This window comes from Zea mays, chromosome 6 (genome assembly GCF_902167145.1).
Source record: "Zea mays cultivar B73 chromosome 6, Zm-B73-REFERENCE-NAM-5.0, whole genome shotgun sequence".
NCBI lineage: Eukaryota > Viridiplantae > Streptophyta > Magnoliopsida > Poales > Poaceae > Zea > Zea mays.
This window is the reverse complement of record NC_050101.1, coordinates 156,192,745-156,261,882: the sequence shown is the minus strand read 5'-3', so window position 1 is coordinate 156,261,882 and position 69,138 is coordinate 156,192,745. Positions and strand designations below refer to the sequence as shown.

General features: G+C 46.6%; 7 protein-coding genes across 8 annotated transcripts; 3 read left to right on the top strand and 4 right to left on the bottom strand.

Annotated features, from left to right (window-relative positions):
* Positions 1-4,517: 4,517 nt before the first annotated feature.
* Positions 4,518-7,102, top strand: LOC100283223 (DNA-directed RNA polymerase II 19 kDa polypeptide). The gene is made up of 6 exons (NM_001156125.2): positions 4,518-4,737; positions 4,834-4,999; positions 5,169-5,219; positions 5,484-5,549; positions 6,013-6,081; positions 6,662-7,102. The coding sequence occupies exons 1-6, from the start codon at positions 4,622-4,624 to the stop codon at positions 6,725-6,727; spliced, it is 534 nt and encodes a 177-aa protein (NP_001149597.1). The 5' UTR covers positions 4,518-4,621; the 3' UTR covers positions 6,728-7,102.
* Positions 7,103-17,468: 10,366 nt separating this feature from the next.
* On the top strand, positions 17,469-21,803 carry LOC103630337 (uncharacterized). Of its 2 annotated transcripts, XM_020539560.2 has the most exons (8): positions 17,531-17,868; positions 18,175-18,322; positions 18,418-20,097; positions 20,179-20,391; positions 20,582-21,193; positions 21,277-21,339; positions 21,451-21,539; positions 21,628-21,803. In XM_020539560.2, exons 2-7 carry the CDS (start codon positions 18,214-18,216, stop codon positions 21,534-21,536), a joined length of 2,763 nt encoding a protein of 920 aa, XP_020395149.1. In that variant the 5' UTR covers positions 17,531-17,868; positions 18,175-18,213; the 3' UTR covers positions 21,537-21,539; positions 21,628-21,803. The 2 variants fall into 2 exon arrangements, with proteins under 2 accessions (XP_008649623.2, XP_020395149.1); XM_008651401.3 differs by having other exon boundaries at positions 17,469-18,322.
* A 525-nt stretch (positions 21,804-22,328) lies between these two features.
* On the bottom strand, positions 22,329-23,628 carry LOC103630336 (germin-like protein 1-4). The gene is made up of 2 exons (XM_008651400.3): positions 23,318-23,628; positions 22,329-23,077 (listed from the first exon to the last, which is right to left on the bottom strand). The coding sequence occupies exons 1-2, from the start codon at positions 23,448-23,450 to the stop codon at positions 22,527-22,529; spliced, it is 684 nt and encodes a 227-aa protein (XP_008649622.1). The 5' UTR covers positions 23,451-23,628; the 3' UTR covers positions 22,329-22,526.
* Positions 23,629-38,821: 15,193 nt separating this feature from the next.
* LOC100272558 (alpha/beta-Hydrolases superfamily protein) lies at positions 38,822-43,472 on the bottom strand. Its single transcript, NM_001147025.1, has 7 exons — positions 42,989-43,472; positions 42,867-42,888; positions 41,494-41,620; positions 39,751-39,841; positions 39,562-39,651; positions 39,364-39,464; positions 38,822-39,174 (listed from the first exon to the last, which is right to left on the bottom strand). Exons 1-7 carry the CDS (start codon positions 43,137-43,139, stop codon positions 39,034-39,036), a joined length of 723 nt encoding a protein of 240 aa, NP_001140497.1. The 5' UTR covers positions 43,140-43,472; the 3' UTR covers positions 38,822-39,033.
* Positions 43,473-43,561: 89 nt separating this feature from the next.
* LOC103631514 (uncharacterized) lies at positions 43,562-47,202 on the top strand. Its single transcript, XM_008652407.3, has 2 exons — positions 43,562-46,698; positions 46,780-47,202. Exons 1-2 carry the CDS (start codon positions 45,928-45,930, stop codon positions 47,191-47,193), a joined length of 1,185 nt encoding a protein of 394 aa, XP_008650629.1. The 5' UTR covers positions 43,562-45,927; the 3' UTR covers positions 47,194-47,202.
* On the bottom strand, positions 44,169-49,196 carry LOC103630335 (protein ALP1-like). The gene is made up of 2 exons (XM_008651398.3): positions 48,868-49,196; positions 44,169-48,793 (listed from the first exon to the last, which is right to left on the bottom strand). Exons 1-2 carry the CDS (start codon positions 49,104-49,106, stop codon positions 47,761-47,763), a joined length of 1,272 nt encoding a protein of 423 aa, XP_008649620.1. The 5' UTR covers positions 49,107-49,196; the 3' UTR covers positions 44,169-47,760.
* A 2,277-nt stretch (positions 49,197-51,473) lies between these two features.
* Positions 51,474-55,440, bottom strand: LOC103630334 (probable serine/threonine-protein kinase PBL7). The gene is made up of 6 exons (XM_023300384.2): positions 54,751-55,440; positions 54,352-54,593; positions 52,534-52,946; positions 52,257-52,389; positions 52,071-52,160; positions 51,474-51,934 (listed from the first exon to the last, which is right to left on the bottom strand). Exons 1-6 carry the CDS (start codon positions 55,139-55,141, stop codon positions 51,740-51,742), a joined length of 1,464 nt encoding a protein of 487 aa, XP_023156152.1. The 5' UTR covers positions 55,142-55,440; the 3' UTR covers positions 51,474-51,739.
* Positions 55,441-69,138: the final 13,698 nt, after the last annotated feature.

The window sequence follows — 69,138 nt, the reverse complement described above, 5'->3', positions numbered from 1 at the left end:
GGAGCGGATTCCCGAAGCTGACGAGTTCAGAGTCGCTCTCCCTTGGGGCACCGGACACTGTCCGGTGGTGCACCGGACAGTCCGGTGAATTATAGCGGAGCGCCTCTGAGAATTCCCGAAGGTGAGGAGTTCAGCTTGGAGTCTCCTGGTGCACCGGACACTGTCCGGTGGCACACCGGACAGTCCGGTGCGCCAGACCAGGGAGCACTTCGGTTGTCCATTGCTCTTTTTGTTTGAACCTTTTTCTTGGTATTTTTATTGGCTTATTGTGAACCTTTGGCACCTGTAGAACTTATGGACTAGAGCAAACTAGTTAGTCCAATTATTTGTGTTGGGCAATTCAACCACCAAAATCAATTAGGAAATAAGTGTAAGTCTAATTCCCTTTCAGTATCGATTTCAAAACTGTGTATATTTTTTTGTATAGTTTTTAGTTCTAAACTTCGATTTTAATGATCTTATAGTTTTTAGAAAGTTAATGAAAAGTTATAACTTATTGTTGAATACGTTCAATTCGAGTAAATCCAAAATTATGATACAATTCTAATACATCCAACTCTTTTTTGTCTTTATTGGCTTTATTTCCATTTATGTCCTTTACATCCGGGCTTTTTTATTTCTTGGTGTTCCAGACTATTACCATGTCCTGTAAGTTTTTAATACAGTTTGTAAAATATTTTTTAGGTGTTGACCATTCAAATGATCACTTTAACTAAATTCGAGTCCACTCCCATATATTTTAAGTATACCTTACAGATTACCAAACTTATTAGTATCATGTTCATCAAATACCGAATTTCAAATTTAATGACTCAGCGCCTATTTTCTTTACAGTTTTTGTTTCAGCAGAGCCACTACGCCATGGCCACGGCAGCCACAGATTCAAAAGCCGCTTAAAAACCGATCTTGACCGGAGACGGTTTTCGAGCCATTTAAAAAAATCGTCCAAAATAAAAAATATAAAACAGAAAAATATGATAAGATGGTAAAATTCGAGCGTTTTTTTTTTGTTCCCGCTATCCACCAAAAAATGGGTAATAAATAAAATGGTAAACCTGTTATCCTGGGTCCAGCTCAATGGCAGACCGTTCTTGAATCCATGAGGCTGGTTGGTTGGTCACTTCGAGTATTGGTCTACATTTAGGAGGTTGGATGGATTGGTCTGAAGCACGAATAAAGCACGATCCAATCACGCTACAATCCAAAATATTTGTATCAGACTGACCTGGCCTGTTGCATTGGGTCATGTTTTGGCCGAGATCACGGCCCACAAGTGGACACGAGCACGAGTTTAAAGCGGGCATGAAATGACCCATGCAAAGAGGGACCAAAAGTCCCATATATTCATTAAAGTCGATCTTTGTTCCATATTTTCATGTACTTGATAAAGAACATAAGATAGAGATGATGCTTTAGATATTTTTTTGCAGCTTTGAATTAGATGATGTGATGCAATTTTACTTTTCATATGGACATTAGACAAAGAACATCAATTATCAACTCTGCCTAGAGTTGGTTATTGAAAGGGAAATGGCCTTGGAATATTTTCTATATTTATTTTGGTGCTTGATGACCATCACAACGATATATACTAACTAGTTTGTCAAGACCCTAATTCACAAGTTCATAAGATCAACTTTTGAGTTTCTGAGTCAGAAACTGCTCAAACCCTAGGGTAAAACTTGGAATAGCTGAACCAACAATAGTTCTAGACTTTGGATAAGTTCTAAATACTCTTAGGAACATAATTGATTCATCTAAAGTGGTTGGATAGCACAAGTTTTAACAAATCCACTCTTTTGAAGCTAGTTTGAGCTGAAATAGGAATATGAATTAGTAAAATTAAAATGACCAAGATCCATGGCTTATTCCACTAGACATGTTTTTCTAAGTTATAGGAACATACCCAAGTCCAGTCAAAATCATTTCAAGAAGAATTGGAAATTTTTGCTAAAACATGGTTGTTATTTGACGCACCGGACCGGTCCAGTGGTGCACCGGTGTATGAAGACAAGACCGAGACTTGCACTTTATCAGTTGATGCGTCGGATCGGTCTGGTGAGCATCGTATCGTGTACGTGGAGAGGGTGTAGGCTGTAGAATGGACACTTTGGAAGATGGCTACACGGACCGATGGGGAGCGCACGGGACCGAGCATTATCCAACGACAGTTTCAGACTCCAACGACTATCTCCGACGTGGCACTGACGTGATAGGGTCTGGTGCGTCAGCGGAGCAGTCACTGTGGGAACTACCCGTTGAAATGGTTACCTGCTACAACAATTTGACAAGGGTCCAGTGTGCCACCCGACTGTGTAGTAAATGCCCATTTACTCCAACGCATATATGAGTTGTTGGAGCTATAAATACACCCCAACCAGTACACTGAAGACACAAGAGCTACACAAAACTCACATTCAATACTTGCAACAACTCTAAGCATCCCAACTCCTACCAAGCATCAAATTCATCAAAGTTGAGCTAGAGAAATAGTAGCGTCTTTGCATAGTGTTTCTTTTGACCTTGTTGCATTCAGTTCTTGTGTTTTAAGTTTTCATTATCATTCTCACCCAATTCACATACTTGTAAAGCTAGCGAGAGACACCGAATTATGTGGTTGTCCTTATGGGGACTAAGTGTACTTTATGAAAAGAAGAACATTTAACCGGTTCTAGTGTCCTTTTGAAAGAGGGAAAGAGTTAAAAGGGGCCGTCTTTAGTTAGCTCCTCAACGAGGAGTAGGTTATTCGAAACCGAACCTCGGAAAATAAATCGACAGTGTTCTTGTGTTGATTGTTGTTTATGATATGTTTCTTCCTCTCTCTCATCCCTCTTGTTCTCTTGCTTGCGTTTTATCTCTAGCAATTAAGTTGTTCCCAAAGTAATTCCACATTCATAGAGCAACTATAGTAAGGAGAACATCTCTCCCTCACTTCAATTGTCCTTATTATCGTTCTAACGACTAACCGAGGTTGAAGTTTGTATTTTAAGTGTTAAATTTTAGGTTTCGTCTTTTCACCTCTCAAAGTGACTTTTAGTTATACTCTTTTTTCTTGTGACAGAATAGTTTATTTAACAAAATAGCCACGGTACATCTCTGGTAACTTAATAGAAACATTAAGTTTTCTTTCATTCAAATATGTTTATCTTATCTTTTATTGTTTTTTATTAAAATTATTTTAAAATTGGAGCTTTTATATGAATTTCATGTTACAAATTGAATTTCGTGATTTTTATAATTTCATACCGTCTAAAATAAACACAAGACGTTTAATCAATTATGTACGGAACTGTGAGCCAACAAATAAGTCCCGACACGCGGCGGATCTAGGAGGGGGGCTGTAGCTCCGGTCGCCCCCCATAATATCTATTTTATGACGTGTCTTAATAATATATACTTCATCTATTTTAAAATAGTAGTTATCATTTTAGGAAAATAGCAGGTTTATATAATTTTTGATTAAAACATGTGTTTTATATATGTGTCTAGATTCATGATCATCTATTTAAATATAGACATAAAAATTAAGAGCTAAAAGGCAACTATTTTGAAACGTAAGAGTATATTATAATATAAATACAACCTATAAAGGGTAACTAAGATATGCCACAATCTTCTTTCTGATCGTGTCATTCAGCACATGTATTTGGCCTCCATCTGTGACACCAGCACGCTAGGTGGTAGCGCGCGCATCCACGCTGGACCCCGTCCATGCTTCAGCAGTGTAAATCCACGCTATCACATAGGACGTAGTCATGAGCTAGCGCGTACGGCCAATGCACATCTAACAGTTAGCAGCGCGCATGTACCCAACGCAAGGGGCAGGCTGCAAGCCAAGGGCGACGGTAGGGGGGACACGGGAGCAATGTCCCCCCTAATTCTATAGGACATGTTAGTTTTTAGCTAATTCTCATGTAAATAGTGCAAAAAATGCTTCTAACAACCCCTTATTCTAATCTGGTCTCCCTAATTTTGGATCCTGGCTTCGCCCCTACTGCAAGCAGCACCATAACAGATCTGTTGTAACACGCTAGTACATCAGGCCTGCGAGAATGTTCCAAGATAACCGCTGGTGACTCCATCAAACATACTTTAACTTATAGCCCCTACTCTGATTCAATCGCAGATCCGACACGCCCGAAATAACGACCTTGCCAACCCAAAATTCAATCGGACTAGGCCTGTTTGGTTCAGCTTTTTTCTGACCAACTTTTCTGAAAATCTGGTTGTGGGGAGAATCTGGCTGTGGGGAGAATATGAGTATTATTACGATTACGTGTGGAGGAAGATAAAATTGTTCATAGGGTTCAGAATCTAGAAAGTGACGGATTCCTACTATTACAACGACTCAACCGATTATGTGTTTATGTTGATTTGGATGGTTTTTGCCCCCAACAAATTTTATAGAAGCTGGATGAAAAACTGAGCGTTTGGCAGTCCGCAGCAGCTTTTGGTGGCTAGAAGCTTCCAGAAGCCGAAACGCTTGAACCGGCCGCCCCGAGCACGAATGTACACCTATCCGAGTCCACCCAACTAATCACGCCCAATCAGAACAGACTCGGTCGCTTCACCACTCCACTCGCCGCAGGCCGCCGGGCGCCGCCGAGGGGATCGGAGCAAGATGTTCTTCCACATCGTGCTGGAGCGGAACATGCAGCTGCACCCACGACACTTCGGGCCGCACCTCCGCGACAAGCTCGTTTCCAAGCTCATCAAGGACGTCGAGGGCACCTGCAGGTAGGGTTTCCCATCCCTTCCTAAACCTGGCTAAGGCTACGAGGTGGAGGGCGGCGCTGAGATGGCTTGCGGGTTTCTCTCGCTCTTTCCTTTCAGCGGGCGGCACGGGTTCGTTGTGGCGATCACGGGTGTGGAGGACATCGGCAAGGGGCTCATCCGGGAAGGCACGGGATACGTCACCTTCCCCGTCAAGTACCAGTGCGTTGTCTTTAGACCCTTCAAGGGCGAGATCCTCGAAGCTGTCGTCACCATGGTGAACAAGGTGGGTGCCTAGTTGCCTCCCCGCTCGGGCTGTGCTTGCTTCGTTCGAATTGGATGTGAATTGGAGTGCTGGTTGGCTGGGTGGTGATGATCTTGGTGTTGGAGAATGTGATTGCCAGGATTGGTTTGGTATTTAAACTTTGTGTGTTATTGACTCTGGCACTCTGCAGATGGGCTTCTTTGCGGAGGCTGGGCCGGTGCAGATCTTCGTGTCCAACCATGTGAGTGATTCTGCCTTGTTTGGAGCTGCTTCATAGTCAAAGTGTTGAATGCTAAAGAAATTTCAGAATTCTTTCTGGCCATTCTAGGAATTATGCTCTGCTTACTCGCTCCTTTAGTCCTTTATCACTTCCATAAATATACATGGCTGCCTTTTGTCACAGGATACTAGCATAGACATCTTGTTTAAACTTCAATTAATTAATGTCAGTCAGTACTGTTTTGATGAGTAATGTTTTTCCTCTGAGCTATCAATTGCAATGCAGTTGATTCCAGACGATATGGAGTTCCAATCAGGAGATGTGCCGAACTACACAACTTCTGATGGATCGGTATGTCACTTTTCTATATATTTAAGTAGTGTTGAGTTTTCTCATTATCTGTAACTTCTGCAGAAGAATATGACATTTAGGACAAGTTAATTAGTTAAAAATGACCTTAAAACATCATATATTTAAAAACACAGGGTATATAACTTTTTAATCTCATCGAGTTTGCAGTAAGCACAAACTATATTTATGATTCATTGGATTATTGCTTTCTCATATGCTTTGCTAACTGTAACTCTTGAGGATTTTGGTGATATTTTGAAAAGTTTTTGTAAAAAATATATCTATATGCTAAATCTGCAAGTTGCATCAATGATTCAATATGTGGCTGCATTTGAATATATTTTTAAAAAGAGAGTACGTTTGGGTATTGGGTATCATGGTGAGTCACAATTGTTCCTTTCAAAGAATCCTTGATGCAGTCATTTTGCTGTGCTCATGGGTAGTTGCTTGTTTGTTTACTCAGGTGAAAATTCAAAAAGAGAGTGAGGTGCGGCTGAAGATTATTGGTACTCGTGTCGATGCTACAGAAATTGTAAGCTTATTACTGTTTACATTGTTTACAGTAAAATCCAACTTTGAATGCTCCTTTTTTTTTCTTTCAAATTTTGAGTATAGGCCTGAACATGGCAACCACATCACAAGTTCTATGGTGCCACTGAATGGTTGCATTTTTTCCGACGACATTATGTGAATGCAGAACATTTTGCAGTCACTTTTCTCATATTCTTTTCTAAGATTGTATGAGCAAAGGACTTATGCCTAGTAACCTTGATTAATGCCATATTAATCAGCTATGAACGCAGGATTGTGCTGTTCTTTTACCACATAAAAAAGTGATGTTCCGTCCTGTATCTTGGTTTGGAACTAACTAGGCCTTGGATACTCTAGTCTCGTACCCTCGTTTAGCACTAGCCTAGAAGATTTTTATATGCCTTACATCTTCTTGTGCCAAGAACTTATTGTTTATCCCTCGCGAAAAGCATATTAGATAGCTGAAGGGATATTTTCATTACAAAACTTCATTGTGCATTTGAATTCATACTTAGTGCCTTGTTATAAGTTCAATGCTGTACTTGTTCAATGTTCTAACGGTCTAATCTCTGCTCTTGCAGTTTTGCATTGGCACAATAAAGGATGATTTTCTGGGTGTTATCAGCGATCCTGGTGCGGCAGTGTAAATGGTCTAAGAAGCGAGATTGTACTCCATTGTTCTGACTTCTGAGTACTATCGCAGACGTGTGTAATCGCTGGTCCGTTAAAACTGCAATGGCTGTACTGACTGCGGAACTTGTTGAGAATGATGTGACTAGGACCTTGTTTAGGGCCTGTTTGGTTCTTTAGTATGGCCCTGATTGGCACAACTGCTGCTTATTGAAAAAACAGCTTATCTGATAAGCTGGTGAAAAATAGCTTCTGCTTGTTGACTGCTTTTAGTGTATTTTGAGAAGCAGCTGAACTGATAAGCTGCTGCAGAAGCTAACTGTTTGGTAAAACTTTTGCTTAAATTTGTGAAGAAGTTGAAAATAAGCTGTGCCAAACAAGGCCTATAGAGGCTAAAGTTTAGTCCCTACCTTGTTTGGTTGCATGGACTAAAAATATTCGTATTAAATGACTTGTAAGAAGACTAAAATATGCTTTAACATTCTTTTGTCGTTAGTGTAACTGAAATAAATGATGGCTAAAAGGTGGAATTAATATGATTTAGTCCCTTTTAGTTACCCTTCGAGGGATTAGAAACTAATAGTTTAGTCACTTTTACTGTTTGGCTATTTAGAGACTAAATAGTAATAAAATGGAGGGACTAATCTTTAGTCCCATAAATCAAACGACGCCTTAGCTTAACCATAGTAAGCAACTCCAGCAATAACATCCAAATCATGGCTCATACTTCGATTTGGGGCTTTCCTCTACTGCTTTTGATTGCAGGGCACCCGCAATGGCAACTTAGTTTAAAGCATATCCTTTCAGATTTTAATAGAAGAGAACTATCTCGGACACACAAGATTCTACAAGGAATGTCATATGGGGCTATTTATGTTACTAGAAAAAGGAGGCGCGCTTCGCGGCGCCCTACCTCCATTAGTCGAATGTATTAACAAATTTCATTTAGTACAATTCAAAGTAGACAACAGTACGCGCCATAAAATAGATTGGTTCGGTATGTCAAAGCTCTTTTAAAAAATTTAGAGTACGATGCAAAGGAATGCTCAAATTTACCATTGAAAATTCAAGTATGTAATGACACAAAACAACGGGCAACTAAGACAAGCATAGTAATTTTAAAGCCGAAACCAATTTTTATTCTTGCAACATAACTTGGAGAAATGTATAATGATAACTGTCGCAGTAAAATATGTCATGATACTTTCAAGTCAATTATGACTTGATACATTTTAGTCAAGAAGCAGGAACAATGACCTATCTGTGTTAGGGAAGAAGTTAAAAGCACGAGCACTCTCCAACTGCCAGGTCTGGCTGGATATCAAGCTTTTGCAGCTCTGCACAAGAAACGTATACAATTATCGGAGTAGCAAAATGAAAATACAACAGTACATTATGTATACAAATGCTAATTTATAGCGAGAAAGAAAACGACATGTTTATGATCCTGCAGAACTAAATCCCTAACGTCTATTAGTTAATCCACATGTCAATATTGATTATTAGGCTCAAAGTAACTCTTTTATCTCTCTTTTTTACAACATTGCACCCTTCGATGCCTTTGTCTCGCCATCCGCTCTTCTGTTTCGTTCATTCAGTCAGAAACCAGAATATACCTTTCCACAATAGGTGCAGGCCAACAACAACGGTTATGGATAGCAAAATAGTCAGTACCGCTCTCAGAGCGTAAGTCTTCACTTCATGCAAAATATAGATATGTTATAAGCAGCACAATTTTCAATAAAAGTGGCACATGTGCGTAGATTACAAAGCTAGAATTTTGACATTTTAACTTCTTGCATGTGGTCACGCTGCTTACTGTGTTTGGGCACATTTACGACTTCCACAACAGGGATTTGATTAATTGAACGCAACGGAAATGAACACAAATGCACCAATATAGTTTGATGGTCAAAAGATTTGCAAAGAACAATACAACATATAATTTTTTTGTATTAAAATAATGGTAAGACTCAGTACCTTGTTCTCCTGCCTTTCCGGAGATGCAACTCTGAATCTGGAGCCTTCAGCTTCTGCTTGCAATCTTCATCGTAGGCAATTAAGCCAACTCCAAACTGGCTTTTAGGTACTTCTGGATCATGGCCAGACTCACGCTATCCCTTGAGTACATCTTGAGTTCTTGACATCGCACTTTGTTTCAGAATGTTGCAGGCACAACGGGTGTTGACCCTTATAGCTATATCATATAATTATTACAGATAAGTACAATTAGTAGAATATAGTTAAATGACAAATTCAAAATGTCAAAGAACTTCCTATAAGAAAAACAAAATTTCACAGTAATGTGGTTCCAGCAGAACACTTGGTAATACTATAGATCAAGCATTGGTGTACCACTTGAACATTATTAGTATTCACTTATTCTACAGTCTGAACATCTAACTATGTATGTTGAGACAATGAGAGACTCAAATCATACCTTTTTCATGCACTGATCAACCGATGTGCATACAATAGGGTGACATACTTCTGAGCACAGATTGGGGTAATTTGGTAGTTTTATGTTCAAAAAACATGTTCAACTACATGATAAAATCAAACATTTATGGAAATGTATTAGAGTAGCTCAGTAACACCACAAAAATTGCACCAGTTTCAATACAGAAACATTTAAGAGCCAAAATGACATATGACATGGGCCACCACAAGATCTTACTTTAATATGATCCTTTGAGTTTAAGTTGTTATAATACACATACTCAAAAGCATGCACCATAGCACGATATATACTATATAGTGATCCCAGTTGCTAAAGCATGGAACTAATACTTGTGCATGTAGAGATAAAAGTCAAAAACTGAAACATGAATATAAACTCATGCAGTTGTACATTGAACAAAAACATGTGCATGTAGAGAAATAAAAGTCAAAACACAGTGACTCATCTCTTCTTGTTTCTCCTAGCATAAGACAATTAACAAGCCAAGGCATATATCTAACCAAAACAAGATAAACCGTGGGTAAATCATGGCACCAAAAATGTTGTACACAACATAGATGGCTATAATACACAACTGTCCACTAGCATCCAAAATTTCAACTATAAACCCAACAAAAACTTGACCAAGGAGAGAAAAAAGACAAATCATCGTGGCTTATCTCTTCCTATTTCTCCTAGCACAAGTTTATCTGCAGCCTCAATATAAACCTATGCAAAGGAGAACCTGCAACCTGAACATAGACTCATGGAAATGCAAACCAAACAAAAACTTGTGGAAGGAGAGAAAAAGACAGAACATAGTGACACCTTTCTTCCTATTAACCAAAACAAAATAAACCGTGGGTAAATCATGGCACCAAAAATGTTGTTCACAACATAGATGGCTATAATACACAACTGTCCACCGGCATCCAAAAATTCAACTATAAACCCAACAAAAACTTGACCAAGGAGAGAAAAAAGACAAATCATCGTGGCTTATCTCTTCCTATTTCTCCTAGCACAAGTTTATCTGCAGCCTCAATATAAACCTATGCAAAGGAGAACCTGCAACCTGAACATAGACTCATGGAAATGTAAACCAAACAAAAACTTGTGGAAGGAGAGAAAAAAGACAGAACATAGTGACACCTTTCTTCCTATTTTTCCTGGCACAAGACAATTACCCACCAGAGACATATATAACCAAAACAGGATGAACGGTGGGCAAATCATGGCAGTAACACTGTTGTTGACAACATGGATGGGTATGGCTGTCATGTGGGGCCGCACCGACAGCAGGCGCAGGCGCGCCCGCGACGTGCGCAGGGCGACCGAGCAGACAGGCCAGGCGCCAACAGCAAGGGGCTGATTAGCCGGCTGGGATAAGGCTAGAGAATAAGATTGAGATGAGAGAATTGTGGAGAGTTGGTTAGCAGCAGATAAGTCCAAGAAAGTAGGATTAGTTGAGAGTTTGTAGGAGAAGTTGGTTAGCCCTAGGGCTATTTATAAGCCGCATGACAGCAGAGAATAAATCAAGCAATTTGTTATCTATCCAATCTCCTCTCTCCAATTCTAGCAAGCCTACGGTAGGGAGCTCACCTTGCCGGAGAAGACGGACCGAGACTACAATCTCCATAGTCGTGGGCCAGCTACCCTAGGGGCCGATGCCCTTGACAATAGCACATATGTGTCAATCATCGTGCTCAAAGAAACAACCAAGGGAACAAATATCAAGCATTCATATACAACGGGTATCAAGAAGTCTGTAAATGTGTCAAAGTTGGATAGTAAAAAATTCTAAGCTGAACAGCTAAATGCAGAATTTATCTGTTGTCAGTATGCCTCTTAATTGTAGAGGATTTCCACTAAGATGTATGCCCTATCACTCTGCATTTGTTTGCATCAGATATATGCATTTGACCATTAAGTAGTTCCAAATATGTGGAACATATATGGATAATACAAAATTACTTATGTCTAGCTGATTAATACCATGAAAGTATCAAATTTCGTATACAAAGAACTAACATTGAAGCCAAAAGGTTGGACTCAACTAAATCTGTTAGTTATATTTTATACATAAACAAAATCAAGCAATTCTCTAAACATTAGGTCGTCACTTGTCAGCTATAGGTCCACAAAGAAGTGCCAAACAGTCAACAAAAGTTCCATCAAAACACAGAAGTAGTATCGTACTGGAGTAATCAGACAAAAGACCTTGATAGCATTGATTAACTGCTAATAAGAATCTGGTAATCTCTATAGTTTTAAATTGGAATTGCAAACCAGATTATGAAATACAAGATAATATAGCAATAATAAAATTACCAACACAATTACTGCCATGAACTTTGCCAAATTCTATTTCACTACCATCTCTAAGTTGGCTATCCACAACCTATCCTACACTTGTCTGGAATAAATGTTCCCTTGTAGTTACAACTCCTAGAGCACAACATATGGATATCCACCTCCTCCACACCTCATAGATAATATATATGGGCAATGCATGACCATTGATAAGCAACCGAGATACCTCTGGGTATTGGGATGGTAGCAGCAGTAAGGTCCTCCAAAAGAATGCCACACTTTTTCCCCATAGTGTAACACCTCAGGTGTTTATCGTCTGCTCGACCATGAGTGCAGACTTTAACACGTGATAGCTGTGAATGTAAAGGTCACTAAATTTTAATCATCCACGTTTATCAAGATTTTGAATCGTGTTTGTCTCCATCTGTCTAAATTGTCCTAATTTATTTTGCAAAATTCAGACTTTGGTAATCTTCCGAAACATTGAATCCAATATCGTTCGGGTTGAACCATCGACGTCTTGCCCAAATTCTCGTCCTTGAAATCAAATTGGTTCCTTAAACTTCGTTTGAAATTCTTCCACGTTTGTGTTGCACGTGTCTCTCTGTGGCCTGGCATGGCGCGTGGCAGGTGCTAACCGGTGTCTGGATAGCGCGCAGCCTCTTGCCCACGTGAACGATGCGTGACGTCGCTTCCGAAAGGATCGCAATTTCGATGCCACATCGATCTCGCGTATTTATTTCGCGAAATGTCGAGTCTACGTCGTTCGGATAGCATGTGATCTTCATCCGAACTCGACAGAATCAAATACAGATTTCGAACATAGAAGCTGATGTCGTAATTCGATCTGAGTGCCCTTCCTTCTGATTCAAACATGAGTGTAGACAGTTGGTAAAATTTATTTGTTTTTAGGAGCGTCTAACAAATCGAGCACGGTTCCAGTATTGTCGTCAGTTTCAGCTTGGTCCGAACCATTTTTTTATCTTCAAAATCCTAGTTTCTGAAACTGTATTTATATATGTATTTGCATTTGTATTTTCGAGAATAAAATGAAATTAAGTGAGAAAATCTCATTTTTCTTTATTCTCCACCGCCCTAGCTCCTTTTTCCTTATCCCTTCGTACGTGCTCCCAGAAAAATCCTTCACGTCTCCTTTTCCAAACCAGCCGTCGACCTTGATTTCCTCTGCCCGCGGCATCCTCCTGCTCCCTGCTCCATTCCTTGCCCCCTCCTATTGCGCACTACTAGGGGTGGATATCGAGCCAGCTCGGCTCGGCTCGACCGAGCTCGAGCTGGCTCGTTAAGGAAACGAGCTGGCTCGGCTCGGCTCGTTAAGCAACCGAGCCAGAGAACCAGCTCGGCTCGGTTTGTTTGCGAGCTCGAGCTGGCTCGTTTAGCTCGCGAGCCAGAACAAAAAATATTATACATGTATATATACAACAATATAATCAATTGCTAGTTAATTTCATACTAATTTAACACTAGAAAAGACTAACAATACTCATAATTTTATATATCACATCATTTAAACCCTAAACTAATATAGTTCATCACTTATTAATTCATCCAATACAAGTATAGGCTTTGTTTTACAGATAAATTCTAGCTCATTCGAGCTAATGAGCTGGCTCGAGCTCGTGTCGAGCTGGCTCGTTAACGAACCGAGCTGAGATGTTAGCTCAGCTCGTGACAAAATTGAAACGAGCCGAGTCGAGCCGAGCCGAGCTGGCCACGAGTCGAGCGAGCTCACGAGCCACGAGTATTTTGCCCAGCCCTACGCACTACTCCCCTGCAGCTCGCTAGCCGCGCCCTCCCTGCTCGCCGTTCCTATCCCCTAGCCGAGCCCAACTGTAAGCGCCGCTCTCTCTTCCTGCAGCGGGCCGATGCCCAGCTCCCAGCCACCGTATTGCCATCTACCTGACGCGCTCCCTCTCTTGGTACACACACTCATCCATCTCTGTCACCTGAACTACTCCACTTAGCGGCTCCTAGAACCTAGAGGTCAGAGAAGAATGACACATATCATTAGTTGAGATGAGTAGCATGGCCCATAGCATTAACGCCTTCTGCATGCATCCTTAACAGAATGGAAAATACTATGTTAACAAATAACTCTAGAAATGTGAGTGAGGTACTGAGGTCCTAAAAACAAAACAAATTTAGTAGAACTAAATAAAAAAAGAGTTACTGCATCGGTGACCAGCTTCTCCTGGTTTCCACTCAACCTTCAGCAAACTGAGGTCCTAAAAACAAAACAAATTTAGTAGAACTAAATAAAAAAAAGAGTTACTGCATCATCGGTGACCAGCTTCTCCTGGTTTCCACTCAACCTTCAGCAAACTATAGGACTCGACAAAGATCTGAACCCAAATGGTTCAGGTAAGGATGCACTGGATAAGACTGGCCTCTAAAATCAAGGTTGTGTGGATAGTAAAAACGTAAAATCCCTTTTCATCCTTCATTTTTCTAGCAACATGTAATGAATGTGTATGAATTAGATGAATGAGACGTTAAAGATTGAATAAAGTATGGCGCTACCCCTTAGTATCTTACAACAAGTTTGAGTTCAACATCACATGTCTGCAACTTCAGGTTAAGAAGGTCACTGAAAAAGGGCCACAAAACAAAAAGGTGAGGAAAAAAGTGGAGATAAGTGACATCAAATGTACCTTGCTGCAAATTAGCGAGTGATCCAATGACATACAAGCTGATCTCGTCATAGACTGCTTTGCCTTCGTACAGGAAAGGACAGATGCAAGGCAACGCGGGCAAGGGGCAGGTGGAGGGACGCGCGGAGAGAGAGAGAGAGAGAGAGAGAGAGAGAGAGAGAGAGAGAGAGAGAGAGAGAGAGAGAGAGAGAGAGAGAGAGAGAGGTGGAGGTGGAGCGAGAGCGGCCTTACCGCGGAGGAGGCACGAAGGTGTGGTCTTCGGCAGGGGCGTATGCGGCGGCCGGTGGCGGGGAGGAGGATCGTGGTGGCCCCGGCCTGGCTACGGCGTGGCGAGCACGTATGCGGAGCTGCGTGGCCGCAGAGGAGGCAGAGGGGTGGCACACGTTTGTGAAGGCTGCGCGCATTCGAGGAGGGGCGCGTGGGAGCCGACGGAGGGGACGATGCGGCTGCCAGCAGAGCTGCGTCGGGGATGCAGGAGTTGCACGATGTGGTGGCAGGAGGGAGGAGGCGAGGCTTATCATGCCACTGGCGGAGGTGGCGGCGGGATTGGAGATGGATTTTGCGGGATTGGAGAGGGATTTTGGGTCCGTGCCAGGCGCCCATAGCCACGCGTCGCGTACGCGATGGGCAGAAGCCCGGCGAAAGCGGAGAGCGCTTCAAACCAGGTCAGGTTTTAATATCTCTGATGCGCTATATGCTAAAAGTTAGTGCTCCGTAATATTAAGGTTTAGGTTTGTTTGGTTCCTCCGGAACGAGTGCTCGAAATGATTCACGGTTGGAATTTGTATAATCTTAGGGCCCGTTCGTTTGTGTAGGATTGGACCAGGATTTATTCTAACTTATCAAACCCAGGAACCGTTTCGGACCTCCAATCCGTGAAAAACGAACAGGGCCTTAATAAGCCGGAATTCATATGTCCAATTCTGACCAACTGAACAGACGTTCGGGTCCTTTGGAACCGTTGACTGAAACGATTTCTAGTTATATTGATTGTATAATTTATATAAGTTTTGATTAGTTAGAACGATTTCTACGTGTAATTCTAGAGAGACGATGAGTCCTTAGGAAGATTGACGTAGAGCTAGTAACTAGCTCATATCATTATATTGTTCTTAGTTTTCTAACTCTCTAACTTGCCTTTTTATATTTTTCTCACATCTCCTATTTGTCGTTTCCGTGCTCTTGTCCCCAAGTGTGCGCCCTCCCCAGTCCCCACTGCCTGCCCTCGACCCGCATGCATTCCCTCAAGGCCTCAACCACAGAAGTAGGATGGATCCTACTACTCTCACTAGTCACTACTGAAATATTTATGATTTGTTTAATGATTCAAACTCAGTTACCATGAGCCTGCACTTTTTCGGGCCGTTTGTACCACCATATATTTTATTGCAACATTGGTCAAATACAAATAATTGATAGAATAACCCATGCACTCGAGATTGGAGTAAATTTGACTAAGTTACGTAAGAGGATTTTATTTCTACCTTTCTGCACATTCCCAATAACTCTTATGTTCCGAATTGTAAGTTATAGCTATCCTAACTCAAGATTTTCTAGCTTTTATAAAAATATATGTTAAAATTTAAAATATATTTTATATTGAATGCAATGAATCTTATTTGATATTGTGATGTTTGTATTTTTTATTAATGTGGTCAAATTTAGAGAAAATTTTATCGAATACGCGAGAGAGTTGCATACTATTTATTAGAGGGAAAAGAGTCCTATGGTTTCAAAAACCAGGGGCACTAAGATTTGCATTCGATGAGGGATTAGCGCGGACTTACTCCATATGGTGAATCGCAGGGATTCGAACGTGGGATTGAGAAGGTGAGTTTATACTGGCACGCTAAGAGATTCCCTACCTAGCGTACCAATTGTCGTGATTTCAGAAACCAGGGGACAATAAGATTTGTGTTCGATGGGGGATTAGAGCGGTCTCACTGCGAATGGTGAATCACAAAGATTTGAACGTGGGGGTTTGAGACAGTGAGTTTATACTAGTTCAGGCTTGTGCCCTAGTCCAGTGTAGTGCTGATCGTAGTATTGCTCTAGAGCGTGTTATAACCGGTGTGCTTATGTGTTTAAAAAAGAGGGGTTCCTTCTCTTTTATAGTTCAAGGGATGGACCTTACAATGTAGACTCGTATTCAGGGGTCTTGCCTTCAGGGATCTTGCCTCCCGCTTGGAGGGGTTGCTGGTGGCCCTTGGTAGCGTGGCTCCTCTGTTGCTCCCCGTAGGGTCGTGTGTAGTCGTAGTCCTATCGTGATGTACTGTCTTGTCCGCTCGTCATATGGATCCCCTTTTGCCACTCTTCCGCTGACATTCTCGTGGTAATGTGCGGGGGTCCCATAGGTCAGCTGCACGGAGCAGGTGGGTGTTGTGCGGCCTTGCCTGCCATCATGAGCCCGTGTCACTTGTTGGCGTGCGTAGATGTACATCAGGGTATGATGTATTTGGTGTGTACTACCCGGTATTCAGGCCACTGTAGAAGCTATGGTGCTGAGGTATTTTATGAATAGGGTCATCTGTCTCCTCAGGGTCGTGAGAGCACGCCTGGGGGCGTATTTGGGGTGGTGCGATCATGTCGATAGCGGGCACCCGGTATGCCTTCAACCCGTCGTTCGGGTGAATAGCCACAGCCTAGGGTGTTACGTCTTGTCTCAGTCGTCGTGGACTTTGAGACATTTGATTTGGATTTCTGCCTTGCTTCCCTTTCTAGGTTGGGACCTGGGTGGTCGTCCTACCTCACAGAGTTGCTCGACAGGGACCTAATCGGTCGCTCCGTCTCACGGAACTGCTCGGCAGGGATCTGATCGGTCGCTCCACCTCGCGGAGTTAATCGACAGGAACCTGGTCGGTTGCTCCGCCTCGCAGATTTGCTCGGCAGGGATCTGGTCGCTCGCTCTGCCTGACGGAGTTGCTCGGCAAGGAGACTTTGGTCGGCTAGAAGGTTTATGGGCCTTATTTTGGGTACCCCGTACAAGCTACACCTCCACCCTGGACCTAGGAGAGGGACTGCTTTGATTCAAATAGATTTTAGCTAAGCACACACTATAGGCAAGACCTGACCACTCCTAGCCTATTAACAACTAACATGTTCGAAGAACTTGACCTATAGCTTTCGAGCTTCTAGCCCACAAAGCACCATAGTTGGCGCCTGAGTTTTTTTTTTCGGCCGATATTTGCCGAAAATTCCGATATATCGCTTTTATCAGTGGGGCCCGATTTTTTTCTATGTCGGCCAAATATTTCAGTATTTTCGCGTGAATGCTAAGAAGTCAAAAATTTGGACGCGCCGGCCCGTATAGACGCGCACCGGCCCAGCAAAAACCCTAGGAAAACAAAAATTCCTCGTTTCCTCTCTCCCTCTCAACTCTCTCGGTCTCTCCTGCTGGCCGGCGGCCGCATCGCACTGCAGGCAGCCAGGCACAGCTCCGACCTCCGAGCCTCCGATCGATCTCCACTGCGCGCACCTCGCTGGTCGAGCGTGGGGCAGGGCAGGTCGGCAGGAAGCAGCCAGGGACAGGGCAGGGCAGGAAGCAGCCAGGGACTCCGTCGCTCCGCTGCGGCTGGGTGAGTGCGTCCGGGACAGAGAAGAGAAGGTTTGTTGTGCGTCCAGGACAGAGAAGAGAGTGCGTCCTCTGCTGTGCTGCTCCTCTACTGAAGACGGGGCTCCGCTCCTCTACTGTGCTGCTGCTGCTTTCAGCCTTTGGCCACCAGGACAGAGAAGAGAAGTGCATCTTTGTCTCTATTTTTGTTTCCTGTTGCCAACTTGCCATTGATGTTAGGCGTTAGCTTCTTAGTAACTGGTTATTCACAGATTTGATCTTGTTGCCAACTTGCCATTGATCTTTGTTTATTCACAGATTTGATGTTTGGCGTTAGCTTCTTTAGTAACTAGTTATTCACGGCTGGATACTAGTACATATTTGATCTTTGTTTATTTTTTATGAACATGTTATTCACATATTTTATTTTCTTTTACATCAAATGAAATTAATGTTAGAATTTTTTATCTAATGTATTTTAATCCTGATTAGCAAAAAAGGCTAAGGAGGGGGTAGAATCTTCAAGGGGAGATGGATTGCCATGGAAGGGGCAAGGGCAATGAGAAGGCCATACTTGACAGCGGCGAATCATCTGGTGCAGCCGGTGGTTTGTCAAAGACATATGTGGTTACTAAAGCAGGTTTGTCTATTTCACAAAATATGTGACAATATATTTTGTTTCAAATTTCCTCCATTTGTGTGGTTTTGTTGTAACGACAGACCATATTTTTTTAGGAAAAAGGATAGAATTGAAAGGAACAATTAAGGACACATGGAGCCATGGCACTAAGAGGGGTAAACTTGGCTGGAAGTGTGGATACTGTAATGCAAGCCACGCAAGCGGAGGTGCTACACGTCTAAGGGAACATTTGTGTGGATTACAAGGTAATGTGAAGCCATGTTTCAATGTGCCACGTGATGTTAAGAACATATTGTTGGAAGAAGTAGCATTGAGCAAAAAGAAGAAGAGGGATACAACGGAAAATCGTCTCTATATACAAAAGGCTCTCGTAGAGCATGATTATAGGACAACTATTGCTAGACTTAACGAAGAGGAACAACTTGAGATGGCAATGAGGGAATCACTTAGGGATGTTGGATTGACCTATGATGGTAGCTCAAGGGGTAGTGGTATTGTTATTGGGTCTGCAAGTGGTAGCAGAGTATCCAATAGTGTGGCTGGAAATTATGGCCAGACAAGTGGCAGTAGGTCTGGTAGCTCAACTAAACAAAGTTCACTTCGTAGTTTCTACCTTGGCCCAAGTTCTTCAAAAGCTCCTTTTGACATAGATTTGGCACGTAGTAGAGCACCCTCACAGCCTCGGGTGGATATCATGCTGTGTCGGGATTCTAAGCTGAAGCTCTGGAAAGCTTTATCAAAATGGTTCCATGCCAATGACATACCTGGTAGGAAAGCTGATTGTCCCTATTTTAGGTCTGCAATGAAATTGGCTCAACAACTTGGGGAAGTGCCTCTCCCAAAAGGAAAAGATATAGATGGTCAACTATTAGATATGAACTACAATGATTTGGAAGCTCACATGGAATCTTTTAAGGAAGATTGGAGTCGATATGGGGTAACCATCATGTGTGATTCATGGACGGGTCCTACAATGATGTGTATAATTAACTTCATGATCTTTTGCAATGGTCGCATGTTTTTCCACAAGTCTGTGAACGCAACCGGGGAAGTCCAAAATGCAGAATTTATTTATGATTGTATTAAAGAGGTTGTGGTCGATGATGTTGGGGCTAAATTTGTCGTTCAGATAGTGACAGATAATGGTTCTAATTACAAGAAAGCATGCAAACAACTCATAGTCGAGCATCCACACATTACTTGGCAACCATGTGCTGCTCATACTATTAATTTGATGCTGAAGGACATAGGAAAATTTGATGATGTTGCAAATGTAGTGGACAGTGCAAAGCGTATATGTAGGTTCTTCTATAAACATAATAGGCTGCATGCTATGATGAGGGAGAAGATTGGTGGGGAGCTAATTCGTTGGAATGCCACTAGGTTTGGCACAGTGTTTATGTGCTTGCAGAGTTTTTGGGATAGGCAAGACCAGTTGAAGGCATGGATGATCTCTGCTGAGTGGAGAAATAGTCAATGGAGAAATGAGGAAGACCATTCATTTGCATATGATTGCCTAACAGATAGGATTTGGTGGGATGATATGGAATTGGTGTTGAATGCTGTTGGACCAATCTTCTTTGTTCTTCGATATGCTGACCAGCAAAAGAATGCTACCTTATCTGGCTTTCTTCCAAAGATGATACAAGCATATAATGATATAAGTGCAAAATTAAAAAAAAGTGAACGTGGTAAAGGAGGTCTACTTAAGAGGACAGCTGAAGTAATCAGTAAGAGAATTAGATATCTTCTCAATGAAACACTTATGCTTGCAGGTAATAGCTAAGGAATAAATAGAAAGTTTGTTCAATTCATGTGAGTGACATTTATTAATATTGTCTTACTTTCCTTTGTAGGTGCTGCACTTGATCCTCAAGAGCTATATAGGTCAAATCTTGCAAAGAAATCAAGTTGTCAATTGGCTGTGACTTTGGCAATTAAGAAACTTGCCACCTCAACTAAAGAAGCTGCAGCTGCAATTGACCAGTTTTCTAGGTTCATTGAAAAGAAAGGACTATTTGGAGATCCAGAAGCTAAGTGGTCAGCACTTAATGGCAAACCAGATGCAGGTATTACTTGTTTTTGTTCAAACAACACATCTATGTACTACTAATTTTAGTTCAAAGCATGCATATATGTAATGTTCTTCAATTATAGTTGTTGCCATATATGTTTAATTAAAACCATCCTACTTATTACTCTCTTGTTGTTGCCATATATGTTTAATTAAAACCAGCCTACTTTTAAAATTGATTGCAGCCAAGTGGTGGGGTTCATATGGAGGGCAATGCCCTGAATTACAAAGGATTGCAAGACGCATTGTCTCTCAATGCATATCATCTAGTGGATGTGAAAGAAGTTGGAGCACCTTTGCTCTAGTTCACACAAAATTAAGAAATAAGCTAGGCTTTGAGAAGCTGCACAAGTTGGTGAAAGTGCATTATAACCTGAAGTTACAGATCGAACAATTTGAAGCTGATTTTCAAAGCCTTCAAGAAAAGGATTCTGATCCATGTAGTATGCTGATGGATGTTGCTCTTTATGATGACCAAAACCCAATCATGGATTGGCTAAACAATTCTATGAGTGATTCTGCACCAACTCTGGATGAATATGATGATAGTGATCTTGATTGGAGCACACCTAGCAGGTTTGTCACTGAAAGTTTACAAATGGGCATAGAAGAGGTGGCTGAATTTAAGAGGGACCTTTATATGGGGAAAAAAGGTTGTAAAAACAAACAGAGAATGCAATGGGATGGAGAAGATGCTGAAGGTACCGCAGAAGACTATGAAACTGATTCTTCACAAGAACAAGGCAGCCCAATTTATGCTGAGTCAGGTGACAGTAGTTCCAATGATGAAGGTGATGGTGAGTTTCAATCAAAATTTCCAGTTTACATTTGTTATTAACATAATGTAATTTTTACTCTTTGGAATCTTAATTTTTCCAAGGCAATAATGATGTTGGTGCCGATGGAAGTGGTGGCACTAGGGCTGCTGATGGTCCTGCCAAAGGTGACTTAAAACTGCACATGTGACATGAAAATACACAAATATGCAAGCAGGATTTCTTGGATTATATTGCTTCTTGGCGACATAAAATTGATACGTGCTTTGTCATTCTAGGTTCGAGACATGGGGAACCAACTCCTTTGCGTCCAAGATCAACAAGAAAAAGGAAGCCAACTCTCAAGAGCATTACTGAATTATAAATGGTTAGATTACCCTTTCACTTACTAACTTATACAATCATTGCATTATTGTGATTTATCTTGTGACACTTTCCTATGTAAATATTTGTAGTGTTGTATGGCTCCAAGGAAAAGATCTGGATATGGCAATGCTTCACTGATTAATGTCTTTTGGCGATGTGTCGTCGGCTTAAATAGACGCCTAACTTTTGTAACATAATAATATTTGAAGCTGCCATTACTTTTACTATCTAATGGACTGTAATATGTGATTTGGTGGTGACTTAATTATGTTATATACTAATATTTGAGGCTGCCATTACTTGTCCACTTCATATTTAAGCTGCTGCTGCTGTTGGCTTCTTGCTTTGATGGTTGGCTGCTGCACAACACAGCTGCTGCCACAGCTCACCTATTAGGCAGCTCCGAACAATGTGATTATTGTTTTATTCTTTTGGTTTTCTGTGCAATTATTCATGTATTAATGTTTTAATGGATTAGAGACGGTTTTAGGCAAAATGTTGCCAAATTTTTTTAAAAAATTTGAATTTGGTCCGATATTTCCGATATTTCCGATATATCGTGTTTATCTATGACCTCCGATTTTTTTGGTTTTCCGATACTGAAAACCCTGGTTGGCGCTCATCCTCAAAAGATCGAAGAGCTATCTGCAAGTAAGGCCGAGCCCCTTCAAAAATTATGGCATTTATGTGCTTCCAGGTCGACTAAGCACCCAAAATCACCGGCGAGTTTTCACCCTGAAACTTGAATACATTTTTGGTTTTTTTAGAGAGGCGGTTTGAGGTTTAGGGTTTAGAATTTCAACGAGACATACCTAGTAAAGCAGACATTATGATCGAAAATATAAAGCAGACAGGTGTGCGGCATCATCATCACATTATTATCTTGCTGAAACCTGAAATGACTTGTTCACTTGAGACTTTATTTAGTAGTTATGTTCGTTCGTACCCTCTTTTCGATCACCTGAGCATTTGCAATTCGAGACATGCCCTAGTTGGGCGCAAACTTGGACTTGATGTACTCGATCGCTCCACCGTCGATCTGTAACGCCCGCGCCAGCACGTCCGTCGGCACCGCCGGCGCAGCGCCGAACAGTGCCCCGGCGACCGTCTGCGTGCCAGGCAGCTGGGCGTTGAAAGCCGAGATCGCCACGGCGGGCGCCGCCCCGACGATGCGCTGGAAGTGCACGAGGCCGCGGGGGAACACGAACACCTCTCCCTTGCCGACGGCGCGGCTGAAGAGGCGGTTTGCCGAGGTGACGAAGCCCACCTCGAGGGTGCCCTCCACGACGAAGAGGATCTCCGTGGCGCGCGGGTGCACGTGCGGCGGGCTGACGCCGCCCGACGGCGCGAAGTCCGTGCGCGCCATGGACACGCCCAGGGTGTTGAGACCCGGGAGCACCGACACGTCCGCCGCCGTCGCCGCCGACCCCATCGGGTTGCCCGAGTACACGTCGGCGGCCGCGGCGAGCCCGCCGAAGAAGAAGTCGTCCGCCGTCACGTTCGCCTCACGCTTGCAAGGGAACCCGTTCACCCGCAGCGCTGAGCGGCCAATTATTACAGCAACAAGAAATCAGTGCGCACGCAACGATGAACAAAAGTGAAATGGCCGACACGCATTAATTAGGCCCCGTTCGGATAGCCTGGAACAAGACTAAGAACTATTCCAGGTTACCAATTTATACTACAAATTATACAATTATTCCAGCTGAAATCATTCCTAGAGTACATTCCTGAATAACCGAACGGACCCTTAGAGCGACTACGGGCCGGGTGACTCACGGCCTTCAAGCGATTCGTAGTCGGCGACGCAGATGTCCTGGAGCATGTCGGGATCGCCGGCGAGCAGCGGGGTAGCGAGCGCCAGGAGGACGGCGCAGGCAGCGAGGAGGACGACGGGGAGCTTGGGCGCCATGGGTTCTCGATCGTGGTCGCTATTGTGTTGGATGTGCGTGCACAACGACGGTGCAAGTGTGTGTGAGATTGAGAGCGTCGATGGTTTGGTGCGGAAATATGGGAGGCACGTAGCTGGTATTTATAGATCGATCACTCGATGCATGGAGCTGTTTCATAGTAGTCGACATATATAAAGATGTGCAGTGCGATAGAAGGGGGTACGTACGTAGCTTTGATTATGTGAGTTTTTCTTTCACGCAGCGATGATGTGAGTTGAGAGCGAGCGATGAATAGCAGCGTAATTTCTCACGTCAAGCATCACTTCAAATCATGACCGTACTTGTTTTATCTGTGCAAGCTATCACGCCTGCATTAACGTACGTACTCTCGATCGACCCTCAGCGCATATATATATATGAATAGAAAAGTGGTATCTTAATTCACATGCTTATTAATCCAAATTGTACGGTTGTTTATTAATAGCTTGTACGATACATTGTGTGCAGATGCAAATATATCCTTGATCCTTCCGTTGCAGATATCTACTAGCGTGACTCCAGACACATGAAAATGGCTTTTAATTATATATGTCCTTTGCTATATTTCTTGTGTCTAAGCAACCACCGGTACACAGTAGTACAGTACTACATCTTTACTTGCGTGGTAAGAAAGCCGGTAAAAACTTCACTGACATCTTGACAACCGCTAGTACAAACCAATTTATACCAGCGGTTCTTTTCAATAAGCCGGAGAAACAAAGAGGGAAAAAATGGAGACGGATCGCTAAATATGTCTAACAAATTAAAGATGACAAAAGGTGGCGATGTGTAGGATAGAATTAGCGTTGAGGTGCACAAGCTCATTCTCATGATAATGCAATAGATCATAGGAAAAATGGGTAGGGCTGGGCATTCGGTTTTTTTAGGTCTATTCGGTTCGGTCTATTCGATTTTCAAAAAATTCGGGTTTTAGATATCAAGAACCGAAATCTTAATTTTATTTATAGGAACCGAACCCGAATAGACCATAAAAATCGGTTCGGTCTATTCGGTTCTTCACGAACCCGAACAGAACACAGATGACAGACAATGGCAGCGAGTCGTGGGCACCACCGAGGAGCAGGACGTTGAGTCGCCGAAGTCGGAGTTGGAGCAGAAGTGTGTCGAATCGCCGAAGTCGGAGTTGGATCAGAAGTGCAGAACGCCGAGGTGCGGTGGTCGGTATGGAGTGGATCGACGCCGGTGGACCGGTCCAGTATGGAGTGGATGGCTGGCGCCTGGCGCTGCAGCGCGTCTCAGAGGCGGCGGAGCGACGATGGATCGACGGCGTGGCAGAGCGACGGTGGATCGACGGCGCGGCGAGCCGGCGACGGACTAGCGTGCGCCGTGCGGCTAGGGACTAGGGTTGTAGACTTGCGGTTGGGCCTTGCGGGTGCGTGCGCCGTGCGGTGCGAAGTGCCTGCTGGCTGCCTGAGTGGCTGAGTTGGGTCGTCCGGCCGTTAGCCACTTAGCCCGTTACTTAGTACTTACTACTTACTAGATCGGTTCTTTGAGTCTAATCGGGTTTGACTGGCTGGAAACCGAACCGGCAACCGATACCCGAACAGAACAGATCTATGAACCGAAACCCGAACCCGAAAACCGAAAACCGACCTATTCGGTCTATTAGAGTTCGGGTTCGGTTTTCGGGTTAAAAATGCCCAGTCCTAAAAATGGGACGTCGGGAGGTTAAACCCATAAATCAGACACTTGGCTGCCGATTTTTTTGATTTTGACCGTTTTTTATGAAAATTATGCATTTAGACCCATGAATGTTTTATTTCAGTATTTGGACCTGATACTCAACGCCTTATCCTATGGCGCCGAGTGCTGACGTGGTGGTGGCGTCGATGGATGTCGTGTTTGCTTACGTGGCTGGCGCCGAGCTAGCTAGGATATAGCGTCTGAGTGCTCTTCTTCCCCATTCTCTCTTCTATCTTACCGCCAGCTCCTCGCCGACGCAGCTACCCGTCGCCGCCTCGCCACGCCGGCTCCGTCCCCGAGCCACCCGGTGCCGCGCCCTCGCCGTGTGCCGCCCGCCGCGCGCCGCCCTCTCGCCGCGCCGCGCGCCTCCCGCCTGTGAGCCGCCTGCTCTTCCAACTGCATTTTCTCGTCTCCTACAAATAAAGAGTAAGTACGGGTGTAACATTACAGCTGGTGCAAACAATAAATAAATATTAACCTCATCGTAATCTACCATATGTCCACAAAAATAGCCAACAACAAGCTCGGAAGGAACTAATCCATACTTAACTTCAATACCACATTTGCAGAGTACTGGATCAAAGTTCAACTCTTTCGCCCACTCATTTTTTTCTTTTCCTTTGCCTCTGCCTCTGGCCAATGGGACAAAGGACCATACAACCACTCTCTGAAATGGCACTTATGATAGTCGCCTAGAGGGGGGGGGTGAATAGGGCGAAACTGAAATTCTCAAAAGTAATCACAACTACAAGCCGGGTTAGCGTTAGAAATATAAACGAGTCCGCGAGAGAGAGAGGGTGGAAAACAAATCGCAATCAAATAACGAGTGTGACACGTGGATTTGTTTTACCGAGGTTCGGTTCTTGCAAACCTACTCCCCGTTGAGGAGGCCACAAAGGCAGGGTCTCTTTCAACCCTTCCCTCTCTCAAACGATCCCTCGGATCGAGTGAGCTTTCTCTTCTCAATCACTTGGAACACAAAGTTCCTACAAGGATCACCACAAGATTGGTGTCTCTTGCCTCAATTACAATTGAGTTTGATCGCAATGAAAGAATCAAGAAAGCACGATTAAAAAGCCAAGCAACAAGAGCGACAAATAACACACGGATCACTTTCTCTCTCAAGCCACTAATCACTAATGATCTCTTTTCTCAATTGTGAAACTTGGAGAGATGGAGGCTTTGAATGTGTCTTGGAATGGATTGCTAGCTCTTGTATTGAATGTTGAAGGTTGGAATGCTTGGATGTCTTGAATGGAGGTGGTTGGGGTTGTATTTATAGCCACCAACCACTTCCTAGCCGTTGCACCATTCTGCTGAGCGCGGACGGTCCGCGAGCCAGGTCCGGACGGTCCGCCCCTGTTGATCAACGGCTGAAAACGCAACGGTCAGCAGTAACGGCTATATCAACGGCTATATTGCATTTAATGCGTCGTCAGATGTCAGACAGAGCCAGTCGCGGACGGTCCGGTCGTGCACCCCGGACGGTCCGCGAGGCCCCCTATAATTCATTTCTCCGAACCCGTTACCTTCGGGTTTTTCGGTTTCTTACCGACCGGACGGTCCGCGCCTGAAGCCGGACGGTCCGCGCGAGGGCTCGGACGGTCTTTGCTTTTCCTCCGGACAGTCCGTAATGGAAACTTGTATTTTTGCATTGGTTCTGTCCGAGAGTCATTCTAGTGTTGCGGACGGTCCGCCGCAAGGGCCCGGACGGTCCGCGCTTGGCCTGTTTTTCCAAAGAGCTTCTCCTGTCCGGAATAATCTACGGTATTCCGGACAGTCGATTTAGTATAGTTATAGATGAACTTTTGGCACCTGTAGAACATATAATCTAGAGCAAACTAGTTAGTCCAATTGTTTGTGTTGGGCGATTCAACCACCAAAACTATTTAGGAACTAGGTGTAAGCCTAATTCCCTTTCAATCTCCCCCTTTTTGGTGATTGATGCCAACACAAACCAAAGCAAATATAAAAGTGCATAATTGAACTAGTTTGCATAATGTCAGTGCAAAGGTTGCTTGGAATTGAGCCAATATAAATACCTTATAAAGTATGCATGGACTGTTTCTTTATTTTTAACATTTTGGACCACGCTTGCACCACGTGTTATGTTTTTGCAAACTCTTTTGTAAATCCCTTTCAAAGTTCTTTTGCAAATAATCAAAGGCAAATGAATAAGATTTTGAGAAGCATTTTCAAGATTTGAAATTTTCTCCCCCTGTTTCAAATGCTTTTCCTTTGATTAAACAAAATTCCCCCTAAATGAGATCCTCCTCTTAGTGTTCAAGAGGGTTTTGATATAACATTTTTGAAATACTACTTTCTCCCCCTTTTGAACACAATAGGAAAACCAATTGATAATATTCAACACTAAGTTTTTGAAATTGGTGGTGGTGCGGTCCTTTTGCTTTGGGCTCTTATTTTCTCCCCCTTTGGCATGAATCGCCAAAAACGGAATCATTAGAGCCCTTTGAAGTGCTATCTTCCCCTTTGGTCATAAATAAATGAGTTAAGATTATACCAAAGACGAAGTCCGGTCCTTTTGCCTTGGGCTCTTACTTTCTCCCCAAAGACAAAGTCTTTTTCTTTGACTCTCATGCTTTTCTCCCTCATGAATGGAGAGTTGCTTGGAGTGACGGCGAAGGATGAGTTACGGAGTGGAAGCCTTTGTCTTCGCCGAAGACTCCAATTCCCTTTCAATATACCTATGACTTGGTTTGAAATAGACTTGAAAAACACATTAGTCATAGCATATAAAATAGATATGATCAAAGGTATATAAATGAGCTATGTGTGCAAATCAACAAAAGAAGTTTCTAGAATCAAGAATATTGAGCTCATGCCTAAGTTTGGTAAAAGTTTGTTCATCAAGAGGCTTGGTAAAGATATCGGCTAATTGATCTTTAGTGTTAATGTAAGAAATCTCGATATCCCCCTTTTGTTGGTGATCCCTAAGAAAATGATACCGAATGGCTATGTGTTTAGTGCGGCTATGCTCGACAGGATTGTCGGCCATTTTGATTGCACTCTCATTATCACATAGCAAAGGGACTTTGGTTAATTTGTAACCGTAGTCCCGCAGGGTTTGCCTCATCCAGAGTAGTTGCGCGCAACAATGGCCTGCGGCAATGTACTCGGCTTCGGCGGTGGAAAGAGTGACCGAATTTTGCTTCTTTGAAGCCCAAGACACCAAGGATCTTCCCAAGAACTGGCAAGTCCCCGATGTGCTCTTCCTATTAATTTTACACCCCGCCCAATCGGCATCCGAATAACCAATCAAATCAAATGTGGATCCCCGAGGGTACCAAAGTCCAAACTTAGGAGTATAAGCCAAATATCTCAAGATTCGTTTTACGGCCGTAAGGTGGGATTCCTTAGGGTCGGTTTGGAATCTTGCACACATGCAAACGGAAAGCATAATGTCCGGTCGAGATGCACATAAATAGAGTAAAGAACTTATCATCGACCGGTATACCTTTTGATCCACGGACTTACCTCCCGTGTCGAGGTCGAGATGCCCATTAGTTCCCATGGGTGTCTTGATGGGTTTGGCATCCTTCATTCCAAACTTGCTTAGAATATCTTGAGTGTACTTCGTTTGGCTTAGGAAGGTGCCCTCTTGGAGTTGCTTGACTTGGAATCCTAGAAAATACTTCAACTCCCCCATCATTGACATCTCGAATTTGTGTGTCATGATCCTATTAAACTCTTCACATGTAGATTCGTTAGTAGACCCAAATATAATATCATCAACATAAATTTGGCATACAAACAAATCATTCTCAAGTGTTTTGGTAAAGAGCGTAGGATCGGCCTTTCCGACTTTGAATCCATTAGCAATAAGGAAATCTCTAAGGCATTCATACCATGCTCTTGGGGCTTGCTTGAGCCCATAAAGCGCCTTAGAGAGCTTATAGACATGGTTAGGGTACTCACTGTCTTCAAAGCCGGGAGGTTGCTCAACATAGACCTCTTCCTTGATTGGTCCATTAAGGAAGGCACTTTTCACGTCCATTTGATAAAGCTTAAAGCCATGGTAAGTAGCATAGGCTAATAATATGCGAATTGACTCAAGCCTAGCTACGGGTGCATAGGTTTCACCGAAATCCAAACCTTCGACTTGAGAGTATCCTTTGGCCACAAGTCGAGCTTTGTTCCTTGTCACCACACCATGCTCATCTTGCTTGTTGCGGAAGACCCATTTGGTTCCTACAACATTTTGATTAGGACGTGGAACTAAATGCCATACCTCATTCCTAGTGAAGTTGTTGAGCTCCTCTTGCATCGCCACCACCCAATCCGAATCTTGTAGTGCTTCCTCTACCCTGTGTGGCTCAATAGAGGAAACAAACGAGTAATGTTCACAAAAATGTGCAACCCGGGATCTAGTAGTTACCCCCTTATGAATATCGCCGAGGATGGTGTTGACGGGGTGATCTCGTTGGATTGCTTGGTGGACTCTTGGGTGTGGCGGCCTTTGCTCTTGCTCATCCTCCTTTTCTTGAACATTTGCATCTCCCCCTTGATCTATGCCGTCATCTTGAGATGGCTCATTTGATTGATCTCCTTCTTCATCAACTTGAGCCTTATCCTCATTTTGAGTAGGTGGAGATGCTTGCATGGAGGAGGATGGTTGATCTTGTGCATTTGGAGGCTCTTCGGATTCCTTAGGACACACATCCCCAATGGACATGTTCCTTAATGCGATGCATGGAGCCTCTTCATCACCTATCTCATCAAGATCAACTTGCTCTACTTGAGAGCCGTTAGTTTCATCAAACACAACGTCACATGAGACTTCAACTAGTCCAGTGGACTTGTTAAAGACCCTATATGTACTTGTGTTTGAGTCATAACCAAGTAAAAAGCCTTCTACAGTTTTAGGAGCAAATTTAGATTTTCTACCTCTTTTAACAAGAATAAAGCATTTGCTACCAAAAACTCTAAAATATGAAATGTTGGGCTTTTTACCGGTTAGGAGTTCATATGATGTCTTCTTGAGGATTCGGTGTAGATACAACCGGTTGATGGCGTAGCAAGCGGTGTTGACCGCCTCGGCCCAAAACCGATCCGAAGTCTTGTACTCATCAAGCATGGTTCTTGCCATGTCTAATAGAGTTCGATTCTTCCTCTCCACTACACCATTTTGTTGTGGCGTGTAGGGAGAAGAGAACTCATGCTTGATGCCCTCCTCCTCAAGGAAGCCTTCAATTTGAGAGTTCTTGAACTCCGTCCCGTTGTCGCTTCTAATTTTCTTGATCCTTAAGCCGAACTCATTTTGGGCCCGTCTCAAGAATCCCTTTAAGGTCTCTTGGGTTTGAGATTTTTCCTGTAAAAAGAATACCCAAGTGAAGCGAGAATAATCATCCACAATAACTAGACAGTACTTACTCCCGCCGATGCTTATGTAAGCAATCGGGCCGAATAGATCCATGTGCAGGAGCTCCAGTGGTCTGTCGGTCGTCATTATGTTCTTATGCGGATGATGAGAGCCAACTTGCTTTCCTGCTTGGCATGCGCTACAAACCCTGTCTTTCTCAAAATGAACATTGGTTAGTCCTAAAATGTGCTCTCCCTTTAGAAGCTTATGAAGATTCTTCATCCCAACATGGGCTAGTCGGCGGTGCCAGAGCCAACCCATGTTAGTCTTAGCAATTAAGCATGTGTCGAGTTCAGCTCTATCAAAATCTACTAAGTATAGCTGACCCTCTAACACACCCTTAAATGCTATTGAATCATCACTTCTTCTAAAGACAGTGACACCTACATCAGTGAAAAGACAGTTGTAGCCCATTTGACATAATTGTGAAACGGAAAGCAAATTGTAATCTAAAGAATCTACAAGAAAAACATTGGAAATAGAATGGTCAGGAGATATAGCTATTTTACCAAGACCTTTGACCAAACCTTGATTTCCATCCCCGAATGTGATAGCTCGTTGGGGATCTTGGTTTTTCTCGTAGGAGGAGAACATCTTCTTCTCCCCAGTCATGTGGTTTGTGCATCCGCTGTCGAGTATCCAACTTGAGCCCCCGGATGCATAAACCTACAAAACAATTTTAGTTCTTGACTTTAGGTACCCAAATGGTTTTGGGTCCTTTGGCATTAGACACAAGAACTTTGGGTACCCAAACACAAGTCTTGGAGCCCTTGTGCTTGCCCCCAACATATTTGGCAACTATCTTGCCGGATTTGTTAGTCAACACATAAGATGCATCAAAAGTTTTAAATGAAATGTCATGATCATTTGATGCACTAGGAGTTTTCTTTCTAGGCAACTTAGCACGGGTTGGTTGCCTAGAGCTAGATGTCTCACCCTTATACATAAAAGCATGATTAGGGCCAGAGTGAGACTTCCTAGAATGACTTCTCCTAATTTTGCTCTCGGGATAACCGGCAGGGTATAAAATGTAACCCTCGTTATCCTGAGGCATGGGAGCCTTGCCCTTAACAAAATTTGACAATCTTTTAGGAGGGGCACTAAGTTTGACATTATCTCCCCTTTGGAAGCCAATGCCATCCTTGATGCCAGGGCGTCTCCCATTATAGAGCATACTTCTAGCAAATTTAAATTTTTCATTCTCTAAGTTATGCTCGACAATTTTAGCATCTAATTTTGCTATATGATCATTTTGTTGTTTAATTAAAGCCATGTGATCATGAATAGCATCAATGTTAACATCTCTACATCTAGTACAAATAGATACATGCTCAACAGTAGATGTAGACGGTTTGCAAGAATTAAGTTCAACAATCTTAGCATGTAGAATATCATTTTTATCTCTAAGATCGGAAATTTTAACTTTGCAAACATCAAAATCTTTAGCCTTAGCAATCAAATTTTCATTTTCTAATCTAAGACTAGCAAGAGAAATGTTCAATTCTTCAATCCTAGCAAGCAAATCATCATTATTATCTCTAGGGTTGGGAATTGAAACATTGCAAACATGAGAATCAACCATAGCTAACAAATTAGCATTTTCATTTCTAAGGTTGTCAATCAACTCACGACAAGTGCTTAGCTCACTAGATAGTTTTTGACATTTTTCTACTTCTAGAGCATAAGCATTCCTTAACATGCTTTTTATTTTCCTTGATTAGGAAGTCCTCTTGGGTGTCCAAGAGATCATCCTTTTCATGGATGGCACTAATCAATTCATTAAGTTTCTCCTTTTGTTGCATGTTGAGGTTGGCAAAAAGAGATCGCAAGTTATCTTCCTCATCACTAACATTTTCATCACTAGAAGATTCATATTTAGTGGAGGATTTAGATTTAACCTTCTTTTTGTCGTCTTTTGCCATGAGGCACTTGTGGCCGATGTTGGGGAAGAGAAGCCCTTTGGTAACGGCGATGTTGGCGGCGTCCTCGTCGTCGGAGGAGTCGCTAGAGCTTTCGTCGGAGTCCCACTCCCGACAGACATGGGCATCGCCGCCCTTCTTCTTGTAGTACCTTTTCTTCTCCTTTCTTCTCCCCTTCTTGTCGTCGCCTCGGTCACTGTCACTAGATATGGGACATTTAGCAATAAAATGACCGGGCTTACCACATTTGTAGCAAACCTTCTTGGAGCGGGACTTGTAGTATTTCCCTCTCCTTTGCTTGAGGATTTGGCGGAAGCTCTTGATGACGAGCGCCATTTCCTCATTGTCGAGCTTGGAGGCGTCGATTGGTTGCCGACTTGGTGTGGACTCCTCCTTCTTTTCTTCCGTCGCCTTGAACGCAACGGGTTGAGCTTCGGATGTGGTGGGTTCGTCAAGCTCGTTGATCTTCCTCGAGCCTTCGATCATGCACTCAAAACTTACAAAATGCCCGATAACTTCCTCGGGGGTCATTTTAGTATATCTAGGATTACCACGAATTAATTGAACTTGAGTAGGGTTAAGGAAAATAAGAGATCTTAGAATAACCTTAACTACTTCATGGTCATCCCACTTTACGCTCCTGAGGTTGCGCACTTGGTTCACCAGGGTCTTGAGCCGGTTGTACATGTGTTGTGGCTCCTCCCCTTTGCGAAGCCGGAACCGACCGAGCTCCCCCTCGATCGTTTCCCGCTTGGTGATCTTGGTGAGCTCGTCTCCCTCGTGCGCGGTTTTGAGCATATCCCAAACCTCCTTGGCACTCTTCAACCCTTGTACTTTGTTATACTCCTCTCTACTTAGTGAGGCGAGGAGTATTGTTGTCGCTTGAGAGTTGAAGTGCTCGATTTGGGCCACCTCATCCTCATCATAGTCTTTATCCCCTACCGATGGTACCTGTGCACAAAACTCAACAACATCCCATATACTTTTGTGGAGTGAGGTTAGATGAAATCGCATTAAATCACTCCACCTAGCATAATCTTCACCATCAAAAGTTGGTGGTTTGCCTAATGGGACGGAAAGTAAAGGTGCATGTTTAGAAATGTGAGGATAGTGTAGGGGGATCTTACTAAACTTCTTATGCTCTTGGCGTTTAGAAGTTACGGAGGGCGCATCGGAGCCGGAGGTCGATGTTGATGAAGTGTCGGTCTCGTAGTAGACCACTTTCCTCATCCTCTTTTGCTTGTCCCCACTCCGATGCGGCTTGTGGGAAGAAGATTTTTCCTTCTTCTCTTTGTGGTGAGAAGAAGATTTCTTCTCCTTCCCTTTGTTGGAGGAGCTCTTTTTCTTCTCCCTCCTGTTGGTGCGGGACTCTTCCGATGAAGTGCTCCCGTGGCTTGTAGTGGGCTTTTCGCCGGTCTCCATCTCCTTCTTGGCGTGATCTCCCGACATCACTTCGAGCGGTTAGGCTCTAATGAAGCACCGGGCTTTGATACCAATTGATAGTCGCCTAGAGGGGGGGTGAATAGGGCGAAACTGAAATTCTCAAAAGTAATCACAACTACAAGCCGGGTTAGCGTTAGAAATATAAACGAGTCCGCGAGAGAGAGAGGGTGGAAAACAAATCGCAATCAAATAACGAGTGTGACACATGGATTTGTTTTACCGAGGTTCGGTTCTTGCAAACCTACTCCCCGTTGAGGAGGCCACAAAGGCCGGGTCTCTTTCAACCCTTCCCTCTCTCAAACGATCCCTCGGATCGAGTGAGCTTTCTCTTCTCAATCACTTGGAACACAAAGTTCCTACAAGGATCACCACAAGATTGGTGTCTCTTGCCTCAATTACAATTGAGTTTGATCGCAATGAAAGAATCAAGAAAGCACGATTAAAAAGCCAAGCAACAAGAGCGACAAATAACACACGGATCACTTTCTCTCTCAAGCCACTAATCACTAATGATCTCTTTTCTCAATTGTGAAACTTGGAGAGATGGAGGCTTTGAATGTGTCTTGGAATGGATTGCTAGCTCTTGTATTGAATGTTGAAGGTTGGAATGCTTGGATGTCTTGAATGGAGGTGGTTGGGGTTGTATTTATAGCCACCAACCACTTCCTAGCCGTTGCACCATTCTGCTGAGCGCGGACGGTTCGCGAGCCAGGTCCGGACGGTCCGCCCCTGTTGATCAACGGCTGAAAACGCAACGGTCAGCAGTAACGGCTATATCAACGGCTATATTGCATTTAATGCGTCGTCAGATGTCAGACAGAGCCAGTCGCGGACGGTCCGGTCGTGCACCCCGGACGGTCCGCGAGGCCCCCTATAATTCATTTCTCCGAACCCGTTACCTTCGGGTTTTTCGGTTTCTTACCGACCGGACGGTCCGCGCCTGAAGCCGGACGGTCCGCGCGAGGGCTCGGACGGTCTTTGCTTTTCCTCCGGACAGTCCGTAATGGAAACTTGTATTTTTGCATTGGTTCTGTCCGAGAGTCATTCTAGTGTTGCGGACGGTCCGCCGCAAGGGCCCGGACGGTCCGCGCTTGGCCTGTTTTTCCAAAGAGCTTCTCCTGTCCGGAATAATCTACGGTATTCCGGACAGTCGATTTAGTATAGTTATAGATGAACTTTTGGCACCTGTAGAACATATAATTTAGAGCAAACTAGTTAGTCCAATTGTTTGTGTTGGGCGATTCAACCACCAAAACTATTTAGGAACTAGGTGTAAGCCTAATTCCCTTTCAACTTACGCCACCCGTATGGCTGCAGGAGAATAAATTGGTAATTTTTTGCAAAAAATAACAAAAGTTTAGACATTTGTTATGGGCTCACATAATCAATATTCGGACACACGAAGTGCTTCGCAGTGTCTTCGTCGATGACAGCACGATCTCCACAATCGCATCGAGGCGGCAAGTCCATTATTCTTTCTGTTGCTACCTCCTTCTCTGCATCCGTCATTGCCTCATTGGTGGAGGATTCGGGGGAGGAGGTACCCAACGCTTAAAACGCTCATGACTAGTCCTTCCACATAATCAATTAGCGAAAAGAAGATATCGAAGGTCAAATTTATCAGGACCGTCGATCAACTGGAAAAAGAAACACCTCAGGTGCTCCTAAAACAATGGAATGAAGCATTATTACACATCTAGTAAACAATATTAAGTCACAAGTCATAAGCAAGTACGTTAAAACCGCCACAAAGGTAGAAGCAGCAAGCAGCCGTGTCTGGATGTTTGGATTGACATACCCAAGCCAGTCTGCCACAGTCACAGTTAGGCACAGTAAGTTCAGGAGGAACATGAACATCCTTACTAGATACGTCCGGATATAACTTTCGAGGACGACCTCTCTTCTGCCACAACGCCTCCGATACATGTTTTTCATCTAAGAAATGATTATAATTAACACATGTACCTAATAGACTTTATAATCGGATTTCATAAACTATCAAATCGACATCCTATTAATTATACTATATATTCTAGGAGCAACAATGGAAACTAATAATCGAAAAATTACAACCCAATATACAAAACGAATCAGTGAGACACCATACTTTGGTCTACGAAGTATTCCAACTCGAAACTTTGAATAGAGCAACTTTGACGAAGTTTTGAATTGAGAGGAGATGCGCTCTTCTCGGCCAGCAGCACAGCCATTTTATAGGCCTCCGTAGCTCGGCGCCAAGATCTGTGGCGCCGAGCTACGAGGCCGCGTTGGCGCCACGTCAGCCCTAGTCGCCGGGAGCCACCAGCGCCACGTCAGAGCTCGGCGTCATAGGCTATGGCGCCGAGCTGTGTTACCTCATCGCCGTAGGCTATTGCGCCGAGTATCGGGTCCAAAACGGGAAATAAGTATTGCAGGGGTCTAAGTGTAATTTTTTGTCACAAAAATGGTTAAAAAGCAAAAAAAAAATATTCGGCACTCTGTATCAGAAAGATTCCTTGTCTGAGATTTTTTATTGGATGAGATTCTTCTCCTGTAGAAAACAAATCACCATCAAGGTATTCACGTCTTTAGACTCGATCACGGAGGCTTTAAATTCGTGTGGACGTATGTGAGGCGGCCATGGCTGCAAATTTTAGATATGGCGGTGGCGAATAAAATTTAGGGTTCACAACAGCTTTGGAAGATGAAGCGATAGTCGCAAAGTACTTTTTGCAAATTCTTAATATATTTATATATTTTTTCAAAAGTACTTTTTAAGATAAATTTATATATAAGAATATTAGATTTTAAAATAAATAATAAAATTGTTATTAGTAGCCAAAATTTTATATGTTTGACTTAAACCTTGTTTAAGACGATTTTTTTTAAGTACCGGAGGGAGTATGTGCTAGAAAACAGATGATCCATAGAAGCCTAATGGGCATGGCCATGGCCATGGGACGACTCTATTTATAGTCAGAAGTGCTAGTCCGAAGGCTTCACCGAGTCCTAAACATTGAAATACTGATTTCATGGATTCGGGGGCTACATGACAAAGTTTAGGACTTGGTCTGAGTGGGAACAACTCGAAAAAAACAAAGATAAATCTTCTCAAGCAAGAATCAAGACAAGAGTCTAATCTGCCGAGCCAATATATAACTAAGTCAAATAAGATCTACAGGGTTACTATTAAAGATATATACCGGTATCTAAAATATATTCAACAAACGAGACCACATGACAGGTGGGTCTATAGGCTCAACCGAGATGCACATGGACTCAGCTCACATGTCATCTGTACATTTTAACTGTAAGGAAGTACTAGTAAGATAAGTATGACAAATACCTTATCAGATTAGAAGATAAGAACAATATCCATATAAACAAGGCAAAACCCGAATGATAAGGGTAATCTATATTTAAAGATAGAATAAGGATTCCTAAATATATTTAGGGATATACTCTGTTAATCTGATCAGTATTTGTATCTGGTGATCGGTCCAAATAACCTTCCTATGAGTAGGGGTAGAAACGGATCGAATATGCATAGATACGAATTCGAATGTCACGGTTTACCATATTTTAGTCCGAATTGGAATACGAATTCAAATATCTTCGGATACGAATACAAAACGGATAGTCGAATTTGAATTCTTATTCGAATATTTACTCAATTCAACTCAAACGGCATACCCTAAATTTTAACATATGTATATGTGGATTTTTATTTAAGTACAAGTTTATAGATAGTCAATAGATAGTTAAAATAAATTAAAATTAAAATTGATTTCTCGTGATCCTTCATATCCAAGTCAACAAAACTATATAAACAATATTTTTAAACTATCGAAGCATGTAACAAAAGATAAAAAACAACACGCGATATTTAATAAGTGACATTTGTACAAATACAAGTAAATTAGAATTGATATAAAATAGTAAATGTACCAAGAAAAACAAATTTTCCGATCTAAAATGAATGAATGTCCTATATAAATGTGTGTACCAAAACTTAAATGAAAACATGAAGAAATTTATCTATATATTGTAAAGTGGATAGTTATAGTTGAATGTTTATGGAACTTCGTTGAGATGTGTTCACTATATAGATAAAGTTGAGAGTTATAATTGAATGTTTATGAAACCTATTGAATTTTATTATTAGATATCACTAGAAATATAAGGTTGATATATTTATTTATTTATCATATAAATATTTTTTTTAATATTTTAAATGATATATATCATTTTTCTAGTATATTGTTAAACTTAAAATCATTTTTAATTATTAATTAGTGATAAAGTTAAGTTTGAAATGGTTTCATGAAACATATTTTTTTCATGGATACGGATAGTTGTAATATTTTGATTTTATGTGGTCAAATATACGGGCCGGGCTTGAGCCGGCACGGCCCAAATAAGGCACGACGTGGTTGAGGGCCGGGCTGGGCCACTGTTTTTATACTTCGAGCTGGCACGGCACGACCCAAAAATCTTTTGGGCTTTGTTGGCTCAAACCCGTTTGGCACGAAGCACGATGGACTCCGGCCCGGCCCAATTCCCAGTACTAGGTTGATGGGTCATTGAAATAGGCTTGCATCAACTGATCATGAGCGACTTCACGATCCCAGTCGATATAGCTTCAATAGTGTGTCTTTCATCTCCTTCTTGTTGAAGACTCGGAGGTAAGCTTCATCGTCGTATCCATCATAGTATGATGCAGCATATCGAGTATCTCATCTTTGGCCATCAAAGTCTGAGTCCAAGAAAGACAATAGTTTGGTGGTGTAAAATAAGAGTGAGAAGTGAAATAGAAAGTGGTAGGAGCGAAATAGAGGGTGATTGATGTAAATAAACTCAAATATCCCAGGTCAAAAAAAATGGTAGGAGAGAATTGGAGTAAAAAAAAAGAGCACGAAACATAATTGTGAACAGAATACATTAAATACACACGGCCACATCATCATTGTCCTAGTTTACCTCGTTTTTATTATAGATTCAGCGCAACCAATCTACTAACACAACCCTAAGTCCATGACAACTCTGAATAGCCTGACCATGCAAAAGCCCAAACACAGCAGATTCGATCCCAGGGCACTGGAACACGCATTATTACAAGGCAGGATGCAATTGCAGAGTTTATTTCAGATTCTTGTTGAACCAGTCGAGCATGTCCGCAAAGGCTTCCTCAGCACTCTTCACGGCAGCTGCGTCGTCGTGGTTGTATCTCACGCTCCATCCATGCGCCACACCAGGGAAGATCTTGACGAAGTGGCCAACCTGTGGACCAGGAGAGGAAAAAACAATTCAAGATCAGAAGCTCCGCAAAAACGGGGCATGCACGTATTCAATGAAAATTGACAAAGAAACGTCCGCATTTGGCACTAGAAAAATACTGTTTTTAGCTGATTCTATAACTCAAGCAAATGATCTAGCTTGAGGTTTAAGTTGTTGAAAACAAGAACTTACCCCTGAGTTCAAAGAAAGGACCTGCTCGAACTGCTTGATTAGCTCCGGTGGGGACATTTTGTCAATCTCAGCTCCGAGGATAGAAATTGCGCACTTGACCTCTGATGTTGTATTAGAAAATAGTAGAATTAACAAATGAATCATTTGTAGCAGAACAATGTTTGAGCATCTCCAGAATTCACGAGAAAGAGGCTGGACCTTTGATATCGTCAACGGTAACAAAAGAAGGGTGCAACAGCACAGCAGCCTGGATCTCATGAGCTTTTGCCAACTCCACAACAACCTTTGCTGAGAATGTGAGAGGAAAAGTAATGCTCAGCGGACCAAAACTTTAGATGATAAGATGACGGCTACAGGACCACAGGTACAATGGAAAATGTAACTTACCACCCCAGCAATACCCTGCAGCTCCAACAGCAGACACTCCCTTCTCCTTTAGAGCCCCAATAACTTGTTTTGTCTCTTCAAACCCTTTTTCCTAGAAAAAAAAAACCTTTGTCTGTTGACGAAATTTGTTCAGCAAAATAAAGGGAGGAAACAATGTGTGACGATCAAGGTTCCAAAAGATGCTAGGCTGCCAGGCCACTTCCTAGCACCTAGATGGATTAAACATGATAAGTGTTTGTGCTTTTTTATTTGTTTTGATTTTTTTTTTCTGGCAACACATATGGCCCAGATTAGATGTCCAACTTCGATCTTAGAAGAAATTATAACATATTCATGCAATTTTGATTTCAATCTTACAAACTTCCAAAGAATGAAAGAAGTGTTGAAGGGACTTGCAATTTTTATCGCTGCATTTCCTATTTCTGCGTCTCTTCCTGTTTCAGATATTTTTCCTGCAGTCACACATAGCTCACCAAGCCAGCCAGGCAGACGCTTTTTCGTGTTTCCGCGCCACTTAAACACTGTCTTGTGTCTATGTGCACCGCCTAGAGTGTCGAGAGTTTTATTGGATGCCCAGGCCCTAAACAAGACACTAGGGGTCCATTTGAGATTTAATAGACAATAAATGTAAGTGCAATTAGTTTTTTTAGAACCATGGTGACAATTCCAACCCAATCCATGCTTTTACAAGAAATAGATTAAGGTCCCGTTTGTTTCCTTTCATTTTGAGGAATTGGAATCTTACTAATGGAATAGGCTACTTTTTTAGAATGTGACATTCACCACTTTCCAAAGTTATCATTTAAACCTATCTCAAATTCATAGGGTGAGAGCTGGAAATTGATTTTATAGATTTACATGCTATTTTTTCGATGTACATTTATAGCGCACTCTTCTACTTGCTTCGCTATAACATAAATGTAGTATATAACTATCTCTCTCATATGATTTAGGATAATATACAAATATATTACATATATAAATATATGAACTTAATTAGTTTTGTCTAAATTATAATTATTAAAATGGAATTCAATTCTAACGAAACAAACGGGACCTAAGAGAAAATAAGAATACCAAAGTACAAACGTGCTTAGAATAGCCTTCTTAACTATTGCAATATAGCTTGTCTCATATCATCATTTATCACGCAGGCGCACAAATACACTAACTATAAGAAATTCAGATTTGGAACCAGAGATGTAAAATCATGGCACCATAAAGAACATACTGTCAGTGAACAGTATGTATGCAGGTACGGAATTCTACTTTTAGTCCAGTTTAAATGAGAAGGATCATACTCATCAGATATATTGTTACTTGGCAGTAACATTTACAGACAGTAGTTTGACTGCCAATATAATGCATCCTGTTAGAAGATCATGTTTAGCGTCATCTGGATATTGACAGTTAGGAGTTTAAAACATTCTTCAACCACCTAATAACTTCTTCATTATCTCCTTAATTTTTATTTCTCATCTGATCTGAACCATGAGAAGGACAGGCCTAGCGCAGTGGTGAAAAGTCTTTCCACTAAGCCAAAAATCCTGGGTTCGACGCAACCTCTCTGCAAAAATGCAGGGAGAAGGTTTGCCTTGGTTATTCCTTACCCAAACCCCACTCATATGGGAGCCACCGGCACTAGGTCTATCCATCTGATCGATATGAATCATCATGAATAGAAACAAGGTACAGCCAAATATTTACAAGAATATTTCAGGGAAGGGGCAGGGGACAACAAACCGGAGTATGTGACTTTATCCACACAGGAAAGGGCTTCTCAACATTCTCAGGTGCATAAGGATCCCCATGAAACAAATCTGGTACCACAACAAAGTACCCTGACGAAGCAACCTTGTCGGCTATCTTCCTTCATGAGATAAGACAAGAAAATACAATCAAAATACGTTTCCAGGAGACACTAGTGATTATGATAAAATTTGGTAGCGTTTAAAGAGAACACGACCAGAGATCATCATTAAACTTCAGTATTGGATCTTGGGAACCATTCTAAAAATACAACACAGTAAGAGCAGACGTCGTCCAGTTCCAAAGTTTTTGAATAATAACTCAATGTTCCATTTGCAAAAACACACAGGAAGAATGCACATGTAATATATGAAGTAATATTTAGCTTATATAGGTAGGCTATTTACTACTCCACTCCAAATTGTAGGTCATTCTGCCTTTTCTAGGTACACGGCTATTGATATACTATGTATCTAGAAATACTGAAACAACTTACTCTTACAATTTGGAACTTAGGAGTAGTAGTGAACCGTGAATAGTTGTTGTACTGTGATCTGATTCACAAAACTTTCCATCTTGTCGCAACAAACTTCCAGAACTAGCAGGAGGTGGTGTTTAAGGCTGGTTCGTCCGGGCAGTACTCACTATTTCACCCCCAGGAAGAATGTTCCCAAGATCCAATACATGGGTTTCGGGGGGCAGGGCTGCTCTCCCATTGCCCGGTGATAGGGGGCGATATCACCCCCACATCAGCACCACGTGTATTAGCAGTTTAGAACTAGCCATTTTTTACTGTTTTAACTTCAAAAGGTTCAATAAAAATCTTAAAAAATATCCCTAATTCATCTATAAATAGAGAAGGCTGATTGAAGCTCATTTCTCGCCCTTTGTGCTCATTCAAAATAGAGTCATTCAAAATAGAGAGTATGAGACTATCTCCAGCAGACTCACTATTTCACCCCTATTTTAAACTTAACTATGCAGAAAGTGCAATTTACAGTGCAAAACAGTACTTTACACGACCTTTTACACGGTCTCCTGGAGATGGCCTAACACCCATTGGCATAGACCCTGAATTGGATAAAGCAACTGATCAAAAAAAATTACAAGTTTCACCACTATTCAGTGTTTAACTAGGAAGTCGAGCAAAATAATACAGTTTTTCCTAGCAATCTAGACTAGCAGCACATAATCACCTGTCATTGATATCAGATATCCCCTAAAAATCCACCACGATTCATCTCAATCAATCCTAGTGATTCTACAGATCTATCGATGCAAGGGCGTTTGTGAAAAAAAATGATGATGGTGATAAAGAACATAAGGGGTCAGGGGGGAGTCCGTCACACGGAGTGATAGTGTGATACCTCATAATCGGCGCTTCGAATCCTGCAAGAGGAGAAAGGCTTTTACTTGTAAGACGCGTCATACATACCCCAAGCGAAAGATCTCGAGGGGAAGCAGATTCGAAGGAAAACGAAGCACATACCGAAGACGTCGGCGACGAGGACGACGGCGGCCTTGGAGTCCTCGGGGCCGGCGACGTAGGCCTTGAGCCCGCCGAAGCTGTCGACGACCTTGCCCTCCCCGCAGGCCGGGTTCAGGGCCGGCGGGTTATCGCAGCACTGAGAGCTCGCCATTCGTCCCTCTTTCTGTCGGTTGGTTCGTGGTGGTGAGCTGAGGCCTGAGGGGCTTGAGGCCAGATGCGAGCAAAGAGACGAAACGGATGCGACGGAAAAAGGACAATAGAAATGCGGAATTGCGGACTGATGACAGCGGGAGACCAAGAGGACGTCGTGGTCGTTTGGAACTTTCTACCGAGGTCGAGGGATAGCGAGCGGCGATCCGTTATTCCCAAGCTGCGTGGAGCGGGGCGGATGGACGGCACGGCGGACGGCGAACAGAGAGCGACGGCGGACCAGCACAGGAAGCGGACTTGAGACTATCTGCAGCGCTCCCCCCTTCGCACCCCCTCCCCTATCACTGTGCACGCTATAGGGGGTACTGTTCACCCCTTACCGCCGCAGCGGTCACCGCTATCCGCCTCCCCTCGCCGCCGCCCTCTTCTCTCTCACGCCAGATGCAGGGCGTCACTGTGCACTCCCCCTCCACTTCTTCGCGCGGAAGAATCCGCCCGCGGCACGGACCGGAAGCTTCGCGGTCGTCTTCTCTCCTGTTCGAGGCGACTGCGTTTCGGCGATTCGCGACGAGGCGACGGCGATTCGGGCGCGCTAGGGAGCCGGTCCGCGTCGGAGCTGTGGACGACGAAGCCGAGGTGGTCAGCAAGGTGCTCCGTTCAAGACCGAAGACGAAGAGGGCGCAAATCCGGCTCCCTCCAGGTTCGTCGCCACTACTTGGTTGCTTTCACCGTCCGACCATCGACTCCAGCATCGGATCCCCAATCCAGCAGTTCGAATCGTCTTATTACCGCCCAAATCTTCGGATCTTGAGGTACGCCCTTGGACCCGTAATGATTATGTTACTCTTCCGCACATCTTTCAACATCTTTTTAATACGGCAATCCAGTTATCCTTTGAACCGTAAGATATTTCATCCGCAAACAACCGATGAATCCCCAGTTCACTCATTTCCGCGGATCTGCTCTGCCTATTAGGGTTTCACACTTCTAAGGTACTGACCCGGTTAATGTATTTCAAACTTGGTCCAACTAATTTTGGTTGTGCTTACAATTCGGGCGTCAGGTTTTTCACCTGCCATAAATTTGTAATCCCTAAACTACGAAGTTGCTTGCATACTGGCTTCAACTCTAGTCGTCTCCAATTAATTTAGGATGACCACTGTCCACAACAACAGGTCATTTTTATAAAATGTAGTAGAGTGATAATAGTTGGGTGCCCAACAATGTGTTAATTCAACCAACTCAGTGTAATGTTCATTGTTTATTATGCGTTCTAAAACTCTCATTGACATAATCAGAGGGGGCATTACTTCTGAACTTAGTATGCCTCAAGTTCATTCATAGTGTGAGGTCTATGGGAACCCTCATTGTGTTGCTGTACTACCCCCCAATTTGTTTGTCACCCTTGTATACGAGTGGACGAAACTAAACAATTGTCCACCTTCATATAGTAGGTTTCTATATTCATACAACAACTTCTTTATTTCTGTTGTAGTATTGTGTATAACCCTAAATTAATTGTGTTGTAGTATTGTGCATATCTTCCCATTAACATTAAGTTTTCTTTTGCAAGATATGGTTTGAGCAGACAGTTATTTATTATGTTCATTATGTTTGTGCTTGCATGGAGTACATACCTTGTTTTTTGTATCCTACAATGTTTTGTTCAACCCTCGCATTAAAGCATTGTTTGTTTCTTACATGGAGTGCATTGTTTGTTATTTATTTCCTTAACTGTTATATACAAGACTGACATCAAACATCTGTTAGTGCTGGACAATGAGTGCATTGCTTCTATTTCTAGTCCATGAGCACATGATACAACAATATATCGAACTTGTCAGATTTATGGTATTCCTAATTCCCATAAGTTGGCCTTACCTGTCATAACAATTCCAGTCTTATACTAATATAATTATGTTATGTTCCATGGTTGAATATGACTAGTACAATTGAAATCTTTACTTGTTGCATGCAACATCATTGATAAATATGTAGGCCTGTTCTGAATTCGTTCCGCCTGTTTGGTTCATAAGGAAATCGTAGTGTTTGTTCATTTATTATTCTTTGCAGCACAGTTACGAATGACATCCTCGAAAGAAGACACCATGAAGTCTTTGGTTAAAGTACTTGTCGACTGTGCCGAGGATGCCACAAAATCCCTTCGTGGATTAGTAGATCATGCATTAGACCACATGCATGACGAAGAGATATTAGCTAGAACCCTCTTTGCCATGAAAGAAAAACTTGATTTGCTTCACCAAGATGCCTTAGAGGCAAAAGTCCAAGCTTTTCCTGAAATTGCTAAGTACGAGGGGGATGACATAAGTGTTCAACCGACATCTCCTTCGACCCCTCCAACAGTTACTGAACCATCTGTCGACGAAGAGGAGTTCTACTGCCCGGATGTGAGTGACGAGTGGTACTTCAGCGACTCAGATAGGTCAACTCGTAATAGCTATTGGAATATTTATTAGTTGACTGTACTCGAGATGTACAAGCAGGATTTGCTTTTGAACAACCCACTACTGGGGTTCTCGTAGTTGTCATGTTGTCGAACTAGTCGTGTCATGTATGTCTAATTCTCCATGCTACCTCGTCCGCTTAAGTTAGTATGATGTCCAGAACGTTGTCGTCTGCGAACTGTGATGACTCTTAAATGTTCTGATGCTAGTCCTTAATAAGTTGATGAAATTATGGTTCTATTATTTGAGTGTCTTTATATGCTTTGTCTTAAGTTTAACGTACCTCGATTTGTCGATTGGCTACAATGTGTTTCAAAAGACTAAATGTGTGCCATCTCCACATATCCTAGCATGGACCCTGCCAGCAATGCGACATCGTCGCAGGCGATGTCGAATCCGTCAAATGCCCAGCAATTTCCTCCACCACCACCCTTATGGCCAACAGGTTACATGCAGCAGAATCCAGTCGATTGCAACATGATGGGAAACATTAATTTTCCTAGTCCTGGTCAAGGTCCAACTACAATGTGGGCGCCAATTCAGGCAGGGAACACTAGTTCCCAATCAACCATGATCCCTGCTTCCCAATCTGCACTATATTGGAATCACTACATGAATTTTGTGAGGAACCCTCTTGGCTCGGTGGGAATGAGTCCATACACGGATTCATATCCACCTTCACTATCAAGTACACCGTTGCAGGGTTCTAATACTATACCACAAATGCCTGTAAACTTGGAGTCAGATGCTGAACACAGTGTTCAGGACATCAATAGTCCTGAGAAAAATGCACCTCCAGTTCAAAAACAAAAGAAATCTAAGGAACAAAACTTTACAGCCCCAGAAGACAGACTCCTTTGTACTACTTGGTTGCAAATAAGTAGTGACCCCATTGTGAATACTGGGCAAAGGAGGGAGGGTCTCTGGGCCAGAATTGAAAAAAGGTACAATGAACAAAGGGGGGAATTTCCTTGTCGACTTAACAGAGCACTCAGTAGCCGATGGGACAAGATAAGGGCTGATGTCAGTAAATTCTCTGGATACTACGCGAGAGTTCTACGAGAAAAACAAAGTGGTCTAAGTGATGACGATAAGGTACGACTAATGAAACGATGATTATATCAACTACATATGTCTCTGCTGCAACTAATTGTACAATGAATTCGAACTTTGCAGACATCGAAGGCAGCCACATTGTTCGCTCATGAGGAGGGCAAACCATTTCATTATATGCACTGCTGGCATCAACTGAAGGGGGAACCCAAATGGGAGAGCATATGTCAAGGACACTCTTTTAGAGGATTACATGCAAGATCATTACCTTCGTCGGGGTGTCCATCAGTGCAAACACCGGAGACTGACAGTGGATCCGCTGGACTCTCAGGAAAAAGGCCCCATGGCCGTGATTTCAGTAAAGCTGAGAGAAAGAAAGCTGGTTCATCTTCGTCCCCGGAGTACTTAAGCCGATTACAAGAAATTACTGAGAAACAAATACAGAGGTCCATTGAAAAGGGGGAAAAAAAGAAAAGACCACTGAAGAAGATAGGGAGATACAAAAGAAGAGATTGGACTTGGAAGCCCAAAAGTTAAGCATAAGACAAAGGGAACTCAAACTAGAAGAACTCAAATCGGCAGAACAACGTTTGCAGATGCTGTTGTCGACAAACGAAGAAGATGTAGATCCTGAAGTTTGGGTTGTCATGAAGGAACAGAAAAAAAAATTGCAGCAGTTCATATTTACTTTTGAGCAATGATGAAAGGTTGTGTACGCTGTGCGCCTGTGCTATTCACACTTGTTGAGACAATTTTAGGTTACTTCGTTTACGAATTTGTAATATGCGGAACCGTATTTGTTTGGTCGAACCACTGTCTCTTAAGTTGTTTGCTGTTGTATTAGACAATAATGAGCTTGGATGTCATAAATGTTTGAACAATATTATTGACAATCGAATGGTATGTTATAAATTGTTCAAGAAAACATGATTTCTTATGTTCCGTTGTGTGTGGTACAATAAAACTTAGTATGTGAACTAAAATGTACAAGGCTGTTTGGCAAATTTGTGAAACGTAGCTTATTTATTCGAATACAAACTTAGACGAGAACACATAACAAGTAGTGATAGTAAGTACGAACTCAGCTGCTACGACACTCTAGTATTACATACTTCCACGGCGACTCCATAAGTGCTCGACAAGATCATTTTGAAGGGAGCACGATCTATCTTGGCGACGTAGATCGAAGTGGTTAATAACCCATTCGGCACGTCCTTCCGCTATTATTTGAGATGAATCAATCCTTGAAGAGTTGTCTCCGAAATCAATGTTTGCAGCAAATGGGCCTTCGTCTTCAACGATCATGTTATGCATGATGATGCAAGCCGTCATTATCTCTGTCAAACGATTACGATCCCAACCATAAGCTGGTCCACGGAGCACCGCCCACCGGGCTTGAAGTACTCCAAAAGCACGCTCAATATCCTTTCGGCAACTTTCCTGCATCTGAGTGAAGTAGACTTTCTTTTCCTCGTATGGGTGTCGGATTGCTTTCACAAAAGTAGGCCAGTTTGGGTAAATACCATCAGCGAGGTAATAACCGAAGTTATACGCATTACCATTAACTGTGTAATTGACAGGGGGCATTCGACCAGTAGTGATTGGGTCAAAGACGGGGGAACGGTGGAGCACGTTCACGTCATTGTTTGTCCCAGGCATGCCAAAAAATGCATGCCAAATCCATAGATCATACGTTGCAACAGCTTCAAGTATCATGGATGCCCTACCATTTCTACCACAAAATTGACCTCGCCATGCCGTTGGACAGTTCCTCCACTCCCAGTGCATGCAATCGATGGATCCCAACATGCCAGGAAAACCCCGCGACTCACTATTATGCATGATGCGATTAATGTCATCTTGAGTTGGAGTGCGTAAATACCAAGCACTAAAACAATCAATGATTGCGCGACAAAAATGATGAAGGCATTCCCTAGCCGTTGATTCCCCAATTTGAATATACTCGTCTACCGCATCTGAAGGTAAGCCATAAGCAAGTATCCGCATGGCCGCACATACTTTTTGTAATGGTCCTAGTCCGGGCATACCAGTTGCGTCAACTCTTTGTGTAAAGTAAATATCGTGTTGTTGAAGACCTTGCAGGATGCGGAGAAACAAAGGCCTACTCATGCGGAACCTATATAAATGGTATTGCGTAATTGTCAAAACTTGAACAAATGATGACATAAGACTAATGTATGAAGTGCGCACCTTCTACGAAACACATGCGGTGGATACACTGGGTTAGCGGCGAAGTAGTGATGTTGGATGAGGTTTTCTCCAGCGAAATGATCTCTGTGAATGACACGGCGGGGTAGACCGGACCGTCGGCGGTGAAGGTGCTGCGCCGCAATGTTTAGGGTTAGTAGGTTGACAAGCAAAAGAGTTTCATCCTCACTATCACTCGAATCACTCGAAGCAAACTCATCTTCCGTATGGCTAGGAGACATAACGAACTTTCGATAACTTGATTCACTGAGTACTATGGGTGAAGAATATGGTAGAGGTTCATTGAATATATATAGGGGAGAGGAAAGGTTGGGGGGGAGGGAAGATGGCTTCCGTTGAAAGCCATCCGTGGCTTCGTATGAAAGGCAATGGTGTCTTGCATCGTAAGATAGTCGTGCCTTGCAGCGTACGACTGAAAGGTTTGTCTTCGAAAGTAAGTGTGGTTCAGAGAAGTTCATGCACAAATGAATGGAACAATTCCGAATACCGGTGAGGTTCATTTATTGTACCTCTCTATTTTGTAAGATGGATTACAATTAAATATTGTAATATTTTATTGTGTACTAAGTATGTCTTAATTAAGAGTAATAATTTAAAAAAATTTGTGAACCAAGTTTCATGTAGTAATGACAACGTGTTGAAAAAGGAATAAAAATGAAAAAACAAGTTAGTTATGTTAGTTGTAGGGAAATGTATATTTAATGAGTAGAGGGATATGTAGGGGAATATTTAGGGGGAACGGTTGCGGAACGAGTAAATTTAGGGGAGGGAATCTTGCTGACGTGGCTGCATAGTAAGATTTAGGGGGAAAAATATAGGGGGAACGGCTGCGGATAGTCTGAGAGTTGAGACGGCGTTCGACTCTAGTAGCGGATTTGGGTCGCGGGCCAACGAACGAGTGGAGCTCTGCCGGTGTGGCCAGTGGCCAGTCGCCCGACCCCACCTCAGGGATCTACGCAGAGAGACGTTCTGACGTCCTGTCCTGACTCCTGCCTCCTGAACCGATGGGGACCTGATTGGGAACAGGCAACACCACGTCTGTCTTCTGGCATAGCACGTCACTGCTGATATACAACAAATCGATTGATCTTCTTATATTATAAAAAATCGGTTAATCTACTACGTTTGCTATTTTTTGCAAGGTAACACCGTTTTGAAACGCGAAAATCTCATTAGAGTTGTACAAAAGTTTTATAGAATAGTTTAAAGGCAGCGTATCTTATGCACATGCCTACGGCTGTGCACATATGCACATCTCCCATCCTGTCCCTCCAACCACGATCCGATGGTCACCGCTACTTTAACACTTAACCCCCCGCAGCCTGTCATGTGATGTGGATTGTTTCTTGCAAAAACCCCCGCTCTCCTTCTTCCCCAAACGACAAACAGACCAGACTCATTGGCTTCTCGTAGAAGGACCACGAAGCCACCATTGGAGTCGACGCCCGACATCGTTCCAGTCTGCAGCTGCTCTCGCCGAACGCCGTTCTCGTCGCCGCTAGAGCCTACACCTGTCGCCGCCACCTGCTCATCGTCGGGCCCGAGGACACTGCAACATGGCGCCGCCGCCACCGGCATGCCCTAACCGTGGTGGCTTGATGGAGCTTCTTAACGCCATGGACGCGCGACGGGTAGACGACCCTACTAGCAGCGTGGACGCCATGGACCCTGCTCCCTTTCAACTCACCGCTCTTGTTGAAGCCGGTGCATCCGTGGAGCCCAACCGTTCTGTCCATGGTATTGTTCAAGCTTCGTGTCATGCTGACTCTTGTGAGGGATTCAGTGAATTTATACTTCACACCTAATCCTATTATAGAATTAAATCCATCATTTAATTCATACATCTCTCAAAGCTAGTTATTCTTTTGATCTATGGATTCTAATATAAACTTGTGTAATATTTGTATAGATTTGTTCCATACCTAATGAGATATGGATAGAATCCATGTCTTTCATAGTTTACAAAATTCTCAAATTCTTGAGCTATATAATACACGATAAGTTTAACCGAATAAAAAAATTTGAATATGCTTAGATTATTTTGGGACATGGATTGTAACATGGATTTAATTCTAGTTCATACTAATCTAGAGCTAAATTGGTGTAAACGAAGAAGGCCTAAATGAATTAGCGGCCAACCTTGCGGCTTCGTGTCTGTCCGCAACCCGCCCTGCTTGCAAGCCTAGGCATGTTTGTTTGTGCAAGTATGTAAACATAAACAATACAAGCAACCAAGCTTACTTTGGCCTCAGCTGCAATATACAAGCATATTGTATCAGTTCATCTAGATAACCCACCCAAATTAACATCGACAGCTAAAGAACATTCAGATGTATATATATCGTCAGTTTTGTTTCGACGAGGAAAATGCACCAGTAACTGTAATTCTGCTACTTCAGTATAAACCTACTGCTTGTGTGAGTACTAAGAGACCATGTTTTTAAGATCAGACATTGCAAAAACTATTGTAAGACATTGAGTTGCAACCAGTGAAGGTCAGAGAGAGAGCTCAAGATGCCAGTTCAATTAAATCCTTTCTACAATAAGAAGTGTCCTCTCACTCTACTTATTTGTAAAAAAGAAGATGATGAACAAAGAATATTTATTTGTATTTCCATGTTATCTTTAAAACAGTCCGTACCAATAAATGACACGCCGTACGCTTGTGCCCGAATACAATCACGATGCACTACTGCAACGATGCGTTGCGTCTGCAGATCCTGGAGAAGAGGGGAGGAGCTCTATACATCAAGGAACGAGAATTCTTAGCGCGCGCTATAGTCGATGGCCACCGACTCCACCACGCTCCGATCCAGGCAGTGGTGGGTAGGGTACCTCCATGGCAGGACTAGGGCTAGGAGGATGCCTTGTCGTCGCCGCACTGCGGGCCCATGAAGATGACGTGCTGCAGGGCCGGTCTGAGCGGCGTGGAGGAGCAGGACATCGCCGGGGTGGTCTTGGCGATGGGGATCAGCGACTGCACCACGTCCGTCATCAGCGGCCTGTACTCCGCCTTCGTCTGCACGCACATCGCCGCGATGGCGGCCACCTGCACCCTCCCGTGTCGGTTATTAAAGATGTACTTACTTACTTGTTGGTGTGTAGTAATTGAATAGCGAGCGGCTTGATTACACTAGAGTAAATGAGTAATGGACGGGAGAGTAAGTAGCGTTAGAAAGGACGACCTGGATCAGATCCTTGAGGGCAAACTGGCCTTTCAGGGCAGGGTCAACCATCTGCACGAGTTTCTGGCGGTTCGTAAGTCGCGGAAGGGCCTGCGGAAACAAGATGAGTCGGCACACACCCATGAGAACGCAACACATGCATGAGAATTGAGAAGGCAACAAATGGTCAGGTACTGAACTACTGACCCAGGAAACCAGGACATGCTCTCCGGGCGGCCGCTGCGTGTCCACCGGTACCCGGCCGGTGAGCAGCTCCAGTAGCACGACCCCGTAGCTGTACACGTCCGACTTGGTCGTCAGCTTCCCAGTCGACGCGTACCTGAAGACAGCCAGCCAGCCAGCCTGCCTGCGATCAGTCGACGGCGCTACAGGGGAAAAAAGAAGAAGAAGAAGAAGAAGAAGAAGAAGAAGAAGAAGAAGAAGAAGAAGAAGAAGAAGAAGAAGAAGAAGAAGCAATACGTACTCTGGCGCGAGGTAGCCTGTGGTGCCGAGCACGCGGGTGACGACCTGGCCGTCTGTCCTGTTGGAGCCGACCTTGGCCATGCCGAAGTCGGACACGCGGGCGCGGTAGTTATGGTCCAGCAGGACGTTGCTGCAGTTGAAGTCGCGGTGGATCACGGCGGGGCTGCTGTGCTCGTGCAGGAACTCGAGCGCGCGCGCGCAGTCCAGCGCGATGCCCAGCCGCGTCTGCCAGTCCAGCGGCGGCGGCGGCGGCGGGCCCGCGGCTGCGGCTGCGGCGGGCGCCGGGTGGTGGAGGCGGCTCTTGAGGCTGCCGTTGGCCATGTACTCGAACACCAGCAGCCGGTGGCTCTGGTCGGCGCAGTAGCCCAGCAGCCCCACCAGGTACGGCGAGTCCATCCTGCTCAGCAGGTCCACCTGCATTCGACAAGTTATTCTACGTTGCTTTTTTCAGTTGCTGCGACCGGCACGGCAGCACGCAATGCGATCAAAAAAAGTCAGGTTCGGTTGTTTCACCGTGCAGGGTACGCGAGTACCGTACTCCCTCCCGCAGCGTACAGATGTGAAACCTAAGCAAAGCAAATTCGACCGCGTATATACGCGTAGCCGCTGTACCGGTAGCATTAGCACTGCACACGTCTGCGTCCTGCACATCTGCACACCCGACTTCATCGCTGGTGCACACCGGCGTCACACCCACGGCCACGGTGCCTACCCGACTTCTTTCATCGCTGGTGCAGCCATGCTGGTGCGATCGAGATACGGGACCATGTCAGGCAATCAGACGGCCAGATTGCAGTGCAGTCATGCTGCAGGTCTTGGGTCGAAACGACGCGGGCAAGGGCCAGCAGCGCTCCGTGCCCCGTGCGTGCCCACCTTAGCCCTGGGACACCTGCCGGGTCAAGAAATAGCATGCGCAATAAAATGCATTGCCAGCCCTGCAGTCCCACTCTCGAGGTACCAAGCATCTCTGTAGAAGATACGTTTGCAACTTTGCATCCATTATCGGAGTACTATTTATTTAGGCTGCCACCACCACCAGGTTTAGTTCTAGCGTACGATCGATAGGCATTCGTGGATACCGGCTTAAGAAAGGATGGCCCATGACACGAATGATTGCCCCTGTTCGAGCTTCCAAAATACTATAGACCCAAACCTAGATTATGCTCGTGACGCTTGTCTTTTTGTCCCATGCGAAGCTCGAACCCACAATGTAAACCCGTAGTGGCCGAGTCAGGACGGCATGCGGGTGCAGCGGCAGCCGACAGGACTAGATCGACAAGGTTCACGCGTCCCGTCCCGTCCCGCCCGGCCAAACGGCCGCAACTAACCGGCGCCAGGCAGAGGCTCGGGTTCACCCACCGGGAAACGCGAACTTTTCCCGTGCCGTGGCAAGGTGGTCCCGCGCGCGTCCCGCCTCCCGCCAAGGGCGCCCAAGGCACCGCCGCGCAACGGACGAGCCCGACGCCATCAGAAGGCTCATGACAAGATGGAACAGTCTGTCACAGAAGGCGGCTGCCTCGCAGTCACGCACGCACGCGCAGCGGGCAGGCAGCCTGCCTTCCAGGTTACGTCCGTCGCCATACCGCCCCCATGTCCTTCCCAACAGCTGATGCCGATCCCAGGCGCACCAACCGCTGGAACTCCAACTACCCCGGCCGCTCTGCTCGCTCGCTGCGGCAACAGGTAAGGCTGGTTGGTACGAGCGTACGCGAAGCGCGGAGCGCGACGTACGTGGACGTGCACATGGACGATGTCAATGTCACGAGCTGAAGGCGATGTGCATGCGGCGCGCGGGGCACGATGGAGTTGCTCGGCTTACCTCGATGCGGAACTCGCGCTCTCCCTGCCGCCGCTGGTCCAGCCGCAGCCGCTTGATGGCGGCGGTGGTGCCGTCGGCGAGCCGGCCGCGGAAGACCGCGCCGGAGGCGCCCCGCCCCACCACGTTGCACTCGCTGAACCAGTCCGTCGCGCGCTCCAGCTCGCGGTACGTGAACACCTGCGCGCCGCGGCTCCGCGGCTGCGCCGAGAACCCCAGCCGGCCGGCGTATATGCACCCTGTGCCTGCATGCCTCGTACGTGTGGCCAGAAAGGAAAACGAAACCGTGAGAAAAGAACCAATGCGACACAGGCGCAGCCGGCAGCACGTACGGTACGACGGCGCGAGCTTTTGTCGCTGGCGTCGTTTTCTCATCAGCAAGGTATGTGACGTGGCGCTTACCGGCGGCGGCGTAGCCGCCGCACCTGCTGGTGACATGGCTGCCGCAGCTGGACGTCGGCGCGCCCGGCTTGCCGCTGTCGCCGTTGCAGCTGCCGCTGGCGCCGTCCGCCTTGGGCGGCCTCGCGCGCCGGGTCACCGCCAGCAGGATGACGGCCACGGCGACGAGCAGCACGAGGCCGATGGCCAGAGCCGAGACCGGCAGTATGGTGAAGAGCGGGTTCGGCCGGCCGCTGCCGCTGCCGCCGCCGCTGGCGTGGTCCCGGCGCGGCGCCGGCCACGGGGAGAACGTCCACGGCGCGAGCCGCGCGTCCGCGAGGTCCTCCGCGGAGTCTGGGGCCGGTGCCGGTGCCGGTGCCGGCGGCGGCGAAGGCGGGGAGAAGGCGTCCTTCATTCCAATCCAGCCTTTCGACGACGAACGATGGCCGGCCGGGTACGTAGCCAGGACAGGGCAGTGAATGAAGACGCAGCGTGTGGACAGACAGATAAGGAAGGCGAAGAGCGTACTGCGTACTACAGATATACTACTAGCTTGCTACAAGGTGTGCTGGTGCACAAGGGGACTAGCGCTAGCGTAGCGTAGAGTAGAAGCTGAAGCTCGCGCCCAATCTACTGCACCGTAGCGGTTAGAGCTGGCGAGCTGCTGCACCGTTTTCCTTTTCCCTGCGGCTGGAGTGCACGCAGAGGGACGGGACGCGGCGTGGTAATGGAACAGGGACAGCGCTGCTTGTTCGTATTGGTGCGCTCGTGGCTTGTACCTGGCCTATGGGCGGGCTATGGCTCGTCCAACGATCTGGCGCGGCGGCATGCACTGGCGTCGATAGGCGCTCAACATTCACCAGTCACCAGTCACCGTGCGCGTCAGACGACACTAGCCGGTCGAGTGCATGCGATCTACATTCTCCGATCCGTAGGTTATTTCTGTTCGATTTTTACGCCATGCACGTACGGCGCCATTGTCTGGTGGCAATGATCGACTCCCGGACGGTTCTTCCGTTGTCCGATCGAACGTATGGACCAGGTACGTGCACGGCGCCAAATAATGGATCTTTCATCAGGTAAAAAAAAAACCTGCAAGGTTCTTCTTCTGACAGCAGTTACTCCTGCAATGCAGAGCCTCCCCGACACGGGGAGGGAATGAGAAACCGGTGCTCGCCGCTTCGCCGGGGCAAGTCAACCTGGGCGGCCGGTGGGAAATCCCGCCCGGCAAGGCGCCAAGACGGCCGGAATCACATGCGGTCGCCGTCTCCTGCTCGTGAGCTTCGTTTGTTCGCGCCCGCGCGCCGGGTTCTTCGTGCGGGGAAAGACGCAGCGCTGGTCCAGTCTAGAGGGCCGGGCAGGAATATCATGTCATGTCCCGGTATTCTCTGCCGTCTCCTGCAGTCAGGTCGAGATTTTGTACATGTTCGTGGCGAGTACATTGCGCACCGTGCTACCTGAAATTGTAACCACTTCGAAATTCAGAGGGGATCGGATGACTCCGGCCTCCGGGTTTCAACTTTGAACTGAATTTTGCACCAGCGCTTAGTGGTTAGGAACGCCTACATCGTGGCCAGATTAAAAACACTGGCATATAGCCCGTTTAACTCTTTTTTAATAACACTGGCATATAGCCCGTTTTCGGCTGCTCTGCAGCCGCAGCTGAGGTAGCTATTCAAACTGTTGTAGCCGTAATTCAGAGAAACAAAATACTGTAGAAGACGCTGCCAGATTAAAGCCACAACAAGCCGCAATGAACTACATGTACGATCTTGGAGATGGGAGAGGTTGACGACGACAGCGGCAACGCGAGGGGAGGGGTTGAACAGCGGCGGGACGGCACGAGTGAGGGGCGGTGGGGACGTGAAGAGGGGAGAGGGAGGCTGGGGGTCGCGGGAGAGAGAAGGAAAAGGATGATGAATTATCTAAATAATATTGTCTAGGAGTGGTTGACGGCGACCGTGGCAGCGCGATGGGAGGGGTTGAACGGCGGCGGGACGGCACGAGTGAGGGGCGGTGGGGACATGAAGAGGGGAGAGAGAGGCTATGAAAGGGAAATAGTCTCAATATTTCCTATAATCGGTTTTAGTGTTTGACGACCATCACAAACCTTGTGGACTAACCAGTTTGCCTAGTTGATCATTTCACAGGTGCATAAGTTCATCTACAACTATTCTAAATCGACTGTCTGAAATACCGCAGATTATTCCGGACAGAAGAAGCTTTTTTGGAAAAACACCTAAGCGCGGACCGTTCGGGCCCTTGCGGCGGACCGTCCGCGACACCTCGGACAGGGACACTGCATAAACGCATGTCAACACTACGGACTGTCCGATGGAGAAGCGAACACCGTCCGAGACCAAGCGCGAACAGTCCGCCCTCAGGCGCGGACCGTCCGGTCGGTGAAAACCAGAAAAACCCGAAGGTGACGGGTTCGGTAAAATGTAATTTTAGCGTCCTCGCGGACCGTCCGGGGTGCACGACCGGACCGTCCGCGAACTGCTTTATCTGACATTTGACGACGCATTAAATGCAAAATAGTCGTTGATATAGCTGTTACTGCTGACCGTTGCGATTTCAGCCGTTGATGTGCAGGGCCGGACCGTCCAGACCAGGGGCACGGACCGTCCGCAGTCGGCAGAAAGGGAGCAACGGCTAGGAAGTGGTTGGGGGCTATAAATACAAACCCAACCACCTCCATTCACTTCATCCAAGCACTCCAATCCCTCACATTTAATACAAGAGCTAGCAATCCATTCAAAGACACAATCAAAGTTTCCAATCTCTCCAAGTTCCACAATCGAGACAAGTGATCATTAGTTATTAGTGACTTGAGAAAGAGAGTGATCTGTGTATTATTTGTCACTCTTGTCGCTTGGCTTTTGCAATCGTGCTTTCTTCGTCTCCCACTCTTATTCTCAAGTGACTTGTAATCAAAGCAAGAGACACCAAGTGTGTGGTGGTCCTTGCAGGGTCTAAGTGACCCGTTTGATTAAGGAGAAAGCTCACTCGGTCTAAGTGACCGTTTGAGAGAGGGAAAGGGTTGAAAGAGACCCGGTCTTTGTGACCACCTCAACGAGGACTAGCTTCTTTGGAACCGAACCTCGGTAAAACAAATCACCGTGTTCATCCGCTTTATTTCTTGGTTGATTTGTTTTCCCTCCCTTTCGGACTCGGATTTAATTCTAACGCTAACCCCAGTTTGTAGTGTGTGCTTAAGTTTGTAAATTTCAGATTTCGCCTATCCATCCCCCTCTAGGCGACTTTCAATTGGTATCAGAGCCCGGTGCTTCATTAGAGTCTAACCACTCGAAGTGATGTCAGGAGATCACGCCAAGAGGGAGATCGTGACCGGCGGCGACAAGTCCGCAAGCTCGGGGAGAACTCATTCGAGGGAGTCCGACCACAAGCATAAGGAGGAATCCGCTTCCTCCATCAAGTCACAACGGAGAGGTGACAAGAAGAAGAAAATGAAAAAGGTGGTCTACTACGAGACCGACTCTTCGTCACCCTCCACCTCCGGCTCCGAATCGTCGTCCATCACTTCTAAGCGCCATGAGCGCAAGAAGTATAGTAAGATGCCCCTCCGCTATCCTCGTATTTCTAAACGCACTCCATTACTTTCTGTTTCCCTAGGCAAACCACCATTGTTTGATGGTGAATATTATTGTATGTGGAGTGATAAAATGAGGCATCACCTAACCTCACTCCACAAAAGCATATGAGATATTGTTGAGTATGGAGCGCAGGTACCGAAGGTAGGGGACAAGGACTACGATTCGGACGAGGCCTACCAAATTCGGCACTTTAACTCCCAGGTATAGGTGTACATTTGGGCCGGGCCTGATGGACCGGCCCGAAGCACGGAAAAAAGCACGGCCCAGGCACGACATGGCACGAAATATTTTAGTGTTGGGCCGGCACAGCCCGATATATCGGGCCGGGTTTGGGCCGAGGTCGCGGCCCATGGGCGGGCACGAGCACGACCCGTTTAAGGCAGGCACGAAATGGCCCATATAGAGGCACGAAAAGGCCCATATATTTATTAAAATCACACTTCATTCGACACTTTCATGTACTTGATAAAAACACAAAGCTAGAGATAATGTTAGTTACATGTTTTTGTAGCTTTGAATTAGAGTATGTGATGTAGTTTTTTTTGTTATGAACATTAGATAATGAACTGAACTTACGAACTTTATATAGAGCTGATTATACTCTTTTTCTTTCTAACAAAATGATTTGTAAACGAGGTAGTCATTGCATAGCTCTGGTAACTTAATACAAATATTAAGTTTGCTTTTGGTCAAATTTATTTGTCTTATCTTTTATTTGTTTTATTAAATTTGTTTTGAATTTCGGGCTCTGATGTGAATTTCGGGCCAAAAATTGAATTTCGGGACCTAATGTGAATTTCGGGCTTTTATAATTTTGGGCCGCCCGAAATGAGCCCGACACGTTTAAGCAATTACGGGCCGGGTCGTGGGCCGAGAGCTAGGCCCGTGGGCCGGTCCGGCCCGGCCCGAAATTCAAACGGGTCGGGTCGTCCTGAAATTCAAACAATACGGCCCTTTTCGGGCTTGGGGCGGGCCGGGCGGCCCGAATGTACACCTATACTCCCAAGCCACAACTATACTCCTCGTTTCCTTGTGTCGAGAGGAGTATAATAAAGTGCAAGGGTTAAAGACGGCCAAAGAAATTTGGGACGTCCTCAAGACAGCGCACGAAGGGGACGAGGAGACCAAGATCACCAAACGAGAGACGATCGAGGGGGAGCTCGGTCGATTCGTCCTCAACCAAGGAGAGTGTAGCATCCCAAAAATTCAAATCCTGAAATTTTCTCAAACTCGCTCTAAATTCAAAATGAATTTTAAATTTCATTTCAAAATGTTTGTTTGCGAGTTGATATCAACAAATAAAGTATAGTGGTCTATATTCTCTCTAAAATCCTCCTCAAAATATCCTACAAATATTTTCCCAATGACCCCCTCAAATTCTTTCCAGAAATACTGCCCAGATATTTCCCGAGTAATCCCCTCCAAGTTCTTTCTAGAAATATTGTCCAAATATTCCACTGATATATCTCCAGATATTTTCCTCTTGAGAAATACCTTCAGAATCATTTTTCAAGTCCCTACAAATATTTTCTTCATAACTTTTCTCATGCTCATACTATACGTATGCCTCCAGTGTCATACGGTGATCTCTACAAGCTAATCTCACTTATACAAGACAAATACATGCTAATCTCTCACTAATCCTCTCATCCTCCCACTAATCCTCTCATCCCTCCCCCTAATCGCCCCACGATGGCTATAAATAGAGGGGCAAGGGCCTCCTCTCATCCCACCCCAAGCCATTTCATGGCAACTCTCTCCCCCCGCACACACACCCACTCCATGTTCCACACAAGCACACACTAGCACAAGGATCGTTCGATCGTTCTTCGATCGTTCGTCCCCTGTTCTTAGTTTGTTCGTTCGTTCGTCCGATCGTTCGATCGTTCGTCCGATCGTTCATGGTTCGTTCGTCCGATCGTTCGATCGTTCGTCCGTTCGTTCGTCCAAATAATCTTTTTCCTACCGTTATGCTGCCGAAATTCCGATCGTTCGTTGTTCGATCATTCGATCGTTCATCGTTCGTTCATAGTTCCTATTCATCGTTCATCGTTCGTTCATAGTCCCTATTCATCGTTCTTCCAGATAATCTTTATCCTGTCGTTATGCTGCCGAAATTCCGATCGTTCGTTCGTCCGATCGTTCGTCCGTTCGTTCATCCAAATAATCTTTTTCCTGCCGTTATGCTGCCGAAATCCCGATCGTTCGTTCGTTCGATCATTCGATCGTTCATCGTTCGTTCATAGTTCCTATTCATCGTTCATCGTTCGTTCATAGTCCCTATTCATCGTTCTTCCAGATAATCTTTGTCCTGCCGATATGCTGCCGAAATTCCGATCGTTCTGTCGGCGTTTCGAGACAGGGGGGTCCCTAAGCCGACGAGTGAGTGTGCTGCGTGCCCCAGCCCAGATGGGTCGAGCGCGTGGGCGAGCGCGAAGGGGGGAGAGGCGAGGTGGCCGGAGTCGAGCGTGTGAGAGGTGGAAGTCCCGCGGCCTTCGTGTTCGTCCCGCGCCCAGGTCGGGTGCGCTTGCAGTAGGGGGGTTACAAGCGTCCACGCGGGTGAGGGAAGCGAGCGGCCCCAAGAGAGCGCCTGTCCCGTCCTCGGTCCCGTGCGGCCAACCTTCTCTAAGAAGGCCCTGGTCCTCCCTTTTATAGTCGTAAGGAGAGGATCCAGGTGTACAATGGGGGGTGTAGCAGAGTGCTACGTGTCTAGCGGAGAGAGAGCTAGCGCCCTAGGTACATGCCAATGTGGCAGCCGGAGAGGTCTTGGCACCTTGCTGGCGTGATGTCGTGGCTGTCGGAGGTGCGACGGAGCCTGGCGGAGGGACAGCTGTTGGAGAGGTCGAGTCCTTGCTGACGTCGCCCTGCTTCCGTAAGAGAGCTGGGGACCGCCGTCGTCACAGAGCTTGTGGAGCGCCATCATTGCCCATCCGGCGGAGCTGGCCGGATGGGACGCCGGTCTTGTTCTCCGTGACCCGAGTCGATTCGGGGCAGAACGATGATGGCGCTTCCTGTTGACGTGGCGGGCCTGTGCCCTAGGCAGGGTGACGTGGGGGCTCCTCCGAAGCCGAGGTTGAGTCTGTCTTCTGTTGCCGAGGCCGAGCCCGAGCCATGGGGTCGGGCGAGGCGGAGGTCGTTCGACCGAGGCCAGGGCGGAGTCCGAGCCCTGGGGTCGGGCGAGGCGGAGTTTCGTCGTCTTCCGGGTCTTAGCCCGAGTCCGAGCCCTGGGGTCGGGCGGAGCGGAGTTTGCCGTCTTCCGGGTCTTAGCCCAAGTCCGAGCCCTGGGGTCGGGCGGAGCGGAGTTCGCCATCTTCCGGGTCTTAGCCCGAGTCCGAGCCCTGGGGTCGGGCGGAGCGGAGTTCGCCGTCTTCCGGGTCTTAGCCCGAGTCCGAGCCCTGGGGTCGGGCGGAGCGGAGTTCGCCGTCTTCCGGGTCTTAGCCCGAGTCCGAGCCCTGGGGTCGGGCGGAGCGGAGTTCGCCGTCTTCCGGGTCTTAGCCCGAGTCCGAGCCCTGGGGTCGGGCGGAGCGGAGTTCGCCGTCTTCCGGGTCTTAGCCCGAGTCCGAGCCCTGGGGTCGGGCGGAGCGGAGTTCGCCGTGGCGCCTTTGGCAAGGCCTGACTGCCTGTCAGACTCACTCTGTCGAGTGGCACCGCAGTCGGAGTGGCGCAGGCGGCGCTGTCCTTCTGTCAGACTGGTCAGTGGAGCGGTGGAGTGACGGCGGTCACTTCGGCTCTGCCGGGGGGGCGCGTGTCAGGATAAAGGTGTCAGGCCACCTTTGCGTTAAATGCTCCTGCAACTTGGTCAGTCGGTGTGGCGATTTAGTCAGGGTTGGTTCTGAGCGAAGCCAAGGCCTCGGGCGAGCCGGTGATGTGTCCGCCGTAAAAAGGGGGGCCTCGGGCGAGACGGAAGTCTCTCGAGGTCGGCTGCCCTTGGCCGAGGCTAGGCTCGGGTGAAGCGTGATCGAGTCACTCGTGTGGACTGATCCCTGACTTAATCGTACCCATCAGGCCTTTGCAGCTTTATGCTGATGGGGGTTACCAGCTGAGAATTAGGCGTCTTGAGGGTACCCCTAATTATGGTCCCCGACAGTAGCCCCCGAGCCTCGAAGGGAGTGTTAGCACTCGCTTGGAGGCTTTCGTCGCACCTTTTTGCAAGGGGACCAGCCTTTCTCGGTTGCATTTTGTTCCGGTGGGTGCGCGCGAGCGCACCCGCCGGGTGTAGCCCCCGAGGCCTCGGAGGAGTGGTTACACTCCTTCGAGGTCTTAATACCTTGCGTAATGCTTCGGCTGGTCTGGTCGTTCCCTCATGCGAACTGGCCGTAGCCCAGGTGCACGGTCGGGGCCCAAGCTCTCGGGCTGGTATGTTGACGCTGTCAACGGTTTGGCCGGAGCCGGTTTTTGCGAGAGCAGCCCCCGAGCCTCTGCACAGGGCGAGAGGACGATCAGGGACAGACTCGGCTTTTTTACATACGCCCCTACGTCGCCTTTCCGCAAGGAGGAGGGGGGGGGAGAGCGCCATGTTACCCTCGATGGGCACCGAACATGGTGTCTCCGGTGAGCTGCAAGCGGGTAATCCGAGTGGACGTCTGTGCCCCGTTCGTTGGGGGTCGGCTAGGGGCCCGGAGGCACGCCCAAAAGTACCTGCGGGTGATTTGCCGGACCCGGTCCCCTGGCGACGGGGTCCGAGGGCTCGATGCCTCCCTCCGATGGGATTCCGTTACAAGATCGTTCCCGCTGGTCTCGGAAATGTCCTAGGGTACCTCGGGAGCGCAGCCCGAGCCTCGGTTATGTATCGAACGTACCCCTGGTCATCCCTCGCTCGGTGTCTGAGGCGACTGTGAACCCTTCGGGGGCCAGCCTTCGAACCCCTGATCAGTAATGGGCGCGGAGCCCGAGTAGCCTGAGGCGGCCATGGAACCCTTCGGGGGGCTGGCCTTCGAACCCCTGACCAGTAGTGGGTGTCGGGCCCACGCGATCTGAGGCGACTGTTGAACCCTTCGGAGGGCCAGTCTTCGAACCCCTGATCAGTAGGGGGGCTCGGAGCCCGGTTCCTTCGTGGAGAAGGATCCTTTTCGGGGTATCCCCCTTTCCCGGTCCCTGTTGCAAGAGATAGAGAAAGAGGAAAAAGGAAAAGGATACGAAATCGAACGACGTGGCGTACCTCTTTTTGACGCGGTTATTACGGCGAAGGCGAAGCGTCGCGCGCTTCTCCCGCCAGAGGCGCCGCGTGTCCCGCCGCGGAGTTAATGCGACGGGGCGAGTGGTTGGCGGGGCGGCCGTTACGCGTGCGCGATCCGTTCGAGGAACGGGTCACGGGTGCACCGTCTTCACGCCGTGGGAGGAGGCTCTCTTGCTGTCCCAGGATGAGACGTGAGCCTGGCTGACGACGTGACTGCTGCGCCCGCCCGCCTGCCACCGCCATTACTGCCGGCCCACTTTCGGTCGCTTTGACCAACGCGCCAGGCTGGCGCTGCTGGGTCGCCTCGAGTCGCGGCATAGGCTCCGCAACCGAAGAGGCGCGACGGTGGCCCAAGTGGCGGTGCGGTTGCTTGCATGCAGCAACTGGCGCGCCGGTTGCTTGACGCGTGGACCTGGGCTTCCAAGCTGGCGTGTCAGAAGCCGAAGAAGCGCGTCCACCTGGCGCGGTTGCATGCCGCCTGCATGGCTGCCCGCCCCTTCTGCCCGTTGGTCTTGGGCAAAAGTGGGGGGTCGCTTGTAACCGCTGGACGGTCGTGCGCACCACGCGCGGCGGTTTGGCTTCTTCTGCCCTGAGCCGGTTTGCATGACATGCGGGACCCAGCCCCCGAGTCGCAGGGGAGGGCCTTGGAGCGTGTTGGAGAAGACTCAGCCCACGGCGTCTGGGGGCACGCGTAGGGAGAGCTGCCTTTAAAAGGAGGGAGACTCCTTTCAGAAGGCAACCATGTCTTCTTCCTCCCTTATGCGTCGTGTCTTTCCATCTTCCAAGCCCCCGGATGGGGGGTATCCGCCGCCTTTCCGCCTCCTCGTTGGAGGAACGCAACTCCATGGGAGTTGGTACCTCTCAGCCATCGTTCGGCTTCAAGGATTTTCATCACGCAGCCTGGCCACACCCCGCCACCGGCGGTCACCCAAGATGGTGACCTCCAGTTCGACGGTGGGGAAAGCGGGCCAGGCCGCGGCCTCTACTCCTCCCTCGGCCTCAAGGATTTTCGTCATCCAGGCCAAGATGGAAGATGAGGCGAGTCGGGGGGCCGCCCCCGCGTGGGTCGGCTGCCTTTTTCTTCCCCCTGCGCCTGGGGGAGAATGGCGTCCTCGAGTCCCACGGGGACTTCCTCCAGCCATGCCGGGATAGGTAGGGCGCTAGTGGCCCTGGGTCTCCGTCTCCCTGCCTGAATGGCTGGTTCTCGTCCTCAGCGGGGGAGAGCCCTCCTGTCGTGACACCTGCCCCAAAGCTGCTGCCTAAGCCGCTTCGCTGCCTAGGGCGGGGGTGGTTGTCGTCGTGGTTAGAACGGGCGGCAGCGAGCCGCTCATCGTTCTTCTGTTACTCCGCAGGCCTTCCCCCTCGGAGTGGGGTTGTTCGTTCCTGCGGAGGGGAACCGGAGTTCCGTTTGTAATGGCATCTCGAATGCCAGTGTTTTTTGTTCATTGTGGCTGTCGAGGCCTGAACATGTATGTAATTTTGGCACGGAGCCGTGTTTTTTCCTCACTTTCGAGCGCTAAGTCTCTCCTGTTGATTATCTGAACCGCTTTACCAAGCATGAGTCGCCCCGTGTCAAGGTGACGAGTGAGGTATCCGTATCCCGGAGGCGTAGGAATCCCTCGGCCCGATCGGCCTTGTTGTCTGGGGCTCCTCTAGCTTAGTTAAAGAGACCCCTCGGCCGCCCTTCGATGAGCCGAGGCCAGGGGTAGCGATATCAGTATGAACAGAGGCGGAGTTGGCTCGAGAATGGGAACCTGGTTGGCCGGAGCCTAGTCGTGTTGTCCGTCAGCGGAGCCGACGCCAAAGTCGATCAGCCGAGGCCTCGGGTCGGGCTGGCGCCCTTGGAAGCCGGTTGGCCGAGGCCCCAGGGGTAAACAGTCGAGCCGCCTGCTCGGGCCGGATTTCCGGAGGAGTCCCTGGACCACGTCGCTGTCCGAGGCTGGGTCGTACTTTGCTGAAGACGTCGTCGATGCCGAGGGTGCTACGGCTCCCTTCAGCGTGAAGACCCGAGCCTGCAGGATCAGATCGTCTTGTAGCGTGTGCCTTCTGCGACCGCCGAGGCCAGAAAACACACCCTCGCCGTGCTTGCGAAGCTGCGTCTTTTTTCCTCTTGTTTCGAGCATCTGGACTTCTGTCGGTAACAGGGATGTTTGTGTGAGCGAGAGTTGCTTCTCGCGGAAGGGACGAGTGAGGTATCCGTATCCCAGAGGCGTGGGAATCCCTCGGCTCGGTCGGCCTTGCCGCTTACGCGTACTTTCACCCGTTCATGAGGCCCTGTCCCCGACTTAGTCGAGAAAGCTTGAAGGACTGCTTCGGCAGGAGAGCTTCCAAACGTGAAGACTTGTTCGGTCCACGGAGTCGCTTTATCCGAACGCGAGTTACTTATCGCAGAAGGTGATGAGTGAGGTATCCGTATCCCGGAGGCGTAGGAGTCCCTCGGCTCGGTCAGCCTTGGCTGCTTACGTGTACTCCGTCGTTTCCAGGATCCGCTTTCCGAAGTAGTCGAGAAGCACGAAAGTAATCCTGCTAAAAAGAGATCCTTTTTCGAGGAAAAATTCGACGCAGAGGGGGTCTCCCCCCTTTTAGCCCCCGAGGCAGGGTCGGGCTTTGCCGAGGCTAGGCCGACCCTTCCTTGATGACTAAACTTTGCGTAGGTGTGAGGTATATGAACAACTTGGAAACATCTTAAGGGTAGAAGCGACGTAGCTGTTTGATGTTCCAAGCGTTGCCGTAGATCTCGCCTTGATTGTTGGCCAGCTTGTATGTTCCGGGCTTCAGAACTTTGGCGATGACGAATGGCCCTTCCCAGGGGGGCGTGAGCTTGTGCCTCCCTCGGGCGTCTTGCCGCAGCCGAAGCACCAGATCGCCCACCTGGAGGTCTTGGGACCGGACCCCTCGGGCGTGGTAGCGTCGCAGGGACTGCTGGTACCGCGCCGAGTGTAGTAAGGCCCTGTCCCGAGCCTCCTCCAGCTGGTCCAGCGATTCTTCTCGGCTAGCTTGGTTGCTTTGATCGGTGTAGGCCCTCGTCCTCGGGGAGCCGTATTCCAGGTCAGTGGGCAAGATAGCTTCAGCCCCGTAGACCAGGAAAAACGGCGTGAAACCCGTGGCACGAATCGGCGTCGTCCTTAGGCTCCAGACCACCGAGGGGAGTTCCTTCATCCACCGCTTGCCGAACTTGTTGAGGTCGTTGTAGATCCGAGGCTTGAGCCCTTGTAGAATCATGCCGTTGGCACGCTCTACTTGTCCATTCGACATGGGATGAGCCACGGCGGCCCAGTCCACCCGGATATGGTGATCCTCGCAAAAATCCAAGAATTTTTTGCCGGTGAACTGGGTGCCGTTGTCGGTGATGATGGAGTTCGGGACCCCGAAGCGATGGATGATGTTGGTGAAGAACGCCACCGCCTGCTCGAACCTGATGCTGTTCAGAGGTCGGACCTCGATCCACTTGGAGAATTTGTCGATGGTGACCAGCAGGTGCGTGTAGCCCCCGGGCGCCTTCTGCAAGGGACCGACGAGGTCCAGACCCCATACAGCGAAGGGCCAGGTGATGGGTATTGTCTGCAGAGCCTGAGCGGGCAGGTGGGTCTGCTTCGCATAGAATTGGCACCCTTCGCAGGTGCGGACAATTCTAGTGGCGTCAACCACCGCCGTTGGCCAGTAGAAGCCTTGCCGGAAAGCATTCCCGACAAGGGCTCGGGGCGCTGCGTGATGGCCACAAGCCCCTGAGTGTATTTCTTGCAGCAGTTCCCGACCTTCGGCGATGGAGATGCATCGCTGGAGGATGCCCGAGGGGCTGCGATGGTAGAGCTCCTCTTCATCGCCCAGCAGGACGAACGACTTGGCGCGTCGCGCTACCCGCCGAGCCTCGACTTGGTCGGGGGGTAGCTCTCCTCGACGGAGATATTGCAGGTACGGGGCCTGCCAATCTCGATCTGGCGTGGCCCCGCTCTGCTCTTCCTCGACGTCCAGTGCCTCGCCCTCGGGGGCCGAGGGTACCTCGGGCTGTGCCGAGGGTACCTCGGGCTCGGGCGCGTCGTCGATCTTGACAGAGGGTTGATGCAGATCCCGGGAGAAGACGTCCGGGGGGACCGTCGTTCGCCCCGAGGCTATTTTAGCCAGCTCGTCTGCGGTTTCGTTGTAGCGCCGAGCGATGTGGTTGAGCTCGAGCCCGAAGAACTTGTCTTCCAGGCGCCGAACCTCGTCGCAGTAGGCCTCCATCTTCGGGTCGCGACAGTGGGAGTTCTTCATGACTTGGTCGATGACGAGCTGCGAATCACCGCGGGCGTCGAGGCGTCTGACCCCTAGCTCGATGGCGATCCGCAACCCGTTGACCAGAGCTTCGTACTCGGCCACATTGTTGGACACCGGGAAATGGAGGCGCAATACGTAGCGCAAGTGCTTTCCGAGGGGCGAGATGAAGAGCAGGCCCGCGTCGGCTCCTGTCTTCATCAGCGACCCGTCGAAAAACATGGTCCAGAGCTCCGGTTGTATCGGAGCCATCGGCAACTGGGTGTCGACCCATTCGGCCACGAAGTCCGCCAACACCTGGGACTTGATGGCCTTCCGAGGGGCGAACGAGATCATTTCGCCCATGATTTCCACCGCCCACTTTGCGATCCTGCCCGAGGCCTCTCGGCACTGGATGATCTCCCCCAGGGGGAAGGATGACACCACAGTTACCGGATGAGACTCGAAGTAGTGTCGCAGCTTCCGCCTTGTCAGGATCACAGCATACAGCAGCTTTTGAACTTGTGGGTAGCGGATCTTGGTCTCGGACAGCACTTCGCTGACGAAGTAGACCGGCCTCTGAACGGGCAATGCATGCCCTTCCTCTTGCCTCTCGACCACAATCGCCGCGCTAACCACCTGAGTGGTCGCGGCGACGTAGACCAAGAGGGCTTCTCCATCCGCCGGGGGCACCAAGACAGGCGCCTTCGTAAGGAGCGCCTTCAGGTTGCCGAGGGCTTCCTCGGCCTCAGGGGTCCAAGCGAAACACTCGGCCTTCCTTAAGAGGCGGTACAGAGGCAGACCTCTTTCGCCGAGGCGTGAGATGAAGCGGCTCAGGGCCGCGAGGCATCCCATGACCCTCTGTACACCTTTTAAGTCCTTGATGGGTCCCATGCTGGTGATGGCCGCGATCTTCTCCGGGTTGGCTTCAATGCCTCGCTCGGAGACGATGAACCCTAGGAGCATGCCTCGGGGCACCCCGAAGACACACTTCTCAGGATTGAGCTTGACTCCTTTTGCCTTGAGACATCGGAATGTCACTTCAAGGTCGGAGAGGAGGTCGGAAGCCTTCCTTGTCTTGACTACGATGTCATCGACGTAGGCCTCGACTGTGCGACCGATGTGTTCGCCGAACACATGGTTCATGCACCGCTGGTACGTCGCGCCCGCATTCCTCAAACCGAACGGCATGGTGACATAGCAGTACATGCCGAACGGCGTGATGAAAGAAGTCGCGAGCTGGTCGGACTCTTTCATCCGGATCTGGTGATACCCTGAGTAGGCATCGAGGAAGGACAGGGTTTCGCACCCAGCGGTGGAATCCACGATTTGATCGATGCGAGGCAGAGGGTAGGGAACCTTCGGACATGCCTTGTTGAGACCAGTGTA

Excerpts from the sequence above, each read along its gene's own strand:
- LOC100283223 (NM_001156125.2), top strand. The coding sequence starts at position 4,622 with ATGTTCTTCCACATCGTGCTGGAGCGGAACATGCAGCTGCACCCACGA. Across the intron at positions 4,738-4,833 it reads GACGTCGAGGGCACCTGCAG|CGGGCGGCACGGGTTCGTTG; the intron begins GTAGGGTTTCCC and ends CTTTCCTTTCAG. Across the intron at positions 5,550-6,012 it reads ACACAACTTCTGATGGATCG|GTGAAAATTCAAAAAGAGAG; the intron begins GTATGTCACTTT and ends TTGTTTACTCAG.
- LOC103630336 (XM_008651400.3), bottom strand. The coding sequence starts at position 23,450 with ATGGCGCCCAAGCTCCCCGTCGTCCTCCTCGCTGCCTGCGCCGTCCTC. Across the intron at positions 23,078-23,317 it reads CTACGAATCGCTTGAAGGCC|CGCTGCGGGTGAACGGGTTC; the intron begins GTGAGTCACCCG and ends TTGGCCGCTCAG.
- LOC103630334 (XM_023300384.2), bottom strand. The coding sequence starts at position 55,141 with ATGAAGGACGCCTTCTCCCCGCCTTCGCCGCCGCCGGCACCGGCACCG. Across the intron at positions 54,594-54,750 it reads CGGCGGCTACGCCGCCGCCG|GCACAGGGTGCATATACGCC; the intron begins GTAAGCGCCACG and ends CGAGGCATGCAG. Across the intron at positions 52,947-54,351 it reads AGCGCGAGTTCCGCATCGAG|GTGGACCTGCTGAGCAGGAT; the intron begins GTAAGCCGAGCA and ends TGTCGAATGCAG.
- LOC103631514 (XM_008652407.3), top strand. The coding sequence starts at position 45,928 with ATGTGTGCCATCTCCACATATCCTAGCATGGACCCTGCCAGCAATGCG. Across the intron at positions 46,699-46,779 it reads GTCTAAGTGATGACGATAAG|ACATCGAAGGCAGCCACATT; the intron begins GTACGACTAATG and ends CGAACTTTGCAG.
- LOC100272558 (NM_001147025.1), bottom strand. The coding sequence starts at position 43,139 with ATGGCGAGCTCTCAGTGCTGCGATAACCCGCCGGCCCTGAACCCGGCC. Across the intron at positions 42,889-42,988 it reads CCTCGTCGCCGACGTCTTCG|GATTCGAAGCGCCGATTATG; the intron begins GTATGTGCTTCG and ends CTCCTCTTGCAG. Across the intron at positions 39,175-39,363 it reads TCCTTTCTTTGAACTCAGGG|GTTGGCCACTTCGTCAAGAT; the intron begins GTAAGTTCTTGT and ends CCTGGTCCACAG.
- LOC103630337 (XM_008651401.3), top strand. The coding sequence starts at position 18,214 with ATGGATTGCCATGGAAGGGGCAAGGGCAATGAGAAGGCCATACTTGAC. Across the intron at positions 20,098-20,178 it reads TGAAACACTTATGCTTGCAG|GTGCTGCACTTGATCCTCAA; the intron begins GTAATAGCTAAG and ends TTTCCTTTGTAG. Across the intron at positions 21,194-21,276 it reads TTCCAATGATGAAGGTGATG|GCAATAATGATGTTGGTGCC; the intron begins GTGAGTTTCAAT and ends AATTTTTCCAAG.
- LOC103630335 (XM_008651398.3), bottom strand. The coding sequence starts at position 49,106 with ATGTCTCCTAGCCATACGGAAGATGAGTTTGCTTCGAGTGATTCGAGT. Across the intron at positions 48,794-48,867 it reads CCGCATGTGTTTCGTAGAAG|GTTCCGCATGAGTAGGCCTT; the intron begins GTGCGCACTTCA and ends CCATTTATATAG.